This window comes from Leucopleurus acutus (assembly GCF_964270905.1).
Source record: "Leucopleurus acutus genome assembly, chromosome: 9".
Lineage (NCBI taxonomy): Eukaryota > Metazoa > Chordata > Mammalia > Artiodactyla > Delphinidae > Leucopleurus > Leucopleurus acutus.
In genome coordinates, this window is record NC_139144.1 from 72,554,436 (window position 1) to 72,620,817 (window position 66,382).

The following is a 66,382-nucleotide window of genomic DNA, read 5'->3' on the forward strand; positions in this document are numbered from 1 at the left end:
GCTCAATTTCGTCTCTTTTTATGGCTGAGTAATATTCCATTGTATATATGTGCCACATCTTCTTTATCCATTCATCCGATGATGGACACTTAGGTTGTTTCCATCTCTGGGCTATTGTAAATAGAGCTGCAATGAACATTTTGGTACATGACTCTTTTTGAATTATGGTTTTCTCAGGGAATATGCCCAGTAGTGGGATTGCTGGGTCATATGGTAACTCTATTTGTAGCTTTTTAAGGAACCTCCATACTGTTCTCCACAGTGGCTGTATCAATTTACATTCCCACCAACAGTGTAAGAGGGTTCCCTTTTCTCCACACCCTCTCCAGCATTTATTGTTTCTAGATTTTTTGATGATGGCCATTCTGACTGGTGTGAGATGATATCTCATTGTAGTTTTGATTTGCATTTCTCTCATGATTAGTGATGTTGAGCATTCTTTCATGTGTTTGTTGGCACTCTGTATATCTTCTTTGGAGAAATGTCTATTTAGGTCTTCTGCCCATTTTTGGATTGGGTTGTTTGTTTTTTTGTTATTAAGCTGCATGAGCTGCTTATAAATTTTGGAGATCAATCCTTTGTCAGTTGCTTCATTTGCAAATATTTTCTCCCATTCTGAGGGTTGTCTTTTGGTCTTCTTTATGGTTTCCTTTGCTGCGCAAAAGCTTTTAAGTTTCATTAGGTCCCATTTGTTTACTCTTGTTTTTATTTCCATTTCTCTAGGAGGTGGGTCAAAAAGGACCTTGCTGTGATTTATGTCATAGAGTGTTCTGCCTATGTTTTCCTCTAAGAGTTTGATAGTTTCTGGCCTTACATTTAGGTCTTTAATCCATTTTGAGCTTATTTTTGTGTATGGTGTTAGGGAGTGATCTAATTTCATACTTTGACATGTAGCTGTCCAGTTTTCCCAGCACCACTTATTGAATAGGCTGTCCTTTCTCCACTGTACATTTCTGCCTCCTTTGTCAAAGATAAGGTGACCATATGTGCGTGGGTTTATCTCTGGGCTTTCTATCCTGTTCCATTGATCTATCTTTCTGTTTTTGTGCCAGTACCATACCGTCTTGATAACTGTAGCTTTGTAGTATAGTCTGAAGTCTGGGAGCCTGATTCCTCCAGTTCCTTCTTTCGTTCTCAAGATTGCTTTGGCTATTCGGGGTCTTTTGTGTTTCCATACAAATTGCAAAATTTTTTGTTCTAGTTCTGTGAAAAATGCCAGTGGTAGTTTGATAGGGATTGCATTGAATCTATAGATTGCTTTTGGTAGTAGAGTCATTTTCACAATGTTGATTCTTCCAATCCAAGAACATGGTATATCTCTCCATCTATTTGTATCATCTTTAATTTCTTTCATCAGTGTCTTATAATTTTCTGCATACAGATCTTTTGTCTCCTTAGGTAGGTTTATTCCTAGATATTTTATTCTTTTTGTTGCAATGGTAAATGGGAGTGTTTTCTTGATTTCACTTCCAGATTTTTCATCATTAGTATATAGGAATGCCAGAGATTTCTGTGCATTAATTTTGTATCCTGCCACTTTACCAAATTCATTGATTAGCTCTAGTAGTTTTCTGGTAGCATCTTTAGGGTTCTCTATGTATAGGATCATGTCATCTGCAAACAGTGACAGCTTTACTTCTTCTTTTCCGATTTGGATTCCTTTTATTTCCTTTTCTTCTCTGATTGCTGTGGCTAAAACTTCCAAAACTATGTTGAATAAGAGTGGTGAGAGTGGGCAACCTTGTCTTGTTCCTGATCTTAGTGGAAATGCTTTCAGTTTTTCACCATTGAGGATGATGTTTGCTGTGGGCTTGTCATATATGGCCTTTATTATGTTGAGGAAAGTTCCCTCTATGCCTACTTTCTGCAGGGTTTTTATCATAAATGGGTGTTGAATTTTGTCAAAAGCTTTCTCTGCATCTATTGAGATGATCATATGGTTTTTCTCCTTCAGTTTGTTAATATGGTTTATTACATTGCTAGATTTGCGTATATTGAAGAATCCTTGCATTCCTGGAATAAACCCCACTTGATCATGGTGTATGATCCTTTTAATGTGCTGTTGGATTCTGTTTGCTAGTATTTTGTTGAGGATTTTTGCATCTATGTTCATCAGTGATATTGGCCTGTAGTTTTCTTTCTTTGTGACATCCTTGTCTGGTTTTGGTATCAAGGTGATGGTGGCCTCGTAGAAGGAGTTTGGGAGTGTTCCTCCCTCTGCTATATTTTGGAAGAGTTTGAGAAGGATAGGTGTTAGCTCTTCTCTAAATGTTTGATAGAATTCGCCTGTGAAGCCATCTGGTCCTGGGCTTTTCTTTGTTGGAAGATTTTTAATCACAGTTTCAATTTCAGTGCTTGTGATTGGTCTGTTCATATTTTCTATTTCTTCCTGATTCAGTCTTGGCAGGTTGTGCATTTCTAAGAATTTGTCCATTTCTTCCAGATTGTCCATTTTATTGGCATAGAGTTGCTTGTAGTAATCTCTCATGATCTCTTTTATTTCTGCAGTGTCAGTTGTTACCTCTCCTTTTTCATTTCTAATTCTATTGATTTGAGTCTTCTCCCTTTTTTTCTTGATGAGTCTGGCTAGTGGTTTATCTATTTTGTTTATCTTCTCAAAGAACCACCTTTTAGTTTTATTGATCTTTGCTATTGTTTCCTTCATTTCTTTTTCATTTATTTCTGATCTGATTTTTATGATTTCTTTCCTTCTGCTAGCTTTGGGGTTTTTTTGTTCTTCTTTCTCTAATTGCTTGAGGTGCAAGGTTAGGTTGTTTATTCGAGATGTTTCCTGCTTCTTAAGGTGGGCTTGTATTGCTATAAACTTCCCCCTTAGAACTGCTTTTGCTGCATCCCACAGGTTTTGGGTCGTTGTGTCTCCATTGTCATTTGTTTCTAGGTATTTTTTGATTTCCTCTTTGATTTCTTCAGTGATCACTTCATTATTAAGTAGTGTATTGTTTAGCCTCCATGTGTTTGTATTTTTTACAGATCTTTTCCTGTAATTGATATCTAGTCTCATGGCGTTGTGGTCAGAAAAGATACTTGATACAATTTCAATTTTCTTAAATTTACCAAGGCTTGATTTGTGACCCAAGATATGATCTATCCTGGAGAATGTTCCATGAGCACTTGAGAAAAATGTGTATTCTGTTGTTTTTGGATGGAATGTCCTATAAATATCAATTAACTCCATCTCATTTAATGTATCATTTAAAGCTTGTGTTTCCTTATTTATTTTCATTTTGGATGATCTGTCCATTGGTGAAAGTGGGGTGTTAAAGTCCCCTACTATGAATGTGTTACTGTCGATTTCCCCTTTTATGGTTGTCAGTATTTGCCTTATGTATTGAGGTGCACCTATGTTGGGTGCATAAATATTTACAATTGTTATATCTTCCTCTTGGATTGATCCCTTGATCATTATGTAGTGTCCTTCTGTGTCTCTTCTAATAGTCTTTGTTTTAAAGTCTATTTTGTCTGATATGAGAATTGCTACTCCAGCTTTCTTTTGGTTTCCATTTGCATGAAATACCTTTTTCCATCCCCTTACTTTCAGTCTGTATGTGTCTCTAGGTCTGAAGTGGGTCTCTTGTAGACAGCAAATATATGGGTCTTGTTTTTGTATCCATTCAGCCAATCTGTGTCTTTTGGTGGGAGCATTTAGTCCATTTACATTTAAGGTAATTATCGATATGTGTGTTCCCATTCCCATTTTCTTAATTGTTTTGGGTTCGTTATTGTAGGTCCTTTCCTTCTTTTGTGTTTCTTGCCTAGAGAAGTTCCTTTAGCAGTTGTTGTAGAGCTGGTTTGGTGGTGCTGAACTCTCTCAGCTTTTGCTTCTCTGTAAAGGTTTTAATTTCTCCATCAAATCTGAATGAGATCCTTGCTGGGTAGAGTAATCTTGGTTGCAGGTTTTTCTCCTTCAACACTTTCAATATGTCCTGCCACTCCCTTCTGGCTTGCAGAGTTTCTGCTGAAAGATCAGCTGTTAACCTTATGGGGATTCCCTTGTGTGTTATTTGTTGTTTTTCCCTTGCTGCTTTTAATATGTTTTCTTTGTATTTAATTTTTGACAGTTTGATTAATATGTGTCTTGGCGTATTTCTCCTTGGATTTATCCTGTATGGGACTCTCTGTGCTTCCTGGACTTGATTAACTATTTCCTTTCCCATATTAGGGAAGTTTTCAACTATAATCTCTTCAAATATTTTCTCAGTCCCTTTCTTTTTCTCTTCTTCTTCTGGAACCCCTATAATTTGAATGTTGGTGCGTTTAATGTTGTCCCAGAGGTCTCTGAGACTGTCCTCAGTTCTTTTGATTCTTTTTTCTTTATTCTGCTCTGCAGTAGTTATTTCCACTATTTTATCTTCCAGGTCACTTATCCGTTCTTCTGCCTCAGTTATTCTGCTATTGATCCCATCTAGAGTACTTTTAATTTCATTTATTGTGTTGTTCATCGTTGCTTGTTTCATCTTTAGTTCTTCTAGGTCCTTGTTAACTGATTCTTGCAATTTGTCCATTCTATTGTCCATTCTATCTCCAAGATTTCGGATCAACCTTACTATCATTATTCTGAATTCTTTTTCAGGTAGACTGCCTATTTCCTCTTCATTTGTTAGGTCTGGTGGGTTTTTATCTTGCTCCTTCATCTGCTGTGTGTTTTTCTGTCTTTTCATTTTGCTTATCTTACTGTGTTTGGGGTCTCCTTTTTTTTTTTTGCAGGCTGAAGGTTCGTAGTTCCTGTTGTTTTTTGTGTCTGTCCCCAGTGGCTAAGGTTGGTTCAGTGGGTTGTGTAGGCTTCCTGGTGGAGGGTACTAGTGCCTGTGTTCTGGTGTATGAGGCTGGATCTTGTCTTTCTGGTGGGCAGGTCCACGTCTGGTGGTGTGTTTTGGGGTGTCTGTAGACTTATTATGATTTTGGGCAGCCTCTCTGCTAATGGGTGGGGTTGTGTTCCTGTCTTGCTAGTTGTTTGGCATAGGATGTCCAGCACTGTAGCTTGCTGGTCGTTGAGTGAAGCTGGGTGCTGGCGTTGAGATGGAGATCTCTCGGAGATTTTTGCTGTTTGATATTATGTGCAGCTGGGAGGCCTCTTGTAGACCAGTGTCCTGAAGTTGGCTCTCCCACCTCAGAGGCACAGCACTGAGTCCTGGCTGCAGCACCAAGAGCCTTTCATCCACAGGGCTCCTTAATTTGGGATGATTCCTTGTCTATTCAGGTATTCCACAGATGCAGGGTATATCAAGTTGATTGTGGAGCTTTAATCCGCTGCTTCTGAGGCTTTTGGGAGGTCTGAGGTCTTCTGCCAGCGTTCAGTAGGTGCTCCGTAGGAGTTGTTCCACGCGTAGATGTATTTCTGGTGTATCTTACAAGTCTATTTTTTGACTGCTTACTCTTGATAATGGGTCCAGTTCCTCCCCTCTTCATGTCTTATAATTTTAAAAAATGTATTCTGTATTATGCATATAAGAACAGTGAAAAGTGTAATTTGTGTCTGTTCAGAAATGGCATGCCTTTCATTCTAGGTGGTTTAGGTGAGGGACTTACTCTTCCGAATCTCCCACAGGTTTACCTGAGGCAGAGCTGGGCAGAAGCTTTAATCAGATTCAGTTCACCTTCAGTTAGCCCAGTCCCTAACTTCCCATGCCTCATCTGCCAAGATACTGAGTGATTTGATCTTTTTAGTGTTTTAACTGGAATAAGTGTTTTACATAGTTCAGATTCATATTTGATTCCAGCCCTGGCAATTAAGTGTGATGTGCAAAGCTGCATGAATTTCTTCACTTATGAGGCTCTCCTCCACTGCCACTTTCTTGACAAAATTCCAGGGAAAGGGGGCAGAATTGTTGGGTCAAGTGCTTACTGCCCTTGCAGACCCATCTCACCAGCCCATAATGCTGTCAAAAGTTTGCCTGGTTTCTTCTTTCCTGCAAAATCTCCCAGTCCATGGCAGCTTCGATTCTAACATACTAGCTAGCACTCAAGGCAGGCATTTGCCCCAGGTATAGAAGCTGCTGCAGTCTCTGCTTATTTATGAAGAATTTATTGCTCTCTGGGATTTATTTCACCTAGATTTGTTTGTATGTACTATTCTGCAGCAGCTCCAATAAAGAGTATGTTTATTTTAACCTGGAATTTTTTTAATGTTTCCACTGGATCAAAGTTCTTTTGTATTTTATATACTAACCAGAAGTAAAAGTCAATTGCACTTTTTTTTTTTTTTTTTTTTTTTGCGGTACGCGGGCCTCACTGCTGTGGCCTCTCCCGTTGCGGAGCACAGGCTCCGGACGCGCAGGCTCAGCGGCCATGGCTCACGGGCCCAGCCGCTCCGTGGCATGTGGGATCTTCCCGGACCGGGGCACGAACCCATGTCCCCTGCATCGGCAGGCGGACTCTCAACCACTGCGCCACCAGGGAAGCCCTCACCATTTTTTAATGAAACTTACTTTGGCTTTGTGTTCAAGATAGTGAACACATGCCTCTATATCTTCTCCTCCAGTTTAAAGGAATAAACAGGTGACTATACCATCAAGATGTAGGGAATGGGGGGATCTATTATCAGACCAGAGATTTCAGCACACATCCAAAGACAAAATGGATAAAAGAGTATGAACTGGGTGGCAGAGAAAAGCAAGCACTAGCCTAGCAGCCTCCCAGAATATGCTTCTGGGGAGGTGTGTCTGAGCATTCCAGTACAACCCCAGAAAGGCTCTAACATCAGAGACTGCTAGAAAATTAAGGAAGGAGCTGAGAAGTGGGGCTGATATTAGTACAATTAATAATTGAAGGTCTTTATATTGACCAATTGTCCCTCTTCCCTATGCTTACATGCTTATAGCCAGGTGTCTACCCCCTTGACAAAATACACAAACAGTTCTCTAAAGGGCATGTAGGTATATATACCCGAGTAAAACCTTCCTTTTCTTGGTATGTGGGAGTCCCCACAACATAAAATCTGGTTTAGAGCTGAGTTTGAGACCCAACTTCTTATCCATAGATGTGTCACGTGGGGAAAGTTACTTAAGTTCATTGCCTCAGTTTCCTCATTCATAAAATAAAAGTACATCCATCACAAAAGGTGGTTGTGAGGGTTTAATGAAATCATGTATACAGAAGTGGTTAGCACAGTGCCTAGAACATAAAAAACATTCAACAGATGATAGCCATTGTCACTTTTATTGTTATTGATGAATTAGTTTTACGTAGAAAGGAGGAAAGGAATCCAAAGGTTAGGTTTTGGAAAGAGTAGTATCTCTTCTAATTAGATAGCAGAGAAATAGGTCAGAATGAGTATGAATGCATGGGGATGTAGATTACAAATCAAAATCCTCACCCCACTTTCCTTACCAATACCTAGTTGTGTAGAACAAGAAATCAATATGTATAAGGACTCCAAAGAACCTAGAAATATCTATTAGAAAACTGCATTAAAACAGTACCCACCTGAAGTTCCATATATATTCAAACAAAATTATTTTTTTAGCAAAAATTCATCGTGCTATTTGTGTTTCCAGGACATAAGACAAAGGATTTTTTTTTTCTTTTTAATATAGAGTATCATTAACATCCAAAATTGTGTCCAAAGAATCTTCAGTGTTCTGCAGTAAGGAGAACAAAGGACCTAGTGCAATATTAAAATTGCTTTGAAGTCTTGTGATTTACACTAAAAATTAATGCAAATATTGCTCAGTACATTGGTATGTTTTAATATAAAAATATTTTTACTTCACATGGAGTAAATATTGCTGATGTAGGGAGATATGCCATATTTCTCACTGACCCTGCCACACTGATTTAAGATAGATCAAGATTTTTAGGTCCAAACCAAACAGTAACAACAGAATTTTACTAAACTTGTCTACTTACTCTACTTATTTTAAGTTGATACTTAAAAAAAAAATACTGAGGTCATCACACAAGATGATTGGCCAATTTGACTTTTTAATCAATCAAAAGGGTTTTTACACATTAATATTGAAGAAACCTTAGTGATTAGCCTACAGATTTCAATTTTGAATCATCTTTGGTCTAAGTAATATTTCCTAAAAAACATAAATGTAAATTACTTTATCAAAATAGTTGCTCAGAACAATTGTTGCTTAAATTTCATTGTATCATACTGTACACCTATGTGTTGCAACTAGTGAGGATACTCCAAAGCTGATATAATTTTAGTTTCCCTAACTTGTCCTGAACCTGCTTATGTTCACAGGCCCATTTTTTCTGATTTTACAGTCTAGTTGTCAGTGACAGGCACAGCCGAATTCTTTCTTTGTTCATCTGTCAGACTTTCTTTCAATAATTTCCATTTGTGATAAATCTCCAACCTGTCTATATGTTTCTAATGGGAAATCAATGAAAGATTCAACCTTAATCATATTGGAGACATGAGGAAAAGGGACTCAACCCACAAAAAGCCACTTTTTGGTGATTGATATCAGCTATGTTTTCATTCAAACAAAGTTTTTCCTTCCCTAATCTTGATCCTATGGCTCTTTAACTACAAATGTGATATTAGTTTTCCTTTCACTGATTCTGTAACTGTCTTTGGTAATTATTAATTTAATGAGGATCTTGAAATAATATCCACTTAAGGTAAAACTGTCAAGAAAATGTAATAATTTACAATCAAGTTATTCCAATTTCTCATTAGGAGTCTAAATTCATTCACTCAGTCAAAAATATTTTTTAAATAATAAGAATTATAGGCAAGGCACTCTTCTGGGTAATTGTGTACCAGAAATACCAAGATGTGCAAGCCTCTGCCTGAAAAGAGATGACAGTCTAGTTACTTCCCAACAGAGGAGATGTTCAAAAGTACTGACAGATCTAACTCCTCTGAGCACTTACTATCAAATATACTTAATCACATGCTTAAAATTAAGCCATTTTCTTTTGGCATACATAATATTAACTATCACATCACCTGTGGAAAGGTAATGTAGAACATTATTTTGAAAGAGACTATGCTCTAAATGTGAAAGGATACCTATAAAAAATGCAGTATCCAAAACAGCAAATATATTCAAGCCAAAATTTACAAACAAAATGTACAGTTACAAATAGACTTTAGTGAAGATTTTACTCCAAAAAAATTCTACCCACTAATGCATTAAATATAAATGCATTTGAATTAGCAATGTAACTTTTAAAAAGTATGTAATTTATGAAAAGTGTTCATAAAAATGGTTTTCTGAAAAAGGTCTTGTCTATAGAATTTCGTATTTATTAAGAAGAGTGAGATAGAAAGCTATGCAAAGATAAATCCAAATATCCCAAGAGTTTAGTCAGAGCAAATTAAACTTTTGAATGAAATAATAGCATAACTAAAAAATTATGAGAAAAAGAACTTGACTCCTTAATTTATCACATAACAGTGTATACATTTGAAAAAGATGTTTTTAGAGGGGAGTCTTTTATGGTTTTAGCAAGGTATCATATAAGGAAACAAATTAAGTCAACATTATGTTGAAAAACATCTCCATGTTATCTCTTTTTAGTGGAATGGTAAAATTTTGCCCTAACATAAATTCTATCACTTCAAGTAACTCCTTCCTAAACATGATATATAAAATGGAAGCCATAAGAAAATTAGTCTCATTGTCAGGTCTGTTTTTTAACCTTTAGGTAAAAATAACCAATCAATTTAGCCTTCCTGTAATATTCCTTCTCCATACTATCATTTATCATACTTGAATGTTTTTAAATAGGCATCTTTAATTTAGGATGCCATCTCCTAAGAGTCATTTATAGTGTCTTATTTGTATGGGTAGGAGAATTCATCAAACTTAATAAAAAGGCTCAAGTCACATTTTTAGCCCAGACCTTTTTTGGTTGTACTTTATAGAAAATATTTATCAAAATATTAGCTTTGTGGCTGTAAAAATGTCTGCTACCTTTTGAATGTGATTTTTAGTAAAATCTTAGTATCACTTTATAAAGAATGCAGGATATACTTTTACGTTTGGCTTTCTCAGAGTAAAGAGATACACTTTAGTTAAAGCTAGTTGGCTTAATACTGGCTCAGAATTTAAAAGATGATTTTACTTAACGTTAATTAAACTGTTTTTTAGCTGTAAGCTCATAATTTTAACACTTGGCTTGTCTGCTACACTATTTTTGAATAGTAATGAAACACTATATACTATTTCATTTGGATGATGTTTATATAAATATGTAACCAAATATTGGAAAATTTTAAATCAACCTGCTACTAACCATGAACTCTAATACTTGGACATTTTTTATGACTCTCTCTCTTAATACACTAAAACATTCAATAACTGTTATTTGCACATTATGTGAAAAATTAATTTTTGACAAAATTTTATTCAGAACATTAGGAAAATCATACTCAAAACGCAGAAATAATCAGACTCTATATAACAACGCTGCATAGATAGTGGTATACAAGTTCCCTGACGCTAAGTGACTTCTTCCTAACTAAAACTTCAAGTCACCAGGTAGAAGATGGTAGAGGCATTATTTACTCTCTCTGAGGCTGGAAAAAACGGCTTTAATGGTGAGACGTCACACCATTTAAACAACAAAGATTAGATTATCCCCCAATTTAATTCTATTCCCTTCTTGTTATTTCTCAGAGATGAAAACTTAGAATGTAAGGATTATTGGAAGGGAATAGGAGGTAAATTACCTCTTAGGAGATACCCTGATCCATGCCTGCTTTAATCCGAGAAAACACTGAATTAAGTTTTAAAAATTACAACCACACCATTATGCTTAAGTAAAATTGCCAATATGAATACTTTTTTACATAATACATTACATGTATACATGAAGAAAAATCACCTGTTTCCAATCCTTTGACCTTCAGTAGAAAAAAGTGTTACCACTAATGGGGATCTGAAAAATAGTTTTCATGACAGAGCATTAACTCTATAGAGATCAAAATCATTTCTCAGTACTGAAAATAGCCTAAATCAATGACAAATGGCTAAATTTCTTAAGATTACTTTTTGAAAGGGAAGACAATTTATTTGGAAGGAATTTGCAGCTGGAAACATTGTTCATTAAGAAAACATTGTTACCCTGAGAAAGACCCTTAAAACTGCCAGTGCTTTCATAGGCCCCTAACAATGCATGAAGGAGCAATTTGTAGGCTCTAGCTTCTTACAGTTACCTATATGAAGAATGTCTTGACCTAAACAGTGATTTGGGCTTCTCTGTGATACCGATAACAGGTCATAGCCAAGTAACTAAACGTGATGGACTACAAGCAAATTTTGCATTCATTTTAAGCAGACTTCTTCCCTTTTCCCTTTTCTGAGAGAGAGCTTGTAATTCTTCAAATGGCCTTGAACTCAAACCTACTGTTCACAAAAAATAATCTTCTGTAAGCAAATTGGTAGTTTTCTTATAATAGTAAACAAATTGTCTGGTTTACATTCTTTAATCTATGCCTAGAAAATAAGGCATTAGTAATTCTTCATTGGCCACTGCAGAGCAGAGTGTCTTCTTTCTAATCAGAGGCATATGCAAACATTCCTCAAAGTGCATTGTTATTATTTTTAACATCTCTTATGCATTTACAAAGTCAACATTTGTGACTCCCTACATATTTTTAGTATAAAATAGTGCTTATTCCCAACACCTTACATATACCATAATTACTGGAGAAAAGACAAAATGAGAGCAGCTACAGAAGTAACAAGATATTTTTTACAAATAAAAATACAAAATGCAAAAAATGGCAAGTTAGTGATAACTGGTAGAATGAACTCCCAACAATATTCCACTTTGGGTTCCAAATTAAGATTTGACAAGTTTGAAGCCTTGTCCTGTGTCCAGCACGGTAGGAAGAAACCAATTCATTTTTAATCTTTTCAAGCACCTAAAACAAGTTTTGCAGATCCAAAAAAGGTTCAGACCACACAACCAATTTGCCAAATGCACTAGTGGATATGTAATACGAGGAAAGTACAACATCCAGTGCTTGGCCACATCGCTTCCCGTTGGCAAATGCAGAGTGTAGTCACTCCACCGTTTTGACACGCCATACACTGCTTTCACTGTGCGTCCCTTTTCAGTCCAGCAGATGTTATTAGTGGAGTTGCAGTTATATTCTACCCAGTCTTTTGTAAAGTCACCCAGCTGCGGTGGGTCAGCTTCTTCAATATCTATTGTTTTTGTCATCTCTGCTCCTTGCACTGCAATATACTGGTCATTGATTTTTCTCACTTCTTTCACCCAGGGGGTTGAATTCTCACTGTCTAATATGATAATAAGTCGGGAACAGAAGGAACCATTCTTTTCTCGCCACCATTCTAAAAGTGTGTCAAGGCGTAGTATGTCTCCACCTGTGAACAACAGAAAGTTCAGTAGAGCAAGAATTTCTGAAGTGTCTTACTAAGAATACTCTTTTGTCTTAAGTGTATTTTCTTTAAGTTCTTAAAATATGTAAGAAAAAAAAAAGGGAGCCTTTTTCTCAAAGTATCTCTTTCAGAAGAATTTTTAAAAACAAAAAACAGACTTTCAGCTTCAGGTAAAAAATCAAACCAAAAAAAAACCCAAAACACCCCCAACCCCCCAATCATCCTGTTATTCACATTAAAGGGGTATGCTATGATAAAATAAGAAAATTATTTTATAAAGTTCAATTTAGTGAAAAAAATTAAAATTATACAGCAAAGCAAATATTCTACATCAGGGGCAGCAAATTATGGCTCGTGGTCAAATGCAGCCTGCCACTTGTTTTGCATAGCCTGAGAGCTAAGAACTGATTTTACATTTTTAAATGGTAAAAAAAATTTTTTTAAAGAGAAGTTTGTGACATGTAAAAATTATAGGAAATTTATATTTCATATTTCTATAAATAACATTTATTTATATTCTGTCTATGGCTGCTTTTATACTACAATGGTAGAGCTAAGTAGTTGCAACAGGGACTTTATGGCCTACCAAGCCAAAAATATCTGGTCCTTACAGAAAATATTGGCTCACCCCGTTCTACACTTCTAATGAATTAACTTATCTCCTCATATGTAGTTACCTACGAGATGAAAAACACCCTTCCTACCAGTAACAAGAATGAATTTGGAATGGGTTTATTTTTAAATCAGTTTTATACCTGAACAACAATAAAGGATTAAAAAAACATATACCAGAAAGGTCTAAAGTAAATATATTTCTGACTTAAAAATATATCTTACAGCTAGTATTTACATGTGGTTCATTATGGATGGTTTTTTTTTTTTTGCATTAACTTTTGATTTTTAAATATATTGCATTAAAATGTTATCTTCATCATTTAATTTTTAGCACCCTCTTAAATTCTGTGCCCCAAGCAACTGCCATGCTCACCTCACCCTAGTCCTGGCTCTGTCTCAAATGGTATTCTAATCCAGTCATTCCAATTCTAGGAATTTACCCTAAGGAAAGGGCAGAAATGCAGACAAAAAAATACATATAAAGCTCATCTTCCCACTGCTATCTAAGATAGTGTAAAATCTGAAACTACTGGGGGAACGGATATAAATTATGGTATAACCTTATGAGAAGAGGTTTATAATAAATGATATTTATAAAGAAATTTTAATGACAAAAATATCTATGATATTAGAAAAAGCATGACAGAGAAGTGTATCTACAAAAATAACAGCAGTAGTTATTTCCGGGTATTTGGATTTCAGGTGGTGTTTGTTATACTTCTTTATGTGATCCAAAATTTTTATGTTGAATATATGTTACTTTTATAATTAGAAAAAAGTTTTAACATGCTACAATAATACAAGTTCCAAGTACAAGTACAGTACAAGTACAATAATACAAGTTCCAACAACCTAACTTCAGAATATGTATTTTTAACAAGAGCAACCATGCTCTTTGCTAAACTATCAAAATGACAATACTGAAGAGATAGAGAATCCTTTAGAATTTGGATTCTATTAATAATATGACCTATAAAGTCAGGATATATGACATTCTTTATGAATAATTAATATTCTTTTATTCATCAGCCTGCTGTATCTTAGACTGTGACAATGAAAAATTTGTTTCATGAACTGCTCTTACACTCATACCTATCAATCATCTCAGAGACACTATTTTTCACATATTACTAACATATCTTTTTTTTTTTTTTTTTTTTTGCGGTACACGGGCCTCTCACTGTTGTGGCCTGTCCCGTTGTGGAACACAGGCTCTGGACGCACAGGCTCAGTGGCCATGGCTCACGGGCCTAGCCGCTTTGCGGCATGTGGGATCTTCCCAGACCGGGGCATGAACCCGTGTCCCCTGCATCAGCCACTGCGCCACCAGGGAAGCCCCAGGAGATATCTTTTTAAATATGATCAAGCTCACTTTTCTTTATGGCCAGTTTTATTAAACGTCTCTGGAGATGACAGGACAACACAGATTACAAGAGGAGTTATACAAATTCCATCTGCCACAAAAAATCATTGTTCTAACTTGCCTGCATCATCGTTCTAACTTGCCTTCTACAACTATTTCAATAAATATTCTTCAGCACACTCTACACTAATTCTCTTATAAACACACTCTTTAGATATCAGCAAGAAATTTAAAGCAGTATTAAAGCCCTTTATACTATTTCTCTTCTCTTGTTTTGTTTTGCTCTGCTTTCTCCTATGAACAGTTTCTATGTTGCATTTGGCTTTTGGCCCAGATGCAAAATATTTACATTTATCTCAGATAACAGCCATCTGATTAAAGTAATCTAATTCAAGCCAACAGTTCAAGTAATTGAGACTGCTTTTTAAAGACTTTGTTTACCTGTGATAAACTGCTTTATAGGTTTTCTACATTTTTTTATGTATTTCTGTCTCTCTTGTCATTACCATAATTGTTTTTTACCCTCAAACAGGCAAAAATATCAGGTTCTACACTATGGAGCCCCATAAATGTAAGAAGACTACATATTCTAAGAAGTACTAACAGTAAAGGTATGGGATAAAGATTCTCTTTCTCACAGTGATTTTTGGACCTACTCTTAACTTGCTGAAGTAAAATCGAGTCGTGACGTTTCCTATTTAGACGTTTCTAGAAAAATACCTATTGATAAAGCTCAGTGCTTAGAGTTCTTTGTCACTTGGCCTGGAATGAATTAAAGCATTTTCTTCAGGGCAGGGGTGTTCAATACTACTTCTGAGATAGAATCAACCTTTGAGGGTTGTTTCAGGCAGGCCAAGGCCAGGAACTGACTGAAAAGAGGACTCATCCACTGAGCCAGGTGCCTCAGGCCGTGGGGGAGTATACAGTTGCTGAATTATTATGGGACAAAAACCTAGCCTTCATGGGAAAGGGAAGGCCTGTCAAGCTATGCTTTCTCCATTTTCTTTCCCCTATTTTTACAACAAAGACTCTCACAAAGAAAGTTACACATACACGAACAGATCTTCTGGCCTAATAGAAGAATTCTATAATGGTTAACTTATTGACATACTTAAAAAAATATTATAAAGATAAAACACTGCAGAATGTAACTGCTAGACATTTGCCTAAAATATTACCCTACTTTAGAGTTTGTGTTCATAAATTATTCCTTATTCATAGTGAATGAAAATTTAAGAACACTTTTATGCTATTTATCTTGGTGTCTATTACATTTCCTAAGAAATGAAAAAGATAATATAAATATCAGTAAACTGAGAAGCAAGAAGTACTACAATTCTGCAGCCTGTGGAACAAAAACCACATTCACAGAATGACAAGATGAAAAGGCAGTGGGCTATGTACCAGATGAAGGAACAAGATAAAACCCCAGAAAAACAACTAAATGAAGTGGAGATAGGCAACCTTCCAGAAAAAGAATTCAGAATAATGACAGTAAAGATGATCCAGGACCTCGGAAAAAGAATGGAGGCAAAGATCGAGAAGATGCAAGAAATGATTAAAAAAGACCTAGAAGAATTAAAGAACAAACAAACAGAGATGAACAACACAATAACTGAAATGAAAACTACACTAGAAGGAATCAATAAGAGAATAACTGAGGCAGAAGACCGGATATATGACCCGGAAGACAGAATGGTGAAATTCACTGCTGCAGAACAGAATAAAGAAAAAAGAATGAAAAGAAATGAAGACAGCCTAAGAGACCTCTGAGGCAACATTAAATGCAACAACATTTGCATTATAGGGGTCCCAGAAGGAGAGAGAGAAAGGACCCGAGAAAATATGTGAAGAGATTATGGTCGAAAACTTCCCTAACATGAGAAAGGAAATAGCCACCCAAGTCCAGGAAGTGCAGAGAGTCCCATACAGGATAAACCCAAGGAGAAACATGCTGAGACACCAGTAATCAAACTGGCAAAAATTAAAGACAAAGAAAAATTATTGACAGCAGCAAGGGAAAAACGAGAAATAACATACAAGGGAACTCCCATAAGGTTAACAGCTGATTTCTCAGCAGAAACCCTACAAGCCAGAAGGGAGTGGCATGATATACTTAAAGTGATGAAAGGGAAGAACCTACAACCAAGATTACTCTACCCAGCAAGGATCTCATTCAGATTCAATGGATAAATTAAAGGCTTTACAGACAAGCAAATGCTAAGAGAATTCAGCACCACCAAACCAGCTCTACAACAAATGCTAAAGGAACTTCTCTAGGCAGGAAACACAAGAGAAGGAAAAGACCTACAAAAAAAAAAAAAACCCCCAAATTAAGGAAGTGGTAATAGGAACATACATATCAATAATTATCTTAAATGTAAATGGATTAGATGCTCCAACCAAAAGACACAGACTGGATGAATGGATACAAAAACAAGACCCATATATATATGCTGTCTACAACAGACCCACTTCAGACTTAGGGACACATACAGACTGAAAGTGACGGGATGGAAAAAGGTAGTCCATGCAAATAGAAATCAAAAGAAAGCTGCAGTAGCAATTCTCATATCAGATAAAATTGACTTTAAAATAAAGATTATTACAAGAGACAAGGAAGGACACTACACAATGATCAAGGGATCAATTCAAGAAGAAGATGTAAGAACTGTAAATATTTACACACCCAACGTAGGAGCACCTCAATACATAAGGCAACTGCTAACGGCTATAAAAGAGGAAATAGACAGTAACACAATAATAGTGGGGGACTTTAACACCTCACTTACACCAATGGAGAGATCATCCAAACAGAAAATTAATAAGGAAACAAGCTTTAAATGACACAATAGACCAGATAGATTTAATTGATATTTATAGGACATTCCATCCCCAAACAGCAGATTACACTTTCTTCTCAAGTGCGCACAGAACATTCCCCAGGATAGATCACATCTTGGGTCACAAATCAAACCTCAGTAAATTTAAGAAAACTGAAATATCAAGCTTCTTTTCTGACCACAACACTATGAGATTAGGAATGAATTACAGGGGAAAAAACACGAACATATGGAGGCCAAACAATGTGTTACTAAATAACCAAGAGATCACTGAAGAAATCAAAGAGGAAATTAAAAAATACCTAGAGACAAATGACAATGACAACACGACGATCCAAAACCTTTCAGATGCAGCAAAAACAGTTCTAAGAGGGAAGTTTATAGCTATACAAGCCTACCTCAAGAAACAAGAAAAATCTCAAACAATCTAACCTTACATCTAAAGGAACTAGAGAAAGAAGAACAAACAAAACCCAAAGTTAGCAGAAGGAAAGCAATCATAAAGATCAGAGCAGAAATAAATGAAATAGAAACAAAGAAAACAATAGCAAAGATCAATAAAACTAAAAGCTGGTTCTTTGAGAAGATAAGCAAAATTGATAAGCCATTAGCCATCAAGAAAAAGAGGGAGAAGACTCAAATCAATAAAATTAGAAACGAAAAAGGAGAAGTGACAACAAACACCGCAGAGATACAAAGCATCGTAAGAGACTACTGCTAGCTACACTATGCCAATAAAACGGACAACCTGGAGGAAATGGACAAATTCTTAGAAAGGTATAACCTTCCAAGACTGAACCAGGAAGAAATAGAAGATATGAACAGACCAATCACAAGTAATGAAATTGAAACTGTGATTAAAAATCTTCCAACAAACAAAAGTCCAGGACCGGATGGCTTCACAGGTGAATTCTATCACATATTTAGAGAAGAGCTAACACCCATCCTTCTCAGACACTTCCAAAACATTGCAGAGGAAGGAAAACTCCCAAACTTGTTCTATGAGGCCACCATCACCCCGATACCAAAACCAGACAAAGATACTACAAAAAAAGAAAATTACAGACCAATATCACTGATGAATATAGATGCAAAAATCCTCAACAAAATACTGGCAAACAGAATCCAACAACACGTTAAAAGGATCATACACCATGCACGATCAAGTGGGATTTATCCCAGAGATGCAAGGATTCTTTAATATATGCAAATCAATGTGATACACCATATTAACAAATTGCAGAATAAAAACCATATGATCATCTCAATAGATGCAGAAAAAGCTTTTGACAAAATTCAACACCCATTTATGATAAAAACTCTCCAGAAAGTGGGCATAGAGGGAACCTACCTCAACATAATAAAGGCCATATATCATAAAGGCAAACCATTCTCAATGGTGAAAAACTGAAAGCAGTTCCTCTAAGATCAGGAACAAGACAAGGATGTCCACTCTTACCACTATTATTCAACATAGTTTTGGAAGTCCTAGCCACGGCAATCAGAAGAAAAAGAAATAAAAGGAATACAAATTGGAAAGGAAGTAAAACTGTTACTGTTTGCAGATGACATGATACTACTATACATAGAGAATCCTAAAGATGGCACCAGAAAACTACTAGAGCTAATCAATGAATTTGGTAAAGCTGCAGGATACAAAATTAATGCACAGAAATCTCTTGCATTCCTATACACTAATGATGAAAAATCGGAAAGAAATTAAGGAAACATCCCCATTTACCACTGCAACAAAAAGAATAAAATACCTAGGAATAATCCTACCTAGGGAGACAAAAGACCTATATGCAGAAAACTATAAGACACTGATGAAAGAAATTAAAGATGATACCAACAGATGGAGAGATATACCATGTTCTTGGATTGCAAGAATCAATATTATGAAAATGACTATACTGCCCAAAGCAATCTACAGATTCAATGTAATCCCTATCAAATTACCAACGGCATTTTTTACAGAACTAGAACCAAAAATCTTAAAATTTGTATGGAGACACAAAAGACCCCGAATAGCCAAAGCATTCTTGAGGGAAAAAAACAGAGCTGGAGGAATCAGCCTCCCTGACTTAAGACTATACTGCAAAGCTACAGTAATCAAGACAATATGGTACTGGCACAAAAACAGAAATTTATATCAATGGAACAGGATAGAAAGCCCAGAGCTAACCCACGCACCTAGGGTCAACTAATCTATGACAAAGGAGGCAAGGATATACAATGGAGAAAAGACAGTCTCTTCAATAAGTGGTGCTGGGAAAACTGGGCAGCTACATGTAAAAGAATGAAATTAGAACACTCCCTAACACCATACACAAAAATAAACTAAAAACAAACAAAAAAATCAGTAAACTGAACATCTAGAACTTATTTCCAAAGCCACCTTTTAAAAAATACTTGAGATAAATTTTAAAGGACTTAAGGAAAATGCAAACTTTTGGCAAAATGTTTACATTAAGTAATAAATCCTTCATGGAAACGTACAACATGTTTGCTTCTTAAATTACTTTCTTTTAAAACTTAAAAATTACTAAGGATATATGCATGGCCACCAAAATTATGCCTTTTTCGACCCATTTGCTTAGGGAAGAGGTTATTATTATAAGCACTGCAGTAGTTTTCAATAATCAATCCCTGTTTTTGGGTCTGAAATATATTTCTGTGAAGATTTTTGAGCAGACTAGAACTTTTTCTCTTGTGCTCTGAAGTACACAGAATGCTATACTTTACCTGAACTTGAAATAGCCATAAAAATTAAAAAGTTATTTTACACACTGTTATTAAAAAGTATAGGTCAAGTAAATGATTTTATAAACCATTATACTGATGTAGTTTTAATGCTGACTAGCTTCTTCTATATTACAGTATTTTGAAAATGGGTGAACCATGCTAACAAAAATATCTACTGAACCAGAACATGCCATTTCTCTATCTTCATGGTTTTCATCTTTGGCAGCAACATGGTGCAATAGGGGGAAGACTTTAGGGGTCAGGGAGATCTGGGCTTGAATCATGATTCCATCACTTAGTAGTAGTATGACTATAGATAAGTTATGTAACCACTTTCAGCTTTCATTTCATCCTCTGAAAAATGAAGATAGAGATGATAGTATTTACTTCAAGAAATTTCAAGTGAAGATTAAATCTATTAATGTGTATAAAGTACCAAGCATAGTAGCTATGCTTCAAATGTGCTCAGTAAGTATTAGTTTGCCTTTACTCCTTCTAGACAGCCATTGAGTTATTCAATATTTATTTGCAAAACCAAAAAATGTATTTATAATAAAACCCTGGAAACCAATCTGGCATGAAATTAGTGAGACCATGATGGTTTGAAATCGTGTCTCCTTTAACCTTGAGTTTATTTCCTTTCTTCTGGAGTTCTTGTATTGGCGCTCTACCTCTGTCCTTCCATAATACTTTTGTTTTATATTTTTCTTTGATCTGAATATCGTTTTCTACTTATATTTTATGATTATTTTATTGTTTGTGTTCATAGTGTAAAACATCTGAAATATTTTACAGAAAAAAAGTAGGACATAATTAAATCTAAAAACTATTTCTAATCTAAAATAAGAAATTACCTTTTTTTGTGATTCATTCAGTGATTTCATCCATCTATCTGTATTACTTAAGGATCTCCTACTATATGCCAGACTCTCTTCCAGGCACTAAGCAAGTAATTCATAAAACAAAGCCTTTGACTTACAGGGTCTCATTTCTCCCTTGGCAAGGAGACTTAATATTACCCCTTCTATTTACAGATGAGAGAACTGAAACAGAGAAACTTGCCTCAAACAACACTGTTGGGGCAAATGAGGACCAAGCACTGACCTAAGCACTACTCCAACCATATCATATCACCTGCTGCTTAAAACTATGGTGAGCTTTCTAACATAAATAAAACTACATATATGAAGAACTATTGAAATCAGCATCCTGTAACACCTTAAAGACTTACAAGTATTAGTCAAATAAGTTAATCAGCTTCTGAAAAATGTAACTACATTTAATAATTCTGAAAATACTTTAAAGGGAAACTAATTATAAGTCTTAGATCAAGCAGTCAGATTTTTTTCTTCCAGTCAACACAAAACATAATTTTCAAAACCTTTAGAGATTACTAAAATTATGCTAAACAAGTATGCCAGAGAAAAGGCAAACAAAACAGTGGTATGTATACTTGGTAATCTGTGAAGTGGAAAACTGAGAATCTGGAAACTTAATGTTTCAGTGTGAAGGACAGATTTCCACGAATAGGCATATTTTTACAATAGTGAAATTGCCAGAGGTGGATTTACCTGCAAGAGCCCACTCTCCTGTACCATGGGTGTGCCCACTGTAATACAAAACATACGTATCATGTCTAGGTCCATCCACAGTCCGAAGTTCAAGGAAAGCTTTCAGTTTGGAATGTAGAGTATCAAAGGACAGGCCACTTGTAGAATAGTCACATCCATAGGTCTCAATCATGTGATATGCAAAAAACCTTTGGATAGCATTGAGCATGCCAGTAGACCTCAAATTTAACTCCTGTACATGTTCTGGTGGAAGAAGTGTTGGCTGACCATCAGGACTGAAGAAGGAGAAAAAAAGATCATTTTAGTGTTTATGAAGTGTTCATTCTATGTCACATTCCTATTCTTCATTTATAATAAATTAAGAATCATAAGTGGCTAATTAAATGGCAGGATTTTTTTTAAGAAAAACATCTTTCCTAAATTTTCTACAGTGATAAGAATTAAGCTTGGAAAATCAAAGCCTAGTTTCTAAAAATTATATTTCTTATCAATAAAACTGGAAGCTGGGAGAATATCTCCAAATGTAGATAGTACTACTCTTCATTCTTTATTCATATTCATATCTTCTTACCAAATGACAGATATTAAACAAAACTTTAAAAAGCAAGACTGTACTAATTCTACCCCCAAAATGTTTCAAGAATACCTGGGTGGGGACAATAATGAAAGTACTTTTTTGAGAAAAAAATTTTAACAAAATATGGAAGCGATATTTTAAATTATATATTTAATTTCTGTGTTGAAAAAGATAGTCTTTATAAAGTTGTGTTCAAGTTTTACTAACTTAAGGTACATAAATGATAGAACTTACCTTTTAATAAATGACAGAACTTACCTTTTAATAAATGACATTTTAAAACAATTATTATGGACTTCCCTGGTGGCACAGTGGTTAAGAATCCGCCTGCCAATGCAGGGGACATGAGTTCGAGCCCTGGTCTGGGAAGATCCCACAGGCCACAGAGCAACTAAGCCCATGTGCCACAAGTACTGAGCCTGCGCTCTAGAGCCCATGAGCCACAACTACTGAGCCCACGTGCTGCAACTACTGAAGCCCGCACACCTAGAGCCTGTGCTCTGCAATGAGAGAAGCCACCGCAATGAGAAGCCCGCGCACTGTAACAAAGAGTAGCCCCTGCTCGCCTCAACAAGAGAAAGCCCAGGTGCAGCAACGAAGACCCAACGCAGCCAAAAATGAATACATAAAATAAATAAATTTATTTAAAAAAAATTATTACTATTTAGGTCCACTGCCTTATATACTACTGAATACTAACTGAAGACTTAGACCTGATCCTGGAATACATGTAAAATGGTACTTTAGTAAAGATAATAAACCAAGTCTTAAAACTAGCAGAATCAAATCAATATTGAGGGAGAAAAAAATCATAACTCTTATCCAGAAAAGAGATTTCTAGTAGGAATTTTGAAAACTTTATATTTTGCTTCATGTATTATCAATACTATTCTATTAATTCTATAAAAGTTTTCATTAAAAGAACAAAACATTTTGTCCCTATCTGTATCATTTAACAGCCACAAAACAGCAAAAGAATAAAGCAATGCATAATCAAAAATTATAACAGAATAAAAATCTAACTGTGCAAATTACTACTTCCACATATTCTTCCTGCAGAGTTGTCACATCTTACTTTATGTGATCCTTCTAAACGTATTTCTTTTACTTCTCATGAGAATCTTCAACTTATATATCAAGTCTTTAATATGGAGGAAATATTTACTATGTGTTTTTATGTCAAATATTTGAAATCAGATAAAAACTTCATTTCAAGCCCTCTCCCACCCCTGGCCAAGGAAAGTATGATGACTGCTTGGTCAACAGAATTCATTAATGGCAAGGAACTATTTTTTTCTACTTCAAAGGTGCTTAACTACAAAAGAAAAACTAAAATTTGGCAATATTTACAGACTGAAACAGGTTTGCCATACATTTAGGGTCAAAAATATTTCCAAATAAAACTGCAATCAAATACTTAACTTCACTGCCAATGTTTTTGAATTCGTGGTATTTGTATGACACTTTCTAGTAGTGTTTTTACATTTATAGTCTCATTAGCTCTTCATGACATTTCTCTATAGGGGCAGAATGGTATTGTTTGCATTTTAGATAAAGACACTGAGGTCCAGAGAAGTTATGATCTGCCTAAAGTAACACAGAACTAGAATTTAGAACACTGAGGTCCAGTGTACATTCTATTATACTTCACCACGTTGTTTCACATTTTCTTAAACAAGATATCCCTCTCTAAAGAAAGGGCAGGAACTTTACTTAGAAAATCCATTCATATTTTATGAAAATCCATTCATATTTTATGATTTTTAGCTAAAATATAAGCTAATCACATTTATCAAAAATAAAATTTTAATTGAACCCTGAAGATTATATTATTACTCAGAGTAGATAAAGGTTTTTAAACATTTGGGATAAATGGAAAATAAAAAAGCAAGAGTATTATACTTTGAGAATATTACAGTTTTGAAAAAATGAGCTATCATCTTATACCAATATTAGCAAAATATTAAGAGTCAAATAGCTATTACTTATTATACTAGGTTACTGTACCTGCAGAAGTTGGTGGGAATCACAATAGCATATCCAACAGATGTTCCTCCTAAACAGTTACCCAATTCATGGAAGAGGCCATGAGCCATAGATTCCAATGGCAAAACAATCAGAAACATGCTCAAGAAGATTCCATTTGTTGGCTAAAAAAAATTTAAAACAGCATGTTTACACAGAGTGTGTGACTGAACTTATATATGTGTATATGTATATATATTTACATAAATGCATATTCATTTTGTGCCTCTACTTCCAAAAAGGATAATTAATGACCTAAAAATCGTTATAAGTTGAAAGAGACAAGTGTATACATGGATAAGCAATGAACCCTAAATTTACCTCTAAGCTGCTTGGAAGTCATGGCAAAACAAATACAGCACACTGCATTTTTATGATGTGCTGTATTTTTATGATGGGATGTCAAGTAACATCCCACGCAAGCTAAAAAACAAAACAAAAATATAACCACACCCTTGATATGACAGAGAAAAAGCCAGAAAACAAATCCTTTCCTGTTAAAACCCACATGCTCTAAATCATTTTACAAATAACACACTCATTTACTTTATCAGAAAAGGTACTTTAGAAAGGGCTTTTTTTTCCCCTGTGAAATGTCCAGAAATTAAGAGAAAATCTTAAACTGTAAGCTCCTTAAAGCTATCAAAATGAATTCCATTCTTAAATTAAACTTATAATTCAAAACTAAAAAAAGGTATATATATATATATATATATACACACACACACACACACATATACATACATACATATAAAGACATATATTGAAGACATTTAAGCAGCCTAAAAACAGAATGGAAAAAGGGAGGCAGGAGACATATTAAGAGAAAACAAGATTTAAGTAGTATTTGCAATTAAAAGAAACAAACAAAAAATTAAAGGATCCATTTAAATGAAAAGGAAAAGGAAGGATGAGTCACTCAGAACTGACCTATATTTTTACAATACAGATAGTATCCCACATTTTTTGTGTTGCTACTGCACATATTACAGAGTTATGTGTCTATGTGCATGAATACAGCTTTCTAACACTAAGAAGTGGTTCATTTGATCGGAATTTCAATAAAAAAATAAAGTTGACTCCGATAATGGAAAAATGGATATAATGCCCTATTTTTGGTACATTCTGTGTTCTCAGTTACATAAATAATACAGTACATGCTCAATTTGGAAACAATAGAAAATACAAATGAGTAAAACTATGATTAGAATAATTCCAAGTACCATCATCCACACACAGCTAACTTTTTAAAATATGTTCAGACATCATACAATATATATAAATATTCACAAATATTTAGTTTCTTACCAAAGTGCAATGATATATAATGTTCTGCAAACTTTTTAATATGTTAAAGCCCATTAATGTAATTCTAAATTATTTGTAAATATCAAATGGCATTACTATCATATTTATAAAATTTTAATTAGCTGATTTCCTATTTGTTGTATTTAGATTCCTTTTAATTTTCCCCTATGATAAACAAAACCAGAATAAGTATGGAGTTCTCTGATTATTACTTATGTTAAATACCTTTGATCATTTTGGTTTCATCTTTGGTGAAGCATTTTGCCATGGGGCTGCCTTTCTGTCACTGATTTACAGTTTTATTTTGCTCTCAGTATATTTTAGATAAAAGTCTTTAGTTGGATACAAACAGATGGAGAGATATACCATGTTCTTGGATTGGAAGAATCAACATTGTGAAAATGACTCTACTACCCAAAGCAATCTACAGATTCAATGCAATCCCTATCAAACTACCAATTGCATTTTTCACAGAACTAGAACAAAAAATTTTACAATTTGTATGGAAACACAAAAGACCCCAATAACTAAAGCAATCTTGAGAAAGAAAAAGGGAGCTGGAGGAGTCAGCCTCCCTGACTTCAGACTACACTACAAAGCTACAGTAATCAAGACAGTATGGTACTGGCACAAAAAAAGAAATATAGATCAATGGAACAGGATAGAAAGCTCAAAGATAAACCCATGCACCTATATGACAAAGGAGGCAAGAATATACAATGGAGAAAAGACAGCATCTTCAATAAGTGGTGCTGGGAACACTAGACAGCTACATGTAAAAGACTGAAATTAGAACACTTCCTAACATCATACACAAAAATAAACTCAAAATGGATTAAAGACCTAAATGTAGGGCCAGACACTATAAAACTCTTAGGGGAAAACACAGGCAGAACACTCTAGGACATAAATCACAGCAAGATCCTTTTGACCCACCTTCTAGAGAAACGGAAATAAAAACAAAAATAAACAAATGGGACCTAATGAAGCTTAAAAGCTTTTGCACAGCAAAGGAAACCATAAACAAGACGAAAAGACAACCCTCAGAATGGGAGAAAATATTTGCAAACGAAGCAACTGAGAAAGGATTAATCTCCGAAATATACAAGCAGCTCACATAACTCAATATCAAAAAAAACACAAACCTAATCCAAAACTGGGCACAAGACCTAAATGGACATTTCTCCAAAGAAGACATATACAGATTGCCAACACACACATGAAAAGATGCTCAACATCACTAATCATTAGAGAAATGCAAATGAAAATCACAGTGAGGTATCACCTCACACCAGTCAGAATGGCCATTATCAAAAAATCTAGAAACAATAAATGCTGGAGAGGGTGTGAAGAAAAGGGAACCTTCCTGCACTGTTGGCAGGAACGTAACTTGATACAGCCACTATGGAGAACACTATGGAGGTTCCTTAAAAAACTAAAAATAGAACTACCATATGACCCAGCCATCCCACTACTGGGCATATACCCTGAGAAAACCATAATTCAAAAAGAGACATGTACCACAATGTTCACTGCAGCATATTTACAAAAGCCAGGACATGGAAGCAACCTAAGTGTCCATCGACAGATGAATGGATAAAGAAGATATGGCACATATATACAATGGAATATTACTCAGCCATAAAAAGGAGTGAAACTGAGTTATTCGTAGTGAGGTGGATAGACCTAGAGTCTGTCATACAGAGTGAAGTAAGTCAGAAAAAGAAAAACAAATACCGTACGCTAATGTATATATATGGAATCTAGAAAAATGGTACTGATGAACCTAGTGGCAGGGCAGGAATAAAGACGCAGACGTAGAGAATGGACTTGAGGACACAGGGAGTGGGAAGGGTAAACTGGGACGAAGTGAGAGAGTGGCATGGACTTACATATACTACCAAATGTAAAATAGATAGCTAGTGGGAAGCAGCCACATAGCACAGGGAGATCAGCTCGGTGCTTTGTGATGACCTAGAGAGGTGGGATAGGGAGTGTGGGAGGGAGGCTCCAGAGGGAGGGGATATGGGTAATATGTATACATATAGCTGATTCACTTTGTTGTACAGCAGAAACTAACACAACATTGTCAAGCAATTAATTAATGTAATGTAAAGTAATTAATTAAGTAATGTAAAGCAATTACTCCAATAAAGATGTACAAAAAAAGTCTTTAGTTGGTTGTATTGCAAATACCTTTCCCTCTGTGACTGTTAATGCTGTTTTTTGCTTAACTTAAGTTCTTAAGTGTAACATAGTCATTTTGTGTCTTGTTAAATCTTCTCCACCCACATAAAAGTCAAGAAGGTATTGTACATTATCCTCTAAAGGCCTTGTTGTTTTGCACTTTGCTTTTAGGGCTATAATCCAAATGTAGTTATTTTCATAATAACAGTCCAAATTAAGTTTTTTATGTGAACACCCAATTATCTAATTACTAATTATTGAAAATCTCAACCATTCCACATTACTGTGCCATCTTTGTCATAAATCAAGTATTCTGGTATCTACTTTTATACTCTTATGTTCCACTGGCCTGCCTATCCTTTCAAATATTTCCTTTTGCCTACATTTCCTCCTTTATTTCTGGGACTCCAGTAAAACACAGATGATATCTCTCTGTATCCTCAATGAGTCTTATCCTTTTCTCTGTATAGTATTTTCTCTATTTTTCCTCTTTAAGCTCCTTCTTTCATAGCTTCATCTGAACTATATTTTCCAGTTCACTAATGCTCACTTCTCATTTGTCTAATCTGTTAAACTAGCACACTGAATGAATTTCAGATATTTTATTTTCTGAGTCTAAAACCTGTCTAGTTCTTTATCTAATCTGCCTTGTCACTTTCTTATAATTTCTAACTTCCTACCATTATGTATTATCTTTGCTTTTTTTTCAACTTGCTAAGGATGATGGCTTTCTTTGTTTGATAATTCCAATATCTCAAGACTTTTTGGTCTGCCTATTGTCTGTTGGTTCTGCTGCTTCTTGCTCTCAATGCCATGTGAGTGTGTGTGTGTGTGCGCGCATCTGGTTTACTTATGAGCTGAACACTGTATGCAAAAAAACTATTATATGATTAATTTTGGACCTAGGATAATTAGACCTTCTCTAAGAGGATGTTTGTTTCTTCCAGGATGCTGGGGGTTATTAACAGTCTACATATCTCAATCCAGGTTTGACCACTTAATCCAGGTTGGATCACTAATAGGATACAATGTCAGGAGGCAAATTCGTTAAGGGATGTAATGTACATATTAAAAAATATATTTCCGCTATAAACACCATTTCTTCTCATACAACTTATGTATGTCCAAGAGAATTTACATAGTTTGTATATTGGTTGGGTTAATGATAACTATCAGTGAGCACAATTACCATTTTTTGACATAGCTTACAACTTAAAAGATGCAACAATTCTCACAACTATTACCACAGCAACTTCAACTGCTTTTTCAGTTAACTCTTAGGTTTAACGGGTAATCATCTTATCTACAAATATTGATAATTTCATTATTTTCAATTCCTATACCTTCTATTACATATGTTACTCCATTATAATAGAAAATGCTTTGATCAATTAAACCCTTATTCACATAAAAGTGGATAGGGAACTTTTAGATATGGATGGCCAACTGTACTACACCATAAATATAAGGGACTTGAACAACTGCGAATTTTGGTATTCACAGTGGGTACTGGAACCAATCCCCTGTGGATACCGAGGGAGGACTGTACATTCAAATTATGTCAGCCATTTACATAAAATAATTATTGGTGGGGTGATCAACATGGTGAAGAAGTAGGACAGGGAGCTCACCTTCCCCCCCACAAAAACATTAAAAACACATCTCCAAGTGGAACGATTCACATAGAACATCTACTGAACACTGGCAGAAGACCTCAGACTTCCCAAAGGGCAAGAAAACCTCCACGTAACAGGGTAGGACAAAAGGAACACGAAAAAGAAAGAAATCGGGACAGGGCCTGCACCCCAGGGAGGGAGCTGTGAATGAGAAAAGGTTCCTGAATTTTGGGGAGTCCCCTCACTGGTAGGGAAATCAGCCTGGATGGAGGGGAGCTTTGGAGCCTAGGAGGAGAGTGCAGCAACAGGTTTGCAGAAGGCAAAACAGTCACCTGCACAGAAGGTCATCAGTGCCACCCTGTGCTCCCCCCGCCTGAGATGCTCAGCTGTTGGTGAGGGTGGGGGCTAGGTGCTGAAGTACAGGCTTCAGGGGTCAGACCCAGGGAAGGGACCAGGGTTGGCTGCATGGAGACAGCCTGAAGAGGCTAGACTGTGGCAACAGAGGGGGTACTCAGAAGAAGCCAGGGCCTGCCACAGAGGCAAGGTGCCATTGTTGGGGGTGGAGGGGGAGAGGGGTGGGACCACCATTAAGAGCTCCTTTCTCTGTGAGTGCTTCCAGGCAACAGGACACCGCCCACAGGAGCTGTTGGTGGGAGGGGGTGGTGGTGTGCAAGTCATCACTGCCATCCTGGGCTCCAGAGGTGGGCACAGGTTGCCACTATGAGACCTAAAAGCAGGCTGCCCTCACTATCCCAGGAGTGCACGGATAGCAGCCGCCCACAGGAGACCCCCAAGCAGGCGCCAAGCCCTGCCCGCACTGTCCTGTGAGTGCACAAGGGCCGCTGAACCCGCACACTCCACATAAAAAGGTAAAGACCAGCACACGCTGAGGAAAGAGACAGCAAGCATCCAAACTAAAAGCTGCCCCTCTATTTTGGAAAAGATGGCAGAGTAGAAGGACTTGAGCCCCCCCTTCTCCCATAAAAATACCAAAATCACAACTAACTGCTGAACAACCAACAATAAAAAAGACTGGAACCTACCAAAAAAGATATTTTACATCCAAAGACGGAGAAAAATCCACAACAAGATGATGGGAAGAGTGCTTTTGTGACATTATCAAATCCCATACCTGCCAGGTGAACAACCCACAAACTGGAAAATTATACTGCAGAGGTTCTCCCACAAGAGTGAAAGTCCTGAGCCCCATGTCCGGCTCCCCAGCCTGAGGGTCTGGCATCAGGAGGAGGAACCCCCCAGAGCATTTGGCTTTGAAGGCCAGCAGGGCTTGAGCGTAGGAGCTCCAGAGGAGTGGGGGAAACACAGACTCCACTCTTGGAGGGTGCACACAGGTTTTACATACACTGGGACCCAGCACAAAGCAGTAACTCCATAGGAACCTGGGCTGGACCTACCTACGAGACTTGGAGGATCTCTGGCAGAGATGGGGGGCAGCTGTGGTTAAATAGTGGGGAGGGGGAGCAAGAACCCTGATGGCAGAGGCCCCGGAGAATACTGATCAGCATGAGTTCTCCCAGAGGTCATTGCCAGTTTGGTATCAAGACCTAGTCCTAACCAACAGCCTACAGGCTCCAGTGCCAGAATGCCTCAGGCCAAACAACCATCAGGATAGGAACACAGCCCCATCCATCAGCAGACAACGTGCCTAAAGCTGTACTGAGCTCACAGCAACCTCTAAGCACACCCCTTGACATGGTCCTGCCCAGCAGAAGGACAAGACCCAGTTCCACCCACCAGTGGGCAGGCACCAGTCCCTCCCACAAGGAAGCTTGCAAAAGCCACAGGACCAACCTTTCCCAGCAGGGGGCAGACACCAGAAGTAAGAAAAGCTACGATCCTGCAGCCAGTGGAAAGGAGACCACAAACACAGAAAGTTAGACAAAATAAGAAGGCAGAGAAATATACTCCAGACAAAGGAATGAGATTAAAACCCCATAAGAACAACCAAATGAAGAGGAGATAGGCAACCTACCTGCAAAAGAAATTAGAGTAATGATAGTACAGATGATCCAACAACCCAGAAAAATAATGGAGGTACAGATCAAAAAGATACAAGAGATGTTTAACAAAGAACAAGATTTAAAGAACAGAGATGAACAATACAATAAGTGAAATGAAAAATACACTAGAAGGAATCAATAGCAGAATGACTGAGGCAGAAGAACGAGTAAGTGAGCTGGAAGACAGAATGGTGGAAATCACTGCCACAGAGCAGAATAAAGAAAAAAGAATGAAAAGAAATGAGGACCGTCTATAGAGACCTCTGGGACAATACTAAACACACCAACATTTGCATTAAAGGTATCCAGAAGGAGAAGAGAGAGAGAAAAGGTCTGAGAAAATATTTGAAGAGATTATAGCCGAAAACTTCCCTAACATGAGAAAGGAAACACTCAAGTCCAGGAAGTGCAGAGTCCCATACAAGATAAACCCAGGGAATAACACACTGAGACACATAGTAATCAAACTGACAAAAATTATACACAAAGAAAAAAATACTAAAAGCAATTAAGGGAAAAACAACAAATAACATACAAGCAAATGCCCATTTCAGCTATTTTTCAGCAGAAACTCTGCAGGCCAGAAGGGAGTGGCATGATATATTTAAAGTGATGAAAGGGAAAAAAACTACAACCAAGAATACTCTACACAGCAAGGCCCTCGGTCAGATTAAATGGAGAAATCAAAAGCTTTACAGACAAACAAAAACTAAGAGAATTCAGCACCACCAAACCAGCTTTACAACAAATCCTAAAGGAACTTCTCTAGGCAAAAAAGAAAAGACCACAACTAGAAACAAGAAAATTATGAGTGGGAAAGCTCACTGGTAAAGGCAAACATAAAACAAAGGTAGGAAATCACCCCCCACACAAATATAATATCAAAACCAGAAATCGTGAGAAGAGGAGAGTACAAATGCAGGATATTGGAAATGCACTGGAAATTAATAAGAGACCAGCAACTTAAAACAATATTGTACATATATAGACTGCTATATCAAAACCTCATGGGAACCACAAACCAAATATCTGCAATAGACACACACACACAAAAGAAAAAGCAGGGCTTCCCTGGTGGCGCAGTGGCTGAGAGTCCGCCTGCCAATGCAGGGGTTGCAGGTTCGTGCCCTGGTCCAGGAAGATCCCACATGCCGCGGAGCAGCTGGGCCCATGAGCCATGGCTGCTGAGCCTGCGCATCCGGAGCCTGTGCTCCGCAACGGGAGAGGCCACAACAGTGAGAGGCCCGCGTACCGCAAAAAAAAAAAGAAAAAAAAAAAAGAAAAAGAAATCCTAAAGATAGACATCAAGTAAAAAGAGAATAAAGAAAAAGGGAAGAAAAAAGACCTTTAAAAACAAATCCAAAACAATGAACAAAACAGCAATAAGAACATACATATTGATAATTACATTAAATGTAAAAGGATTAAATGCTCCAACCAAAAGACATAGACTGGCTGAATGGATACAAAAGCAAGACATAGATATATGCTGTCTACAAGAGACCCACATCAGATCTAGGGACACATACAGACTGAAAGTGAAGGGATGGAAAAGGGTATTCCATGCATATGGAATTCAAAGAAAGCTGGAGTAGCAATTTTCATATCAGACAAAATAGATTTTAAAATGAAGACTGTTGCAAGAGACATAGAAAGACACTACATAATGATCAAGGGATCAATCCAAGAAGAAGATATAACAGTTGTAAATATATATGAACCCAACATAGGAGCACCTCAATACATAAGGCAAATGCTAACAGCCATAAAAGGAGAACTCAACAGGAACACAATAATAGTGGGGCACTTTAACATCCCACTTTCATCAGTGGACAGATAATCCATGTAGAAAATCAATAAGGAAACACAGGCCTTAAATGACATATTAGACCAGATGATTGCACTGATATTTATAGAGCATTTCATCCAAAAGCAGCAGATTATCCAGGATTGATCACATACTGGGTCACAAAGCAAGCCTCAGTAAATTGAAGAAAACTGAAATCACATCAAGCATCTTTTCTGAGCACAACACTATGAGATTAAAAATCAACTATAAGAAAAAAGGTAAAAAAACACCAACACGTGGAGGCTAAACACTATGCTACTAAACAACCAATGGATCACTGAAGAAAGAAAAAGAGGAAATCAAAATATACCTGGAGACATGGGCTTCCCTGGTGGTGAAGTGGTTAAGAATCCACCTGCCAATGTAGGGGACACGGGTTCAAGCCCTGATCTGGGAAGATCCCCCATGCCACGGAGCAACTAAGCCCCTGCGACACAACTACTGAGCCTGCACTCTAGAGCCCACAAGCCACAGTTACTGAGCCCGCAAGTCACAACTACTGAAGCCCACATGCCTAGAGCCCATGCTCTGCAACAAGAGAAGCCACCAAAATGAGAAGCCTGCACACCACAACAAAGAGTAGCCCCCACCTGCCACAACTAGAGAAAGCCTGCACACAGCAACGAAGACCCAACGCAGACAAAAATAAATTAAAAACAAAAAAAAAACCTAGAAACAAATGAAAACAAAAGAATGACAATCCAGAACCTATGGGATGCAGCAAAAGCAGTTCTAAGAGGGAAGTTTATAGCAATACAATCTTACCTAGGAAATAAGAAAAACCTCAAACAAACAACCTAATCTTACACCTAAAGCAACTAGAGCAAAAAGAACAAGCAAAATCCAAAGTTAGTAGAAGGAAAGAAATCAAAGATCAGAGCAAAAACTAAATGAAATAGAAATGAAGAAAATAATAGAAAAGATCAATGAGACTAAAGCCTGGTTCTTTAAAAAGATAAATGAAATTGACAAATCTTTAGCCAGACTCATCTAGAAAAAAAGGGAGAGGGCGCAAATCAATAAAATTAGAAATGAAAAAGGAAAAGTTACAACTGACACCAAAGAAATATAAAGGATCATAAGACACTACTACAAACAACTGTATGGCAATAAAATGGACAACCTAAAAGAAATGGACAAATTCTTAGAAAGGTACAACCTTCCAAGACTGAACCAGGAAGAAACAGAAAATATGAACAGACCAATCACAAGTACTGAAACTGGAACAGTGATTTAAAAACTTCCCACTAACAAAAGTCCAGGACCAGAGAGCTTCACAGGTGAATTCTTTCAAACATTTAGAGAAGAGTTAACACATCCTTCTGAAACCCTTCTAAAAAACTGCAGAGGAAGGAACATTCCCAAGCTCATTCTATGAGGCCACCATCACCCTGATACCAAAACCAGACAAAGATATGATAAAAAAAGAAAATTATAGGTATCACTGATGAACATAGACACAAGAATACTCAATAAAATACTAGCAAACCGAATCCAACAATACATTAACAGGATCATACACCATGATCAAGTGGGATTTATCCCAGGGATGCCAGGATTCTTCAATGTCTGCAAATCAGTGTGATATCAACAAATTGAATACTAAAAACCATATGATAATCTCAATAGGTGCAGAAAAAGCTTTTGATAATATTCAACACCCATTTATGATTAAAAACTCTCCAGAAACTGGGCATAGAGGAAACTTACCTCAACATAATAAAGGCCATATATTGATTATCAGTCTAAAGCAAGCAGATACAGGAAGGGTTTAACATACTTGAAAAACAGCGCAACCACAAATCAAAAACATACAATAGATTCACAAAAACCAAAAAGAAGAGAATACAAGCATAAAATGAAAGGAAATCATCAAACCACAAAAAGAAGAAGAACAAAGAAGAAACAAAGAATCAACTGGAAAAAAAGGTTGAAATGGCAATAAATACATATGTACCAATAATTACCTTACATGCCAATGGACTGAATACTCCAAAAAAAGACAGAGTGGCAGACTGGATAAAAATCAAGAGCCTACAATATGCTGCCTATAAGAGACCCACCTCAGGGCAAAGGACACAGACAGATTGAAAGTGAGGGGATGGAAAAATATTTCAGGCAAACGGAAATGACAGGAAAGCGGGAGTTACAATACTCATAACAGACAAAATAGACTTTAAAGACTATGAAGAAAAATAAAGAAGAGCACTATATAACGATAAGAGGATCAATACAAGAAAACGATATTACACTCATCAACTTATATGCACATAATATAGGAGCACACAAATACATAAAACAAATAATAACAGACATAAAGGGAGAAATCAGTGGAAATACAATAATAGTAGGAGACTTTAACACCCCACTCACATCAACAGACAGATCTTCCGGAGAGAGAATCAATAAGGCAACAGAGATCCTAAATGATACAATAGAACAGTTAGACTTAATTGATATCTTCAGGACATTACATCCAAAAAAACCTGAATACACATTCTTTTCAAGCACACATGGAAGATTCTCTAGGATTGACCACATACTAGGGCACAAAACTAACCTCAACAAATTTAAGAGTACAGAAATTATTTCAAGCATCTTCTCTGACCACAATGGCATGAAACTAGAAATCAACCACAGGAAAAGAAATGAGAAAAGAAATGACTACGTGGAGACTAAACAACATGCTACTAGAAAACCAATGGGTCAACAAGGAAATTAAAAAATAACTTGAGACAAACGACAATGAAAACACAACCATACAAAATCTATGGGACACAGCAAAAGCAGTTCTTAGAGGGAAGTTCATAGCGATAGAGGCCTTCATCAAAAAACAAGAAAAATCTTAAGTAAACAACCTAACTTACCACCTAAAAGAATTAGAAAAAGAACAAACAGAACCTAAAGTCGGCTGAAGGAAGGAAATAATAAAGATCAGGGAGGAAAAAACAGAGATTCAAGAAACAACAGAAAAAAATTAACAAAACCAAGAGCTGGTTCTTTGAGAGGGTAAACAAAATTGACAAACCTCTGCCCAGGCTCACCAAGAAGAAAGAGAACCCAAATAAACAAAACAAGAAATGAAAAAGGAGAAATCTCAACTGACACCACAGAAACACAAAAAGCCAAAAGGAAATACTATGAACAATTATATGTCAACAAATTTGACAACCTAGAAGAAATGGACAACTTTCTAGAAACATAGAGCCCACCAAAAGTGAATCAAGAAGAAATAGATAAATGATGTGAACAGACTGATCATTTGAAGTGAAATAGAATCTGTAATTTAAAAAACTCCCTACAAACAAAAGTGTGGGACCAGACGGATTCACAGGCAAATTCTACCAAACATACGAAGAAGAACTTATAACAATTCTTCTCAAATTCTTCCAAAAGAATGAAGCAGGAACACTCCCAAAGACATTCTATGAAGCCACCATCACCCTGGTACCAAAAGCAGACAAAGACATCACTAAAAAAGAAAATTACAGGCCAATACCTTTGATGAATATAGATGCAAAAATTCTCAACAAAGTATTAGTAAACCAAATCCAACAACACATAAAAAAGATCATACACCACAACCAAGTGGGATTCATCCCAGGTTCACAAGGCTGGTTCAACATTTTCAAATCAATCAATGTAATAAACCACAGTAGCAAAAGAAAAGTCAAAAACCACATGATCATCTCAATAGATGCAGAAAAAGCATTTGACAAAATTCAACATCCATTCATGATAAAAACTCTTACCAAAATGGGAATAGAGGGAACATATCTCAACATACTAAAAGCCATTTATCACAAACCCACAGCTAGTAGTATAATACTCAACAGTGAAAAGCTGAAAGCCTTCCTGCTAAAATCTGGAACAAGAAAAGGATGCCCACTCTCACCACTTCTATTCAACGTAGTATTGGAAGTCCTAGCCACAGCAATCAGACAAGAAAAAGAAATAAAAGGTATCCTAATGGGAAGGAAAGAGGTAAAATTATCACTATATGCAGATGACACAATACTATATATAGAAAACCCTAAAGACTCAACACAAAGACTATTAGATCTAATAAATGAATTCAGCAAAGTAGCAGGATACAAGATTAACATTCATTTATTTACATTAACAAATATCAGAAAGGGAATGTAAAATATATATATATATATATATATATATATATATATATATATATATATACACCTTTTAAAATTGAACCAAAAAAAAAATACCTAGAGATAAACCTGATCAAGAAGGTGAAAGACTTATATGCTGAGAACTATAAAACATTAATAAAGGAAATAAAAGAGGATTCAAAGAAATGGAAAGATATCCCATGGTCTTGGATTGGAAGAATTAATATTGTAAAAATGGCAATACTACCCAAAGCAATCTACAGATTTAATGCGATCCCTATCATATTACCCATGACATTTTTCACAGAACTAGAACAAATAATCCCAAAATTTATATGGAACCATAAAAGACCCAGAATTGCTAAAGCAATCCTGAGGGGAAAATAAAAACAAAGTAGGAGGTAAAACTCTCCCAGACTTCAGCCAATACTACAAAGCTACAGTAATCAAAACAGTGTGGTTTTGGTACAAAAACAGACATACAGATCAGTGTAACAGAATAGAGGCCAGAAATAAACCCACACACCTATGGTCAATTAATCTTTGACAAAGGAGGCAAGAATATAAAATGGGAAACAGTCTCTTCAGCAAGTGGTGCTGGGAAAGTTGGACAGCTGCATGTAAACCAATGAAGTTAGAACACACCCTCACACCATGCACAAAAATAAACTCAAAATGGCTTAAAGACTTAAACATAAGACATGACACCATAAAACCCCTAGAAGAGAGCATAGGCAAAACATTCTCTGACATAAATCGTACAAATGTTTTCTTACATCAGCCTCCCAAGGCAAAAGAAATAAAAACAAAACTAAACAAATGGGACCTAATCAAACTTACAAGCTTTTGCACAGCAAAGGAAACTATTGAAAAAACGAAAAAACAAACTACGGAATGGGAGAAAATATTTGCAAATGATGCAACAGACAAGGGCTTAATCCTTAAAATATACAAACAGCCATACAACTCAACAACAACAAAAAACAAACGACCCAGTTGAAAAATGGGCAGAAGACCTTAATAGACATTTCCCCAAAGAAGCCATACAGATGGCCAGCAGGCACATGAAAAGATGCTCTACATCACTAATTATTAGAGAAATGCAAATCAAAACTACAATGAGGTACCACCTTACACATGTCAGAATGGCCATCATAAAAAGTCTACAAATAACAAATGCTGGAGAGAGTGTGAAGAAAAGGGAACCTTCCTTACACTGTTAGTGGGAATATAAGTTGGTACAGTCACTACAGAAAACAATATGGAGGTTCCTCAGAAAACTAAAAATAGAATTACCATATAATCCAGCAATCCCACTCCTGGGCATATATCCAGACAAAACTATAACTCAAAAAGATACACACACCCCAATGTTCATAAGCAGCACTATTCACAATAGCTGAGACATGGAAACAACCCAAATGTCCATTGACAGATGAATTGATAAAGAAGTTGTGGTATGTATATACAATGGAAAACTACTCAGCCATTAAAAAAATGAAATAATGCCATTTGCAGCAACACAGATGCAACTAGAGATTATCATACTAAGTGAAGTTAGAAAGAGAAAGACAAATACTATATGATATCACTTACACGTAGAATCTAAAATACGGCACAAATGAACCTATCTACAAAACAGAAATAGGGACTTCCCTGGTGGTGCAGTGATTAAGAATCCCCTTGCCAATGCAGGGGACACGGATTTGAGCCCTGGTCCGGGAAGATCCCACATGCTGCAGAGCAACTGAGCCCATGCACCACAACTACTGAGCCCGTGTGCCACATCTACTGAAGCCCGTACTCCTACAGCCAGTGCTGCGCAACAAGAGAAGCCACCGCAATGAGAAGCCTGCACACCACAATGAAGAGTAGCCCCTGCTCGCCACAACTAGAGAAAGCCTGCACACAGTAACGAAGACCCAACACAGCCAAAAATAAATAAATAAAATTTATTTAAAAAAAACAGAAACAGACTCACAGACATAAAGAACATACTTGTAGTTGCCAAGGGGAAGGGAAGTGGGGGAGGGAAGGACCGGGAGTTTGGCATTAGCAGATGTAAACTATTATATATAGGATGGATAAACAACAACATCCTACTGTACAGCGCAGGGAACTATATTCAATCTCTTGTGATAAACCATAATGGAAAAGAATATATATAAAAAAGAATGTCTATACGTGTATGACTGAGTCACTTCGCTGTACAGGAGAGATTGGCATAACACTGTAAATCAACTATACTTCAATTTAAAATATTTAATTTAATTAAAAAAAGATAGCATAGATAAAAGTGAACAGCTTGGCAATACAAAAAATTTGCAGTCTTAACAGTTGGCAAATATGTCCAGGGGAGCCAAAATAAATTTAGGATGTTTTGTCCATTTGCCACATTCAGAAAGCTTCAATTTTACTGGCCTGCAACCCTTTATTCTACAGCTTCAACCTAAAAGTCATTTGTGACTTGGAGTACACCTTACATTTTAAACAACTCCCTGTAACAAATAAGATCAACTTACTTGACCAAAACTAGTAAGTATAGATACTTTTCTTCCTTTGCTTCTACAAATCACCCTAAGCTCACTAGCAAACTTTTAAGACATGGCTCAAATTTCAAAGCAGGTATAAGCTGAACATAATAGCAGACCAATAAACAACTTTAAGTAATATTCTTTCCATAAAATGTAGTTACCAGTTATTCTCTATTCATCTGGGCTTTCAAGTCATGGTCAAAAGATTCAATATTTTCATATCCTAAAACTTTCTCAGCTAATAGGAACAAAATCTATTTATCCAATGTTGGAATTTCATTTTTTTAAAAAACCTGGCATTTACATAAGAGATATGAATATTGTTTGTTTAGAAATATTTTTGTATGAGTCACATTAGTAACCAAGTTTGGGAAATATTATACATAGAAGTCTAACTAAGAAACACAATATATAAATGTATGTTACAATGCAATATGTAAATGGAGATATTATGCTCTTCAATATGAGAAACCCATATTTAAGAAACAATAGGCAACTTCCAAAACTTTGCTTAGTTCCAGAACTTTAAGAACATTAGGAAAGCTACTTTACAGTTAGTTTTAAAGCAGCGATTTCTTTAAGTAGAGGCAATAGAGAAATTGTAGGGGAAAGGACTCAAGTTTTGGAGTTAGACTTTGGTTCAATCCTAGCATAGTCATTTACCATCTGCGTGTACATGAACAAATTAAGCTTTTCAGTCTGAATCTATAAAAGAGGGATATTTTATGAGCTTATTACATAGATTAGAAATATGTGAAATATGGCTAGTACAATAAAATGGTAGCTGTAATTTACAATGAAGCATTTATAAATTGCAATGAGGTTATTATGAACAAAACAATAGAAATTTAAATGATGATTACCTTTTAATCTAAATGACAACTGCTATTTAGGAGATCTTATAGAGTTAAGGCCCTAGTAGATGCAATAGAAAAAAAATATTTTTCGAGTAGCCTCAAAAGAGACAGCAAAAATAGAAATTTTTGTAGACCACAATCTTGATAAAGGTAAAACACTGGTATGGGAATCAAACTTGGACAGTGTGTTGAATCTTACTTCTCCCCATGGACAAAATAGAGATGTTACATTAAATAATCTGTATGCTCATTTCCAACTCTAAAAATACATGGAACTAAGTAAAGTGGTTAAGAGTAAAGGCTGTGAAGGCAGACTGCCTGGATTCACACCAGCTGTGTAGCCTCAAGCAAGTTTCCTAATCTCTCAAGCATGTTTCTTCTCTACAAAATGGGAATAATAATGGTACCAGTCTCAGAGTGTCATGAGGATTAAATAAATACACTCAAAGTACATAGAATGGTGGATAGCACATAAAAAACAGTTAATAACTGGTAAGCCGTATTATTAAAATGAAAATATCTCCAGTTATTAAAAAAAATTTTTTAAAGCTGGAAAATCAGGGCAAAGGAGAAATTCATGTTCTTGTTTCATGAATAAAATAATATTCAGATCATTGTTATTGCTGTTTTAGGGGAAAAAAGCATCTACTCCTGTTTCACTGTGTTCTGGCAGAATGCATAAAACATCAAATTAAAAGTATAACTTCAATCTAAAAAGACTTAGTGTCCCCTCCTCTAATCTAGACTAAAATATCTCAAAACTTTAGGAAGAGAAATGAAACAAAACAAAAAATTATGAAACGTGAACTTCTAGTTTTGGCAACAGATTTGAAAACTCCCTGCTCCCCATGTCAAGTGAGATAATATGGCTGATCCAGCCATCTTGCTAGAAATGAAACTGTGCTGCATCTGTGGATTCCCTCCCTTCCTTGGATATGAAACTGGTCTTGTTACATCTGTCAAACCCAGTGATTGCTAGTGCTTCCCCTACAGAGAAATTAACAGTGATTATGGTTTTTCTGGTTTGGGTCAAAGGGCTCCTCCAAAAAGTTGCATCAGAACCCCATGGAATCTGCAAATGACGGTAGCAAGGAAAGGCATATAAAATCTCATGTGAAAGATTTCAGAGAAAACTCCTAAACAAAAGAGCAAGCCATGGGGTATGCTTCCTTGGGTATCTGGACACTTTCCTCCCTTTTTATCCTTATGTGAATTGTCAAGTATCAACTTCAGAAAAGCCTACGGCTGAGCAATAAAACTAGCACCAAATGGCTATGGTACTGTGTAAGTACTTCTTATTGACTTATTTAAGGAAGAAAAGTACAAAAGAGGAAAGCAAGTAGCAAATTCAATGAGCATAACACAAATTGCAGGAAACAACAGCTGTAAGGTTGCATTTTAAAATTGGAATGAGATTATGAACAAAACACAACAGAAGTTAATGGTAAAATTCCAGCTTTTTAATGTACATGACTTGGAATGATACTACTGACTCATTTTGAAAATGTTATTAAATTCGGTAAAACTAACAAAAAACAAAGCTATCCATGTGGGGTTATCCAGAGAGTCTACTCAAATGAGGTCAAAGATTTCTTAGGTATGACATCAAAAGATAATTTCATAAAAGAAAAAAATGGATAAATTAGAGTATAGCAAAATTAAGAACTGCTCTTCAGAAAACAAGGCCACTTGGAGCGAATATTAGCAAGTCATACATCTAATAAAGGACTTATATCTCAATACAACGTGAAAACAAACAACCCAGTTTTAAAAATTGCTGAGATCTGAAATTCTCATGACAAGCAATCACATGAAAAGATACTTAACGTCTTTAGCTACTACAGAAACAGCAAATAAAAACTGCAATGAGTTACCATCACACACCTATAAGAATGGTTAAAAAACAAAAACAAAGAGATAACTCCCATACATTGCGGGTGAGAATGCAAAATGGTACAGCCACTTTGGAAAACAGTTTGGCAGTTTCTATAAAGTTAAACATGGCTCATACGTTTATCATACAACCCACACCAGGTAAAATAAAAACCTATGTTAACACAAAACCCTGTCTATGAATGTTTACAGCAGCTTTATTTATAATTACCAAAAACTTTCAATGTCCCTCCATTGAGTAATGAACACACTGTGAGACATCCACATAATGGAATACTGCTCAGCAAATATGAAGGAATAAACTGATATTATAACACAACAATATAGATGAATCTCATATGAATTATGCTAAGTGAAAGAAGCCAGACTCAAACAGCTATACACTATATTATTTCATGTATATGACACCCTAGAAAAGTGTTTAGGGACAGAAAACAGTTTAGTTGCCAAGTACTGGGGATTGGGAGCAGGATTGACTACAAAGGGGCGGCAGAGAATTTTGGGGGGTGATGGAACTGCTCTATATTTTGAATGTAGTGGTCATACAACTATATGCATTTGTCAAAATCAGAGAATTGTACACTAAAAAGGGTGAATATTACTGTATGCAAATTTTTCCTTAATAAAAAATTTTTGTTAAGTTATGTAAAACTAAAAAAACCCCCAAACTACTGACATGCAAAAAAGCTTAAAATAAGAAAAAGTGGCTAAGCCCATTTTGGGAAGTAAGGTCTAAACCACATTGTGCTCCATGAGGCAGATTAGTCTCATCTTTGTGTCTGTTTGGTTTTACTTTACTGGTAGTAAAATGAGAGTACATTTGACTGCCTAAAAATATACTTTAAAAAATAAACCTACTCTAAAATGTTTTGTTAATAACAAATGCCCACTAGGTCATTAACTCAATGAAATCCATCATCCTACATTCCCATCCGCTCCCTTTAGCCTCTCAACATCTTTTTAATATTTAGACTATCTAAATACCATGTCAAAACACTCTTCATCTCTAAATTTCATCAATTTATTTCAAATTCTCTATAAATTTTACTTTTCAACAAGATCTGTTTTTCCCTTGATACTTCTATCAGTTATATCCTTAGCTCAGCAATTTTTCCCTGTCACCTTAGTCCAGGTCCTTATCCCTTGCTCTTACCTAGTCTTCTAGATTTCAGTCTACCTCTACTTTCATTGATCCTACTTATGGCTGACTATTTGATCTACTCAAAAGGCTTTAGTTTCTCATTTTTTTCCTGCCACATTGGGTCTGCCCCCACCCAATCAGTTTTCCAGTGGAAATCCATCCATTGAAGGATATTTTAATGGGACAGAGGGGAAAATCAGTTTTACGCTTCAGTATTACTCTCACAGAAATGTGAAAAATGGGTTTAGGTTATATTATTAAAAAGCTAATCAGTATCAATATCATTTAGGAATGTTAAGCAAAAATAGTTCAAGAAAAATCTAATTGGAAGAATTTGAGATGATCTCACCGAACACTCGGCAGAGCACAGATTAGTTAAATTGAAATTAAGTTTAGGGACTTCCCTGGTGGTCCAGCAGTTAAGACTACACACTCCCAAGGCAGGGGGCCTGGGTTCAATCCCTGGTCAGGGAACTAGATCCTGCATGCTGCAACTAAAAGATCCCACATGGTGCAACTAAGGATCCCCCATGCTGCAACTAAAAAAAAGATCCCACACTCGGCAGTGAATATCCCATGTGCCACAACTAAGACCTGGCACAGCCAAATAAATAAATAAATAAATGGGTTTTTTTTAAAAAATTAAGTTTAAAAAGTTAATTGCATCATACTGTTATCCATAGTGGCTGTACCAATTTACATTCTCACCAATAGTGTAGGAGGGTTGCCTTTTCTCCACACCCTCTCCAGCATTTATTATTTGTAGAGTTTTTGATGATGGTCTTAAAAAACTGAAAACAGAGCTAACCATATGATCTGGCAATCCCACTCCTGAGGATATAAACCATAATTCAATAAGATACATGCACCCCAATGTTCATTGCATCACTATTTACAATAGCCAAGACATGAAAGCAACCTAAGTGTCCACCGAGAGATGAATGGATAAAGATGTGGCACATATATACAATGGAATACTACTCAGCCATAAAAAAGAATGAAATAATGCCATTTGCAGCAAGATGGATGGACCTAGAGATTATCATACTAAGTGAAGTAAGTCTGAGAAAGACAAATATCATATGATATCACTTATATGTGGAATCTAAAAAAATACAAATGAACTTATTTACAAAACAGAAACAGACTCACAAACATAGAGAACAAATTTATGGTTACCAAAGGGGAAACGTGGGAAGGAGGGATAAATTAGGAATTTGACAGTAACAAACACACTACTATATATAAAATAGATAAACAACAAGGACCTACTGTATAACCCAGGGAACTATACTCAATATTTTTTAATAACCTATATGGGAAAAGAATCTGAAAAAGAATATATTATACATATACATAAACTGAATCACTTTGCTGTACACCTGAAACTAACACAACACTGTAAATCAACTATACTTCAATTTAAAAAAAAAAAGTTAATTGCATCAAAGACACAATGCCTACACCACAAGTAGCAGTTACCAAAGAGCAACTAATGCATACAAAACTCTGATAGATACACATTAGTCTTGAATAGCTAAATTAATACCTTGCCACTCAGTGGGTGTACTTCTGACTAGGACTTTCTGCATAACTTTTAAGATTTCTGGAAATGCAGAGTTTCAGGCTCTCCCCCAAAACTACTTAATTCCAGTCTTTGGGATTTTAACAAGATCCCCACGCGATTCCTATGTATATTAAAGTTTGAGAAGCACTGGCCTAAAACAGGAGTTGGCAAACTCTGTAAACAGCTAGCTAATGTTACATTTTGCAAGCCATTAGGTGACTGTTGTAACTATTCAACTATGCTGTTTATCATAAAGATAAAAAGGTCAATACATTAAGAAGGTATAATTAAAGATGTATAAGGCTTCCCTGGTGGCGCAGTGGTTGAGAGTCCGCCTGCCGATACAGGGGACACGGGTTCGTGCCCCGGGCCAGGAGGATCCCACATGCCGCGGAGCGGCTGGGCCCGTGAGCCATGGCCGCTGAGCCTGCGCGTCCAGAGTCTGTGCTCCACAACGGGAGGGGCCACAACAGTGAGAGGCCCGTGTACCGCAAAAAAAAAAAAAAAAAAAAAAGATGTATATACACCTAGGAACAGAGCCCCAAAATACATAAGGCAAGAAAATTAAAGAATTGAAATAAGAAGTACACAATTTAGTTAATTTTAATGGAGATTTTCAATATCACTCTCTCAGAATTAGAAAATCAACAAGGATATAGATACATGAACATCACTACCAACCAACATAACCTAGCTGATATTTATGGAACACTTTAATCAACAACATCAGGAACTTACTCTTTTAAAGTAAACACGATGTATTCTCGAGAATACAACACATGCCAGGCTACAAAACAAGTCTTAATAAAAGACTAAAATCAAACAAACTATGTTCTCCAATCACCTGGAATTAAATTAGAAATCAATAATAGAAAAAATGTGGGAAATCCCCCAAATATTAAACTATCACACAATAAACTTTTAACTTTAACATAGGTCAAAGAAGAAATTGCAAAGAAAATTAGAACATACCTTGTGAGACAGCATAGTCCTGTTTTAAGGATAGATATACAGGTCAATGGAACAAAAAAGAGAGCTCAGACACTGATTTTGGACAAAGGTGCCAAGGTAATTCAACATGGGAAATGATAGTCTTTTCAATAAATGGTGCTGGACCAATTAGAAAGCCATATTAAAAAAAAAATCCTTACTTCATACCATAACAAAAATTAACTCAAAATGGATCATATACCTAAATGTTAAAACTAAAATGATAAAACTACTGGAAGAAAACTATAGGAGAAAAATCTTTGTGACCTAGGCCTGAGCAATGAATATCTTAGATGTGATCCTAAAAGCACAGCCCATAAAAGAAAAAGTTGGGGCTTCCCTGGTGGCGCAGTGGTTGAGAGTCCGCCTGCTGATGCAGGGGACACGGGTTCCTGCCACGGTCCGGGAAGATGCCGCATGCCGCGGAGCGGCTGGGCCCGTGAGCTATGGCTGCTGAGCCTGCGCGTCCGGAGCCTGTGCTCTGCAACAGGAGAGGCCACAGCAGTGAGAGGCCCGCGTACCGCAAAAAAAAGAAAGAAAAAGTTGACAAACTGGACTTTATAAAGCTGAAAACTTGCACTCTTCAAAAGGTATCATTAAAGGGCTTCCCTGGTGGTGCAGTAGTTGAGAGTCCGCCTGCCGATGCAGGGGACACAGGTTCGTGCCCCGGTCCGGGAAGATCCCACATGCCGCGGAGAGGCTGGACCCGTGAGCCATGGCCGCTGAGCCTGCGCGTCCGGAGCCTGTGCTCCGCAACAGGAGAGGCCACAGCAGTGACAGGCCCGCGTAACACACACAAACAAAAAAAAGTATCATTAAAAAAAAAGATAAGCCACACACTAGGAGAAAACATTTCCAGATCATATATCTGATAAAAAGGCTTGTATTCAGAATATAAAAAGAATGCTTAAAATTCAATCATAAGGAGAACTTCTGCTGCCAGTGTCCTTGTCCCCGCGATGAGCCACAGCCACCCACTGCCTCTGCAGGAGACCCTACAACACCAGCAGGATATCGAATCCCTAACAGGAGGGCAGACTGGTTCTAAGGGGGCTGATTGACCGCCATGTGGCTGACAGGGTCTTGGTGCTCCGGTCGGGTGTCAGGCCTGAGCCTCTGAAGTGGGAGAGCCGAATTCACGACACTGGACCACCAGAGACCTCCCGGCCCCAAGTAATATGAATCAGTGAGAGCGCTCCAAGAGATCTCCATCTCAATGCTAAGACCCAGCTCAACTCAACGACCAGCAAGCAGTGCTGAACACCCCATGCCAAACAACTAACAAGACAGGAACACAACCCCACCCATTAGCAGAGAGGCTGCCTAAAATCATAGTAAGTTCACAGACACCCCAAAACACACCACTGGACACAGTCCTGCCCACCAGAAAGACAAGATCCAGCCTCATCCACCAGAACACAGGCACCAATTCCCTCCACCAGAAAGCTTACATAACCCACTGAACCAACCTTACCCACCAGGGGCAGACACCAAAAACAATGGGAACTATGAACGTGCAGCCTGCAAAAAGGAGACCCCAAACACAGTAAGCTAAGCAAACTGAGGAGACACAGAAATATGCAGCAGATGAAGGAGCAAAGTAAAAACCCACCAGACCAAACAAATGAAGAGTAAATAGGCAGTCTACCTGAAAAAGAATTCAGAGTAATGATAGTAAAGATGATCCAAAATCTTGGAGATAGAATGGAGAAAATACAAGAAACGTTTAACAAGGACCTAGAAGAACTAAAGAGCAAACAAACAGTAATGAACAACACAATAAATGAAATTAAAAATTCTCTACAAGGAATCAACAGCAGAATAACTGAGGCAGAAGAACGGATAAGTGACCTGGAAGATAAAATAGTGGAAATAACTACTGCAGAGCAGAATAAAGAAAAAAGAATGAAAAGAATAGAGGATAGTCACAGAGACCTCTGGGACAACATTAAATGCAACAACATTCAAATTATAGGAGTCCCAGAAGAAGAGAAAAAGAAAGGGTCTGAGAAAATATTTGAAAAGATTATAGTTGAATATTCCCCTAATATGGGAAAGGAAATAAGTCGAGGATACGCAGAGTCCCATACAGGATAAATCCAAGGAGAAACACGCCAAGATACATGTTAATAAAACTATCAAAAATTAAATAAAAAGAAAAAATATTAAAAGCAGCAAGAAAAAAAACAAAAAACATAAAAGGGAATCCCCATAAGGTTAACAGCAGATCTTTCAGCAGAAACTCTGCAAGTCAGAAGGGAGTGGCAAGACATATTTAAAGTGATGAAAGGGAAAAACCTACAACCAGGATTACCCAGCAAGGATCTCATTCAGATTTGACAGAGAAATTAAAACCTTTACAGACAAGCAAAAGCTAACAGAATTCAGCATCACCAAACGAGCTTTACAACAAATGTTAAAGGAACTTCTCTAGGCAGGAAACAGAGAAGGAAAGGACCTACAATAGCAAATCCAAAACAATTAAGAAAATGGAAATAGGAACATACATATCGATAATTACCTTAAATGTAAATGGATTAAATGCTCCAACCAAAAGACATAGGCTGAATGGATACAAAACCAAGACCCATATTTATGCTGTCAACAAGAGACCCACTTCAGACCTAGGGACACATACAGACAGAAAGTGAGGGGATGGAAAAAGATATTCCATGCAAATGGAAATCAAAAGAAAGCTGAAGTAGCAATTCTCATATCAGACAAAACAGACTTTAAAATAAAAACTACTACAAGAGACAAAGAAGGACACTACATAATGATCAATGGATCGATCCAAGAAGAAGATATAACAATTGTAAATATTTATGCACCCAACATAGGAGCACCTCAACACCTAAGGTAAATTCTAACGGCCATAAAAGAGGAAATTGACAGGAAGACAGTCATAGTAGGGGACTTTAACACCCCACTTTCACCAACAGACAGATCATCCAAAATAAAAATAAATAAGGAAACACATGCTTTAAATTATACATTAAACAAGATGGACTTAAGTGATATTTATAGGACATTCCATCCAAAAACAACAGAATACACTTTCTTCTCAAGGGCTCATGGAACATTCTCCAGGATAGATAATATCTTGGGTTACAAATCACACCTTAGTAAATTTAAGAAAATTGAAATCGTATCAAGTACCTTCTCTGACCAAATGCTATAGGACTAGATATCAATTACAGGACAAAATCTTTAAAACATACAAACACATGGAGGCTAAACAATATGTTACTTAATAACCAAGAGATCACTGAAGAAATCAAAGAGGAAATCCAAAAGTACCTAGAAACAAATGACAATGTGGACATGACAACCCAAAACCTATAGGATGCAGCAAAAGCAGTTCTAAGAGGGAAGTTTATAGCAATACAATCCTACCTCAAGAAACAAGAAACATCTCAAATAACCTAACCTTACACCTAAAGCAATTAGAGAAAGAATAACCAAAAAAACACCCAAAGTTATCAGAAGGGAAGAAATCATAAAGATCAGATGAGAAATAAATGAAAAAGAAATGAAGGACACAATAGCAAAGATCAATAAAACTAAAAGCTGGTTCTTTGAGAAGATAAACAAAATAGATAAACCATTAGCCAGACTCATCAAGAAAAAAAGGGAAAAGACTCAAATCAACAGAATTAGAAATGAAAAAGGAGAACTAACAACTGACACCACAGAAATACACAGGATCATGAGAGATTACTACAAGCAACTCTATGCCAATAAAATGGACAACCTAGAAGAAATGGACAAATTCTTAGAAAAGCACAACCTTCCGAGACTGAACCAGGAAGAAATAGAAAATATAAACGGACCACTCACAAGCACTGAAATTGAAACTGTGATTAAAAACCTTCCAACAAACAAAAGCCCAGGACCAGATGGCTTCACAGGCGAATTCTATCAAACATTTAGAGAAGAGCTAACATCTAACCTTCTCAAACTCTTCCGAAGTATAGCAGAGGGAGGAATGCTCCCCAGCTCATTCTATGAGGTCACCATCACCCTGATACCAAAACCAGACAAAGATGTCACAGAAAAAGAAAGCTACAGGCCAATATCACTGAAGAACATAGATGCAAAAATCCTCAACAAAATACTAGCAAACAGAATCCAACAGCACATTAAAAGGATCATACACCATGATCAAGTGGGGTTTATCCCAGGAATGCAAGAATTCTTCATTATTGTGAATCAATCAATGTGATACACCATATTAACAAATCGAAGGATAAAAACCATATGATAATCTCAATAGATGCAGAAGAAGCTTTTGACAAAATTCAACACCATTTATGATAAAATCTCTCCAGAAAGTAGGCATAGAGGGAACTTACCTCAACATAATAAAGGCCAGATATGACAAACCCACAGCCAACATAGTCCTCAATGGTGAAAACTGAAACCATTTCCACTAAGATCAGGAACGAGACAAGGTTGCCCACTCTCACCACTATTATTCAACATTGCTTTGGAAGTTTTAACCACAGCAATCTGAGAAGAAAAAGAAATAAAAGGAATCCAAATTGGAAAAGAAGTAAAGCTTTCACTGTATGCAGATGACATGATACTATACACAGAGAATCCTAAAGATGCTACCAGAAAACTAGTAGAGCTAATCAATGAATTTGGTAAAGTAGCAGGATACAAAATTAATGCACATAAATCTCTTGCATTCCTATACACTAATGATGAAAACTCTGAAAGAGTAATTAAGGAAACACTCCCATTTACCACTGCAACAAAAAGAATAAAATACCTAGGAATAAACCTACCTAAGAAGACAAAAGACCTGTATGCAAAAAACTGTAAGACACTCATGAAAGAAATTAAAGATGATACCAACAGATTGAGAGATAGACCATGTTCTTGGATTGGAAGAATCAACATTGTGAAAATAACTATACTACCCAAAGCAATCTACAGATTCAATGGAATCCCTATCAAACTACCACTGGCATTTTTAAGAGAACTAGAACAAAAAATTTCACAATTTGTAGGGAGACACAAAGGACCCCGAATAGCCAAAGCAATCTTGAGAAAGAAAAACTGAGCTGGAGGAATCAGGCTCCCTGACTTCAGACTACACTACAAAGCTACACTAACCAAGACAGTATGGTACTGGCACAAAAACAGAAATACAGATCAATGGAACAAGATAGAAAGCCCAGAGATAAACACATGCACGTATGGTCACCTTATCTTTGATAAAGAAGGCAAGAATATACAATGAGGAAAAGACAACCTCTTCAAAAAGTGGTGCTGGGAAAACTGGACAGCTACATGTAAGAGAATGAAATTAGAACTCTCCCTAACACCATACACAAAAATAAACTCAAAATGGATTAAACACCTAAAAGTAAGGCCAGACACTATAAAACTCTTAGAGGAAAACATAGCAGAACACTCTATGACATCAATCACAGCAAGATCCTTTTCGACCCACTTCCTAGAGAAATGGAAATAAAAACCAAAAAAATGGGATCTAAGAAACTTAAAAGCTTTTGCACAGCAAAGTAAAACATAAACAAGACGCAAAGACAACCCTCAGAATGGGAGAAAATATTTTCAAACAAAGCAACTGACAAAGGATTAACCTCCAAAATATACAAGCAGCTCATGCAGCTCAATATCAAAAAAAGACAACCCAATCCAAAAATGGGCAGAAGACCTAAGTAGACATTTCTTCAAAGAAGATATACAGACTGACAACAAACACATGAAAAGATGCTCAACATCACTAATCATTAGAGAAATGCAAATCAAAACTACAATGAGGTATCACTTCACACCAGTAAGAATGGCCATCATTAAAAAATCTACAAACAACAAATGCTGGAGAGGGTGTGGAGAAAAGGGAACCCTCTTGCACTGTTGGTGGGAATGTAAACTGATACAGCCAGTATGGAGAACAGTATTGAGGTTCCTTAAAAAACTAAAAATAGGACTACCATATGACCCAGCAATCCCACTGCTGGGCACATACCCTGAGAAAACCATAATTCAGAAAGAGTCATGTACCACAATGTTCACTGCAACTCTATTTACAATAGTCAGCATGTGGAAGCAACCTAAGTGTCCATCGACAGATGAATGGATAAAGAGGATGTGGCACATACATACAATGGAATATTACTCAGCCATAAAAAGATATGAAATTGAGTTGTTTGTAGTGAGGTGGATGGACCCAGAGTCTGTCACAGAGAGTGAAGTAAGTCAGAAAGAGAAAAGCAAATACTGTAAGTTAACACATATATATGGAATCTAAAAAAAAAAATAAAGGTTCTGATGAACGTAGGGACAGGACAGGAATAAAGACGCAGACATAGAGAATGGACTTGAGGACACAGGGAGGGAGAAGAGTAAGCTGAGACGAAGTGAAGAGTAGCACTGACATATATACACTACCAAATGTAAAATAGATAGTGGGAAGCAGCCGCATAGCACAGGGAGATCAGCTGGGTGCTTTGTGACCACCTAGAGGGATGGGATAGGGAGGGTGGGAGGGAGACGCAAGAGGGAGGAGATATGGGGATATATGTATATGTATAGCTGATTCACTTTGTTATACAGCAGAAACTAAGACACCATTGTAAAGCAATTATACTCCAATAAAGATGTTAAAAAAAATTCAATCATAAGAAGACAACCCAATTTAGATCAAAAAAAGATCTGAATAGATACTTCAGCAAAGGTAAGTGAATGACTAATACACACATTAAAGATGCTCAACATCATTAGTCATTAGAGACACGCAAATTAAAATCACAATTAGATACCACTCCACACCTATCTCAAGTAGATAAAACTTTAAGAAACAGTTGACTGGAAGGTGAGAATCTAGAAACTGTCTTAAAATTATCTTTGCTGACAGACTCATTGGAAAGCTTCTGTGTATCTCCAGTAGTACACACACCATGTTTAAGACCACTTGTATGAGAAAACAAGAATTTGGTGACTTACAAAATATTTGGTTTCAGGATTTGATGATTAGAAAGGTGTCAAGCATGAATGAGGCAGATTTGGAATTAAAAAAATGTTGGGCTGGGAAAGGAGCTAACAGGAAGGAGAGAAGAGAGGAAGAGGAATGAGAACTCTTGGTAGAGTTCTCATCCATCATCATCGTTCTGATAGTCCCTAGCACTGGCAAATAGAGTAAGATATCCTCAGGCAACACCCATGATTTTTTCTTTTTTAATCATCTGGTTGACTCCCACACAGGCTCCATGCCCTAGCCCACAATGACTAAAATGTACCATTCCCAGGCAAGTCTCCACATCTCCTCTTCAGACACTCACATCAACAAATCACTCTGCTGCAACTGGTGCAAAGCAGAGAACTGCACCAAGCAAAATTCACCTTCATTTTTGCCCTATATCACAACCTAATGTACCCAAATTACAGTATTTGTGACACTGTAATAATAATTATTGGTTTACGTGCCTTGCCTCTTCCGCCTCCCATTAGAGATTGTGCCTTCTTTAATGACGGAGACATTTTTTACTCATCTCAAGATCTTCAGCACCAGTACAGTACCTGATATACAGTACAGTCAATAAATGTTCAGAGAATGGAAGACTGATATAAACTACAGATATAAACTCTAGCCATATAGTTTGAATGTCTTTGTCTACAAAAGACCTTTTTAAAAAAAAAAACAAAAACATATTGTGGGAAGCAAATGTATTGAAAAACTAGTTTTTTTCTTTCTTAGGAGAGGCTCTAATCTGTAATTAAGAATCTGATATGTTATTATATAACTAATCACCTTTTACATAAAATCTTAGGAAAATGACTATATAAAAGAAATGTAATGAGGAGACCAATGGACTAGACAGAAGCTAGGTAACCTAGTTCTGGCTAGTACCAGTGACTCTGGATATGTTTTCTGGCTTTCAGTTTCCTCATGTGTAAAGTGAAAAAATTAAAGAACAATCTCTAAGCACCCTTCAAATGTTAATATTCTAAGGATCTTTAATCCATGAGTGTTTCATTAATGCACAATAAGAAGGCAGGAGGCATGTCACATGCTGAGTATTCCTAATATTCTGGTTCTTCTTGCTAGAAAGCAAGTGAAATTATCCTGTCAATATTCATTCAGTACTTCAATTCCAGGAACAAAATTAAGTAAGTGCCCCACCATCTACTTCTGAAATCAGGAACTTGACCTTTCAATTCTAATAATTCAACTCTTGAAGCAAGCATTTAATCACATATCATAGGCACTGACATAATAAACAAACTGTAAGCTTACCTGCCAGGAAACTGCTCCCAAAATTGCTGTTGCAAGAAGACTAAAAAAAACTAACTGCTCTGAAATTAAGCAAAAGTGGCGCATCCCTTTGGATGCCATGATTCGATCTAGGTTATTGTTATCTACCCTGTGAGTAAAATATACTTTATGGCAGTCATTTAATTTGGAATGGAATCCCCAAAGAGTTAAAAGAAAAATAATATGGCAAATCATCCAGAATATTCCAAAAATGGAAAAGCCTGGTATTACAAAATACCAGAGATGAGTGTCTCTAAGTTTAAATGCTGAAAGAATGAAAAATGTAAGCTCAATCATCCCAGTGAAAACAACAGAAAGTCTTCTGCAAATTCTTCCACGGTACAAATAGGGTTTCCACCTTTCAGTCACTGAAAGTCCACTAAAATAAATGTCAAGGAAAGGATCAGTTATCAGGCAAATAAAAAAACATGCAAAAGCAACTGGATTTTGGGGAGTTTCCAATGCGGAGAAAAACAGCAAGACTGCAAAAATAACTAAGTTTGGAATAGCTAGAAAAGACTTCATTCTCAGGTCAATAATCAGCATGGCCAAAGCTACAACAAGTAAAATGACACTCAGAGACTTTTCCACCAACATAGTTGTGCTGGCAATGGCAAATCCAACAAGTTCCAGAAATTCAACTGTGGTTAGTAAGGTGGGTCGATGACGGACATAACCAGAAATTCTCTCCACCAAAGAGCATAGTATCCTTAATACTATGGAAGTTAGAAGCAAATATTTGGTTGATTCTTCTTTCACATCATTTTTAAAGGATGAATTATCAAGAAAACACAGAAGGCCAAGCAAGAATCCAAACCAAAGATTGGATAGACTTAAACTTGCTGCTTCCATTGAAAAATAATAATAGAGTATGCTGGCAATTCCAAGAACAAAAAGACCAAGAATAAAAATTACCAAAATTAAGGAATTTGCTGTTTTTTCCCATCTTACATAAAGACCTAAGCATATAGCAACCAGTAGATTAATTCTGGCTAAATAGCCAAGATAACGCACTGAAGAATGCATGTTCACTTCTCTGTTTACTTCTTCCAGTCTTGTCATTGCTAAATAGAGACAATGACTAAAGCAATAACGCAGTGATTTACACATTAATCTGTCAATCTGGGCTTTCTCCCCACGTTACAAAAATTAACTGCTTGTATTTCATCCAGCAAATCCAATGTTTCTGTAACTCCTACTTCAGCATTTTCTCTGGTGGAATTTGTTTGTAGTGATCTAAAAAGAAGAAAAAATATTTCGTTGTTAATTTTATGTAATTTGCCTTTCACATGTATCTTCCTTATACAAAATAACGAATAAGTGAGAAATAAAGTTTGTTCTGAAACCCAGCTTAAAATGTGACTTGTGTGTATCTTAATGGTAATTGTCTCTGGCTTAAAAACTCTGCAGTTTATCCAAACAAAAATGGAGATTTTTTTCTACTCATCCTATGCTAGGATTGTATGACTAAGTCACCATCAATGAAACTGTTTTTCCAGAGATGGTGAGGAATTCACATAATTCATTTTTACTCCGATATGTGGTTTTTCAACAACATGCAAAGATGAGATATTCAACTTAGCTTAGATGTAGCAGATGCGTCTGGCACAATGGAAAGCTACTCAATTCTTAAATGAAACAAGGGACCTCATCATTACCTATAATTTGAAAAGCATCAGTATCCAATAATAGCAACCATTACTACCTGCCTAAAATCATCTACATCTTTTTACCAGTCACCTCTAAAATGCGATGAAATCTTGGTCTAACAGTGTTTAACTAATAAACTTATTAGAAGTTTAACTGTATTAAAGTTACTCAGTCACTAAAGTTGATCCATAATTCTCCCTGTACTTTTTCCTCTACTAAATCACTTTGATTATCAAACCTACAATCTTTGTAGCAAACCAATTCTGGACCTTTCTAGTCAAAACTGTAAAGTTGGAATGCTGACCAATATTTATTGTAAGGTAAATTTTTAAAACTATAATTTTACTTTTAAAAAGTTACCACAACAATTATTTGTCAAAGGACCCAGATAATTATTTCAATCTTAAGTGCCCCTTCAAGTTGCACTTTAAACATGATGTAGTCAAAAAATGATTTAACTATCTACTACATAATTCTTCAAATTTTCTAGTATGCTATTTCAGAAGAAATGATCCATGCAATGGCTCAGGGTCACACTGAATATCCATAGAGAACTCAATCAATAAAAACTCAAAAAGTAACTAGTTTGTGATCAGCTTATTTATACTTTCTAATACCAGGACACTAAAAGAAAGACCCAAGAGAAATATGAGATTACTTGGAATTAACTCTTAATTACCCATTTGGCTGGAAAAGAATGTCACCGGGTGACAGCTTTAGGGTCTCTGGGAGGTTCCAAGTATTATTACTAATTTACATGTTCAACATGTATATTTTTTACAGCTAAGTTTATTTAATTAACTAAGAATGCTAATTTTTCCTCAATTACATTTTCATTCAATCATTTCTTAAGAAACCACACACCACTAAAGAAAATATCTTCCTTGGTATATTTAGGTTTTATCTTTTTACTTAAGAAACTGATAGTATCTAGAGTGCATTGCATTTTTTTAAACATTACTTCTATGTGTTATATAATCATTCAACAAATATGTTGGAATATATGTCCTCAAAACGTCGATGGTACAGTCTGGGCTCAGATGACTGAACACTGTTGGAGAAAAAAAATCACACACTAGACTAAATGGTTGCCACTCAACTCATGAGACATAGTTCTGTGTTTCTCTGGTCAACACACTCTCATTCTCTGTGATTATGCAAACCTCTTTTCCCTATCCTCAAATCTCTGACATCCACTTCCCACCAAATTCTCACCAGATGACTTTGCCTCCAATGAAGTCATCAGCAGGGAGCTTACCTGAGTTTCCAACACCACAAACTCACCTCTATCTACATTTCCTGATTCAAGAAAGGAAGGCTGTCCCTTCCCTATCTAAAGCTACATCTTTTAGCCACACACGTATCCCTTCCCCTCTGCCTCTTCCAGAACTTCACACTCTCTCCTCTCTCTTTAAACTCCAACTCTTCTCTTATCCATTGACACAACCATTTGCAAAGCTCTTTTTAAAAAATGATACCAGGGCTTCCCTGGTGGCGCAGTGGTTGAGAGTCCGCCTGCCGATGCAGGGGACACGGGTTCGTGCCCCGGTCCGGGAAGATCCCACATGCCGCGGAGCAGCTGGGCCCGTGAGCCATGGCCGCTGAGCCTGCGCGTCTGGAGCCTGTGCTCCGCAACGGGAGAGGCCACAACAGTGAGAGGCCCGCGTACAGCAAAACAAAACAAAACAAATCAAAAAATGATACCAAAAAAAAAAAAATACAGAAACAACAAACAAAACTGAACAATTCTCACTAATCCTCATCTCCTCTTCCAAGTTCAATCTTCGGTCCTCTTGACAGCCAATATTTGACTGCTTTACTTCTCATACCAACTAAACAGTGGTTTCCACCACACAACAACAAACTGCTCTGCCAAGTTCTAAAATAACCTGCAAATTCCTAAATCCCATGGGTTCTTTTCACTCATTATCTTGCACATTCCTCAAACAACCTTTGACGTTTTTGATTCCTTTCACCTTCTGAAACCTGCCCTTCCTTTAGCTTCCAAAGACCAGACTCCAGATTTTCTTCCTAACTCACTGATCTCTCCTCTCTGTCTCCTTGCAGGGTTTTCATTCTGAATCTATCCTTTGGATGTTCAATCCCAAGCCTAGGCTCTTCTCTCACTATACACTTAAACACATATATATTAACCTACCTGACAGAAATAAGAGCACTAGCTCGGTTCTGCCCTGAGGTAAAAGCTTAGAAAAAGGTAAAGGAAAACACGTAAATAATAAAGTACAGCACATTCATAGCATGGAATATATGCAGCCACCCTGTTATAGGCCAAAACCAACATGACAGAATATTATTTTTAAATAGCTAATTTACAAAAGTCTTTTCCCATTCTGACCTTCTTCAAAAGACAAACAGTCTGAATCAGAGTAAAACAACAAAGCACTGCAAACCTTTTCAGTGGGTCTGCCATCACTAATGATTCAGTAGGAAATTCCTTGAGAGGCAGATAAAAAAGGAGCACAGAAGAGTCAATCTGAATACAAGAAAAGTTAACTAACAACTGCCAGAGTCTGTTTTATAAAATCCTATGTACTACTCTAAACCCTCTTCTCCTTCACCACCTGTATGTAATCGTCACCCAAGTCTTGTCCACTCTTTTTCTTGCACACCTCTTAAATGTATCTACTTCTTTTCATCCTCAAGGTCACAATCCCAGTTCTGGCCACCATCATGTCATGGTTGAATGTCTCCTTGCATCCACTCTTGCCCTTCTCCAAGAAGTATCTTTTTTTAAAGCCAGAATTTGTCACATCATTCTGTTACGTAAAAGCCCCCAGCGGCTTCCCATCACTCTAAGCAACAAAGTCTAAACTCCTTAAAATGCCTTATAACACTCTCCTCATTGGATATGCATAATTCTCCTGCCTCATCTCTTACCATTCTTCCTCTTGAACTTGTATTCTAGCCATACGGACCTTTCAATTCTGAACCATACTAATGCTATTCCCTCTCCAGGTGCACTGCTTTCCCTCCTCTTGGCCCCATCCTAGTCCTCACACCTGGCTCACTCCTATTCTTTACTCTTTACGCCTCAGCTTAAATGATTTTCTTAGGGCAATCACCTTGACTCATTTATATGATCCATGTACTTCCTCTGTAACAGCAAAATATTGACCATCAACTGTTTAAAATCTGCATTCCCCATTAGATCAAAAGGTCTCTGAAAGTCTGTCTTCGATACTGTACACCAGTATTGAAGACAATACTGTTTAGCAGAAAGTACTTTCTGTTTAGCAGAAAGTTCGACACCAAGTAGGTATTCAACACGTACTTGTTGAAGAAATAAAGAGTGATGCAGAAATAACTATATTTAACAACAATGCCAATCAGTTATAGGGCACGTATTAATATACAAAGAGTAAACGAGTTGTCTAATTGGTTTGCTTCTCTCTCGGCCTATGCCAGCCTTCACTTAATTCGTCCAAATTCCTCCAAACCAACAAGTTCTCTTTCATGTCCTACTTCTAGGGAATCCAAGACACACTATATCACGTGCAACGTCTTTAGACTCAGAAACTATTTCCGTCCCATCTAGGGGAAGTGTCAAAAGCTGAAAGAACATACTGAGCACCCAGGGTCGGGGAATTCCAGTGCTTCGGTTCTATGAATTCATGATAATAACTCTTTGGACCCATCTCATACAAGGAGAATGGCACCTCGAATACTAAATCCCTCAGCAATAGGGCAGCAATAACAATTCTTCCATTCTGCCTCCTCCTAGCAAGATGTGGGAGGCCCAAGAAGAAGCCTCGCTGTTGTCGACCATAACCCAGCTGAGTGGGGAACTGCCGGGGGATACGGAGAGGAGCCCCGCCTTCCATCCTCCACCCCACACCATCAACTTCTCTCCGGGCAGGTATCCCTACCTCCGCCCCGGGAGGCCGGCTGGGCGGAGCTTGGGGCCCGCACCACTCTGAGCCCTGGGCGGTGACTGTGCCCAGGTCTCACCGCCTCGCCAGTGACCCCCTCGCCCACCTACCTGACTCGGCCGCTGCTATCAACTCTCTCAACCCTCGGAGTCGGCGCTGGGGCCAGCACGGTAAAGGGAGGGCCCTTGCGCCTGAGCCTGCGACTCGGAGCGGGGAGGCGGGACTCCAGGGGAGTCGAGGGCCGGAGGCCGCACGCTCTAGCACAGGCCAGTCTCGTCGGAAACTTTCTCCGTTACTGGCCCGGTTACGGCCGCCATATTCCCGCCGCCGGATCCGCGACGGTACGGAACGCTGCCGGGGTCAAGCGGCACGACGCGCTTCCTCCCTGAGAGCCGGCCCAGGCCCTGCCCCCCTCCCCGCCCAAACCCTCCGAGCCGCCGCGGACCTAGGTGCGTTCGGCGCTGCGCGAGCGCAAACGGCCCCACCTGGGGTACAAGCTGCCGCCTTCCTGGACCTGGAATGGGCGGCGAACAGGAAGCTGGAAGACCACGAAGGATCAGGCCGACCGTGTCCATCAAGCCTCTAGGCCGCCACCTCGGGCTTGACCGAGACCGGGGCAAAGCGGCCGGGCCGGCCGGCCACACAAGAACAGTAGATACTGCAGGAGGCGTTGCTGCTCTTTAATACCTATCGCATAATATATGGCTTTGTGTCCACTGACCAGCTAAAAGCTCAAGCTCCTTAGGCTCGCCTTCAAAGCCCTCCTCGCCTCCTTTTCTAATTAAGACTTCCTTTCATAAACCGCCTGGGTCTTTACTCCGCCGACAACGCTAAGCTCCCCCAGTCCTGACCCAATTCCATTACCCCTCTCCCCCCGACCCCGTCCCTTACACGTTCACCGGCCCCGCATCCTGAGGGTCCTTCACATTCCAGGGCTAATTCTTCTTTGTATCTGAACGCACTGAATAAACATAAGGGGATATTCCTCGGCAGCGTTTCACAACAGCTGTGGAGCTGATGATTTTGGGGTTTGAATTCTGGTTTCTCCCCTTCCTATGTGCCACCTAGGTTTCTCCATCTAAGAAATGGTAACAAAACCTTCTTTGCAAAGGAAGGAAACCTTCCTTCTATGTTGTGAATATTCAGTAAAACATTTTTTTTTTCTGGCATCATAAGGTAGGCCCTCAAAAAGTATGAATTCCCCCTCCCTCTCCAAGAAGCCCTTCCTGCCTGCCAGCCTTCTGTCCCTACCATAATTTTCTACTGTTCATAGCACTTAGCGAGGTCAGTCTCTATGAACCCCAGTTCCCTCATATGTAAGTAGAATGCTAATAATACCTACCTTACAGGGCTGTTGTAGGGATTAAATAAGATGATGTATGTAAAAATTACCTTAGGGCTTCCCTGGTGGGGCAGTGGTTGAGAGTCCGCCTGCCGATGCAGGGGACACGGGTTTGTGCCCCGGTCCGGGAAGATCCCACATGCCGCGGAGCCGCTGGGCCCGTGAGCCATGGCCGCTGAGCCTGCGCGTCCGGAGCCTGTGCTCCGCAACGGGAGAGACCACAACAGTGAGAGGCCCGCGTACCACAAAAAATAAAATAAAAATTATCTTAAAACCTTTACATGGTTTATCTCCTTTGGGATAAAGCACAACAACAGACTATACAGCAGCTTGACCTCCAACTGAAACAGTAGGGAAGGGGGCAGGGCACAACCTTTAAAAGAATGACATAGCCGTAGGACATGACAAAAACTGGTTAGAACCAACTAGGTCCAAGATGGCAGAAGATTTGACTTCCAGTGGACCTTGAGCCTCGTTATACGCTCATTGTAATACATCAGCGGGCTAAATGACACACCCACAGGTGCCAAGACAGTTCTGAGGTCAACCATAAAAGGTCAAAAAGTGGGCCGTGGCCCAACTCCTGGAAATCTCCACCCCTTCCCCAAAATGACTGGAATAATTCTGCCACTAATTAGCCTTTGAAATTACCCAGCCCATAAAAACTAACCACCCCATATTTCGGGGCCTCTCGCCTTCTGAGATGACCCACACTCTTTCTGTGGAGTGTGTTTCTCTCTAAGTAAATTCACTCTTACCTATCACTTTGTCTCTCACTGAATTTTTTCTGCAAGGAAACATCAAGAACCTGAGCTTCTTTAAGTCCTGAGACCAGGTGTGTGATCTCAACTAAAAGACCGTGGGTTCAGGTCCCAATCTGGGTTCCGGCTGGGTTGAAGTCCCAATCTGAGTTGCATGATTTCACCACCACACTCCCCCAACTCTGCACCCTAGCCTGCTTCCATTTCCTCAAATGCAGGGACATGTCCAGTTTTGCTCACCATTAAATAGGCCTACGTGGTGCCTGATATATAGTTGGTACTTAAATATTTGTTAAATGAAATAATAGAACAGAGTAGGTCCTCTCCTCCCACTTATTTTCTATTAGTGTCTTCTATATTCTTGTTCTATTTCCCCTAACAGAGTATGAATTTCTTCATTTTCATTTCATAGATGGTGAGGGGTTGGAGTGGACAGCACGTCTATAAGTGATGAAGCACCCTCAGACTCAGATTCCTCATTTGTAAATGAAAATTTTGTGTTTGATTCTCTCCAGACTCCTGTCTAACTCTAAATTCAATCAGTACCCAGCTCCCAAATCTGTAACTCTGTTTCTCTGGGGAACACAGCGTCACATTTCCAACTACCTGCTAGATGTTTCTACTTGAATATATTGTCCTCACTTCTAATTCAACTTGCCTTTAATGGATTCCCACCACCTGAACCCTGTTTCCATGTGTGGTGAATTCTCCCCTGTTGACTGAAAAAAAATGCATAACCTAAAAGTTGAGAATTATGTTTTATCTGGCAGACAAAACAGAGGACTTAAGCCCAGGACACAGTCTCAGATTGCTCTGAGAGACTGCTCCAAAGAGGTAAGGGAGGAGCCTCGATATATAGGAGTTTTCACAACAAAGACCAAGTAATCGGAATTTCAAAAGATTAGTGTTAATTAAAGAAAACCAGACATCTCAAGTTAATGAATTTAACACTTTTCTATGTATGGGAAGATGCAATAGTCTGGGCTTACTGAAATCATTTCTTTGATATGTACATCAGCTACCTTGAGCCAGTATCCTGTGTTTTCCCATCCTGACTCTCCTCAGGTCTCACCTTCCGGGGGTGGGGAGGGACCTGTAATTTGATGGCTGCAACATTCTTTGTTTACTGACATGGCAGCCAACATTTTTCACTCACACCCCCCAACCTTACAAGTCTAGTAGCTGAAACTGAAATGCCAAGTATTTACTCAACCAATCATGAGCACCAGCTGGGAGCTATTGGCTCAAAAAAGCAGGCACAGAAAGCTATGCTCCCTGGGTAACTGCAGGAATGAAGCAAGGTAAGTTCCTGGGGCAGTAGTGAGAGTGGTGATGGTGGCTGTGAAATGGTTAATGTGTGTGGAAGGCACAGAACAGGCAAGACTAAGAGAAAGTAACAGGGCTATTAAAGCCTATTTACTAAAACAAATAATACTCACTATGTGTTATATCCCTACCATGTGACAAGATTGTATTACTTGCTTTATATAAATTGTTTTTAAACCTATCTTCAACACAGCAAAATCTGTGGATTAAGAAATAAGTCCTGAGGAAATTTGCCCAAGATGTCATAGTATTTAATGGTGGAAACCTATCTGGATATAAAGTCATTGGGCAGTAGTTGGAATAATGTATCCCTTACACAAATTAAGAAACTGCTGGAATACCACTTCTCTTGTGGAGTTGAAAGATATCAATTAGCTAAGTCTTCCTTTTTAGTATGTAGTAAAGGTAATGATGGCTTACAAACTTAAATTATTTTATTGGCAATGAGAGAGAGGTGGGGATTGGATGTCACAGAGACATGGTGAGAACGGATCTGAGATTAAGATACAAGAAATCTAAATGGGTAGGAGTAAGCAAGCGGGGGGAGGGGGGAAGTTACTTAGTATTGATCTAAGCTACATTTTATACAAACCAATTCAGACTTTTCTGAAGTATAAATTGAGCTATATCCTGATTCTGAGAATACATTAAGTAATAAACAATATAAAACAGACCTAGACCTTCTCCCCTCCCCCGAAAAAAAATTCATAAACTAAGTATTGGCAGTGAAGCTGTGTCATCTCGCTTGCATTCTATAAAGTAAAATGAATTCATCTGCAAATATTTATTGATCACCTGTTTGTGCAAGGCACTTTTCTCAGCTGAAGATACAGAATAGGATGGAAGAGGGCCTTGCCCATATGTATAGACAAACAAGGAAAAGGATAAACTTCAGATAGAGTGATGCAGAGACTACTTTAGATTATGTGGACTGGGGAGATCCTCCTGAGGAGGTGACATGCAAGCTAAGATCTGATTAGCAAAAATCAGCTAGCCATGCAAATCCAATATAAGAGGGAGAAATTCTAGGCAGAGGGACTAGCTGTTGCAAAGGTGAGCACAGGCTTGGTTCTCCCTTGCCCCACCCTCAGGGGGTTAACATTGGAGGTGAAGGAGAGAGTGTAGGAGGTTGAATTGGGAGCGGCAGGGAGGGGCATAATTTATATTTGGTACTTCCATGATGAGAGATACCCATATTTAATTGCATCTAGATTCGTTATGAACAGTGTGCCATAATCACATGAACAGATTTCAATGATATGTATCACCAAATGCAGCAGTGCCAGAATATACTATTCTTCAATTTTAAAGTTTTTCTTGCTTCATATTAATGCAAATGTATTTCTTTTTTTCTTAAGTTACATTGTTAGCTCTGAAGAGCACAACAGACACCTATTCCTTACAGTACCTAGTCTAGTGTAATACTATAGTAATGAAGCCTCAAATGATGAATCAAGCAGGACTAAGGAGATGGTTTGTGACATTCTAACTCCCATTCTATAGCTCATTCCAATTGGCATCATTCTCCAGGCCACTGGGGTCGCTCCTACCTTGATAATACTTCTGGTCACACAAGATCCAGACCTTTTCCTATCAAAATGTTATCTTAACTTTTAAATTCCCAGGTCTCTATTTTTCCACAGTAACCTGCACTCTGGTACTTTAATCTGTGCTAATATTTCAATGGGGTTGAAAAACATAAAAGCTCCTTTTCACAGTCAAGCCATTAGACCCTCTTTCTGTCTCAGGTCTCTTTCCTAAGCATCTTTCTACTTGCAGGCAGGCTCATTTAGCCTGCTTACCTCTCTTCTTGCCAGCAATCATGCATCTACTTTACTTCTAGGCCTGGCTTTGCGAATGTTATCTCTTAGATTCCTAGCGAAAAGGCCTGTGGCGATTTAAAAACTATAATTGTTTCTGGATGACTTTATCTTTCCTACATACTTTAGCCTGTCTCAGCAAACTCTCTCCAAACAGGGGATATGTTACAGGACAAGAGTTTGAGGGAGAACTAAATTAATACTGGCCATGTTTGTATTCTTTTTCCTTGGTAGAAGGCAATGGGAATAGCTAGAGTGGCATTAGTTAACTCTAGGAAAGATTTGTAGGTCTAGGGAATAAATGTAAATGACTTCCATGTGGATTCCATAATAGCCTCATGTAGACTGTATCTGTGACAAGAAGTCATATTCTTCTAGATATCTGATTCCCCCCATACCAGCTCAAAGGTATATGGAAAGAATGTTATTAGGAGATCACTGACTTACTTGGTTGTGTCTGCCTTCAATAGATAAGACATACAAGCAATAAAAATGCATGTACATTCTCCTGGCTATTCTCTGTAAAGAGGTGCAAATAGGCCCAGTGCCAGGAAATGCTACCAGGCATTGTTTTGTCTTTTGAGTAATGCTTCCTACTACTTTTATCGTTTACGTGGGTATTCCAATCCAACAATATTAACAAATTTATGTTTTACAATCTTATTGACAAATTAAGAAACAATCCTGCAGTCAACACCTATGACCTAATTTTTTGTATTTTCCTGTAAGTTAAAAAACATAGGTACCATCTTTGGTACTACTGATGGGGCCAATCTTAGAAATTGTTAAAATCTATAGTGCAAAACAGTTATCAATATATTCAATTACTAAAGACAAGCAGTGACATGAACAACAAGTGCTTTATATTATTGCAAAAAGTGGAATAGCTTTCTATTAATTGAGCAAAGGTGTTCTGTTTAAAAATAAAATTCACAGTTGAACACTGCTTATGTAGACTCGAAGTTACCCCTCAGTAGTGCCATCTGTAACAAATTCTTATCTGAAAAATACATAGTAAACTACCGAGCTCATTCTGAAACAAATTTGGGATAAAACATACAAACTTGAGTTTAAAATAAATTAAGAGATTCCAATTATTAAGGTTTGAATATCTCTAAGACAAAATAGGGTTTAGAAAA

General features: G+C 37.4%; 1 protein-coding gene across 2 annotated transcripts; it reads right to left on the reverse strand.

Annotated features, from left to right (window-relative positions):
- Positions 1–9,181: 9,181 nt before the first annotated feature.
- On the reverse strand, positions 9,182–60,575 carry TMEM168 (transmembrane protein 168). 2 transcript variants are annotated; one of them, XM_082846154.1, is made up of 5 exons: positions 60,509–60,575; positions 54,437–55,690; positions 24,054–24,196; positions 21,470–21,744; positions 9,182–12,317 (listed from the first exon to the last, which is right to left on the reverse strand). In XM_082846154.1, exons 2-5 carry the CDS (start codon positions 55,562–55,564, stop codon positions 11,770–11,772), a joined length of 2,094 nt encoding a protein of 697 aa, XP_082702280.1. In that variant the 5' UTR covers positions 55,565–55,690; positions 60,509–60,575; the 3' UTR covers positions 9,182–11,769. The 2 variants fall into 2 exon arrangements, with proteins under 2 accessions (XP_082702280.1, XP_082702279.1); XM_082846153.1 differs by lacking the exon at positions 60,509–60,575 and adding an exon at positions 60,105–60,303.
- Positions 60,576–66,382: the final 5,807 nt, after the last annotated feature.

Excerpts from the sequence above, each read along its gene's own strand:
- TMEM168 (XM_082846154.1), bottom strand. The coding sequence starts at position 55,564 with ATGTGTAAATCACTGCGTTATTGCTTTAGTCATTGTCTCTATTTAGCA. Across the intron at positions 24,197-54,436 it reads TGGGAGCAGTTTCCTGGCAG|CCAACAAATGGAATCTTCTT; the intron begins GTAAGCTTACAG and ends AATTTTTTTTAG. Across the intron at positions 12,318-21,469 it reads AGGAGAGTGGGCTCTTGCAG|GTGGAGACATACTACGCCTT; the intron begins GTAAATCCACCT and ends TGTTGTTCACAG.